We start from the raw sequence: 72,089 nt of genomic DNA, 5'->3' as shown, positions 1-72,089 counted from the left end.
GGCCAACTAATCTTTGACAAAGCAGGAAAGAATATCCAGTGGAATAAAGACAGTCTCTTCAGCAAGTGGTGCTGGGAAAACTGGACAGCGACATGCAGAAGAGTGAACCTGGAACACTTTCTTACACCATACACAAAAATAAACTCAAAATGGATGAAAGACCTCAATGTAAGACAGGAAGCCATCAAAATCCTCGAGGAGAAAGCAGGCATAAAACTCTTTGACCTTGGCTGCAGAAACTTTTTACTCAACACATCTCTGGAGGCAAGGGAAACCAAAGCAAAAATGAACTACTGGGACCTCATCAAATTAAAAACTTTTGCACAGTGAAGGAAACAATCAGCAAAACTACAAGGCAACCGACAGAATGGGAGAAGATGTTTGCAAACGACATATCAGATAAAGGGTTAGTATCCAAAATCTATAGAGAACTTATCAAACTCAACACCCAAAAAACAAATAATCCAGTGAAAAAAATGGACAAAAGACATGAATAGATATTTCTCCAAAGAAGACATCCAGATGGTGAACAGGCACATGAAAAAGTGCTCCACATCACTCATCATCAGGGAAATACAAATCAAAACCATAATGAGATACCACCTTACACCTGTCAGAATGGCTAACATGAACAACTCAGGCAACAATAGATGTTGGCAAGGATGCAGGGAAAGAAGGTCTCTTTTGCACTGCTGGTGAGAATGCAAACTGGTGCAGCCACTCTGAAAAACAGCATGGAGGTTCCTCAAAAAATTAAAAATAGAACTACCTTATGACCCAGAAATTGCACTACTAGTTATTTATCCAAGGGATACAGGTATGCTGTATCAAAGGGGCACAGGCACCCCAATGTTTATAGCAGCACTATCAACAATAGCCAAAGTATGGAAAGAGCCCAAATGTCCATCGACTGATGGATAAAGAAGATGTGGTGTATACACATACACACACACCACACACACACACACACACACACACACACACACACACACACACACAATGGAGTATTACTCCACAATCAAAAAGAATGAAGCCATTTGTAACTACATGGATAGAACTAGAGGGTATTATGCTAAGGGAAATCAGTCAGTCATAGAAAGACAAATATCATATGACTTCACTCATATGAGGACTTTAAGATACAAAACAGATGAACATATGGGAAGGGAAGCAAAAAATAAAAAATAAAAACAGGGAGGGGGACAAAACAGAAGAGACTCATAAATATGGAGAACAAACTGAGGGTTGCTGGAGGGGTTGTGGGAGCGGGGGATGGGCTAAATGGGTAAGGGGCTTAAGGAATCTATTCCTGAAATGATTGTTGCACCATGTGGTAACTAGCTTGGATGTAAATTATAAAAATTAAATAAATTATAGAAAGAAAATAAAAAAGAATGTCATGCTTGATTCTCTGCCCAGGCTGAAATCAGTATGTGGGCAGGACTGCATTTCCTCCTGGGGGCTCTGGGGAAGGCTGTTTCTAAGCTCACTCAGGTTGTTGGCAGAATTCAGCTTCTTGAGGTCTCCACATCCTTGCTGGCTGTCTGCTGGGGGTCACCCTCAGCTTCTAGAGGCTGCCTGTGTTCTTTGTCCTCTAGCCCCCTCTTTTTCAACCCAGCAATAAATAACACAGGAATCCTTCTTGTGCTTTGACTCTCTCTCTGATATATCCCTTTCTGCCACTAGCTTCATAAATACTCTCTGCCTTCAAAATGTTTGTGTGGTTAGATTAGGCCTACCCTGGTAATCTCTCTATTTTAAGGTCAGCTATACCATATACTATGGCACAGTCACTAGAGTGACATCTCATTATACTTACAAGTTCCACCCACACTCAAAGGAGAGAGGATTATACAAGGGAAAAAGTCATTAGGGAGACATGTTTTAGAATTCTGCTGACCACACCATCTTCTCTGGATATCCATTCCTACATTTTATATAGAATTACCTATAGAGAATGCAACATTCCCTTGCCTAAAACCCTTCCGCTTGTTTCCCAACACAAGTGCAAACCTCTCAGCCTGTCACAGAGAGCTCTCTTAGAGTCTGCTTCCTAGCTGTGTCCACAGCTTTACGTGCCATGTCTCCACTCCTTGGATTATACTCTCCAGTAATACTGAGGCGTCTCAAGTTCCTCTCACACATTCTGATGATTTCTTGGCTCCATGTTGTTTCTGCCTGACATGCCTTCTCCCTTCTTCTTCACTTGAATACCATTTACTTCTTCTCCAAGACTCAGGCCTGGCATCATTTCTGATAGAACCTTTCTGACCTCTTCCCCTGTCCCCACTCTCAGCACCTAAGGTGCTTTCTCTGTGTGCTGCTGAGGCGTCTTGCGCATGCCCTCACTTACACACAGCGAGCTCACCTGTGTACCTTCGTTACACTTGGACTGTACATTCCTGAGGGCAAGGATTCAATCTTACTCATTTTTATCCATGGTGCTATTAGCAGATCTCTTTCTTCCCCTTCCTTCCTTCCTCCCTCCCTTCCTCCCTTCCTCCCTTCCTCCCCTTTCCTTCCTTTTTCTTTTCTCTCCTTTTCTTTTCCTCTCATCTTTAACTCTGTATTTCTAAATAGCATGTAGTTGCTTCTTGATTGGTGAGAAGCATTCACTTGGGGATCAGACTATTTTTTTTTTAGACTTTCATGGAGCTCTCCTATTTTTACCTTTTCCTTCACCTCTACTATCGGAGGTGATTTGTGCCACCACATTCCTGAGCATATGGGAGATGACGTAGCATATCATATTTGTTTCTACCATGCAGCTTAGAATTGAGCTTCCTGGGGATTACTGAGTAAGTTACTGATCATTCTTCTGCTTTCCAGCTTTCCAAATGTCTTCCTACCCTTCTTCCCCCTACGGTTTTCCTTGTCCCAGTGGGTTTATGTAACATACTTGTGCTTCTCATTTCTAATGCCTTTATTATCATTCCAGTGGGTTTTCAGAAAGTAAGAGTGGTTAAATACATAGGCTCAATCTGCTACCTCTAATCAGGAGCCCTATTGGTATATGGTAAGTGCTATGTAAGTATTAGGTTGAATTCCTAAGGTGATGTCTGGGAGCATACAAAGTCTGCATAATTCTATGGGCAAAAAGCACGTGTGTCCCTGCTTAGAGAGGGTATTGGCCCTGAGGTTTAAACTCCTCCACACACAGGTCAACTGATTATTTTAGAACGTTACTGATTCATTTCATTCAAGAAACATCTCTTAGAGGATTTAAGTTGCAAGGTACTTGGAGCACAAAAAGCAGTAAGATACAGATCCTGCCCCTTGGTTCTCTCAGTTTGATTAGAGAAGCAACTGAGAATTGTATAATTTACGGATAACAGGTGTTAGTCACAATACTAAATTCTTTTATTAACTTGCCCTTTATAATGTTCACAACTACCTGAGACAGGCATGTCTGTTTCACATGTGAAGAAACCAAAGGTAGGGTTAAATTATTTTTGCCAAACTCACAACAACTAATGGCAGAGCCAGGACTCAAATACAGATCTTTCATAATGTAAGATTAATTTCTCTTACCATGCTATGCAGGAGAAAAGAGTAAGCACTGTCATAGAAGTCTACACAAGGTACAGTAGTGACACGTATTGATTAAAAACCTTTTCATTATGATAAATTACTTTTCATTTTAAGTAAAATCAACTTTACTCAAACAAAAAAAGTTCATTTAACTGGGAAGTCCAGGGATTCATTTTACTTCAGACTTGACTAGATGCAAGGGGTCACAGAGGTTGTATCTCTTTCAGTTTCTTGAATGTGCTTGGTTCTACGTGACTTTCTTCTCGGAAAGACTTTCTCCATGTATAGACAAGAAGGCTCCACTTGGCTCCTCCTGACTATATCTTTGTTTTTATTACTCTGACTCAAGTCATTAATAGATCGTTCCTTTACTTGATCTTATATTAGCTAAAATTTCAAAATAGACCTTACTAAGAGTTGGGGCACAACTCAAGGGAAAATGGCTTAGCAAGAGACTGTATTAGACTAGCCTGTTTTCTGGGGCTTTATGACCCTTGCCCATCTACTCAGATCCCACAAAAGAGAGTAGCTCTTATCTGGGTACCTACTTTTGTAACTTCCAGTTGTCAACATGTGGCAGGGCATCAACTTTAACACTCTTTATCCAAGACTATCCCTGAGGTATTTGGGGTTTGGGAGTCCAAAATGAGGACGGAAAATGAAAAGTGAGAAAAAGAAAAAAAACATCTATATCTGCTGCTCAATGCCTATACTTTTAATTTAAGTATTCTGTTGAAAAAGATGCATCTTTAAAGTGTGATTGACACCAAGAAAATGAACCCACCCTCCACTGCACAACTCTGGGAGGGATTTCAATAGAATATTGTTCTCAGGTAAAAAATGGAGAGAGCCAAATCCAGTGAGGAATCCTACTCTTTCCTTGATTTTACCTATTTTTCCTCCTTTCCCTTGTTCTAATTTTTAAGATTTTTATTTTTTGTAAACCATTAAAATACAAATTTTATTTTGTTATTTGACTTGTCTACTTACTAATGTCTATTATTTCTTTACTCCATACAGGGTACCTTAAGAATTTTATTTTATTTTTCTTCTCTTGAAGTACCAAGAGGTACCACATCAAATTGCATATCCTTTTCATTCCTTTCCTGTATATCTTGCTCTGATCTATTAAGGCACATTTTTTTCTTTCTCAGAATTAGTGTGCACTTACTCTTTCTGACTGTGGTTAAAGATCCAATTAGATCCATCACAACTGCCCTCTTCTCTCTTCCCCAGTTTTTTTTCCCTACCTGTCCTTGCTCATTGCAAAAGCTTGAAGGAGAGTAGGACTCAGAGAGACTGCTCCCTGGGAACTGTAGTTTCATCTTTTTCAAATTTACAGTTATTTTGAAGTTTGGGTATTTCTTATCTTTGGATAATGCTATGACTATATTGTTTTTATGGTGTTTTATTTGTTCTTCTTAATGTTGTGTGTTACCTTTATCAGACATATTGGCAGGTGCAGATCTAGGCAGCTGCCATTTTTTTTTGGATTCCTGGAAGTCCTTTCAGAAATATTATCTTTGAAATTCTGTATATGTCAAAGAGCTGTATTGTATTGATTTGAAGATGGTTCACTTCTCAGTGAACTCAGAAATATTATTTTGGTTTTAGTTTTGTTAAAAACACTATTGGTCATCATTTAAATTTGTGTTCTCTAAGAAAAAGTAAATATTCAAAAAATTATCAGAATACTGAAAATAGGATAATTATGACTATTGCTATTTTTCAAGATGGCCACCTTGTTGTAAATAACTACACTGTCATATAAAATATAGATGTTTTCTTTTGGGAATGAAGATCTGAAGAGTGTAAAGAATTACTAGGTCAAAATAGATTATATGAAGAGTCCTAAATCTGTTAGACAAATTGAATTAAGTAATCCTTTACACACACACACACACACACACACACACACACACACACTCACATCGTCAGACCCCAATGGCTTCATTGGTTAATTCTACCAAACATGTAAGGAAGAAATACTACCAATTTTATGCCAATTCTTTCAAAATATAAACAGAGAGAAAATACTTCTCAACACATTTTATGAGGCCATAAAAACCCTGAAACTCAAATGAGACAAAGAATCACATGAAAAAAAATACAGCAATATCCCTCAGAAACATAAGTACATTTTTGCTTTTATTTATAATGGAATACTACTTGGTAATGAAAAAGAATGAAATCTGGCCATTTGCAACAACGTGGATGGAGCTAGAGGGTATTATGGTAAGCAAAATAAGTCAGTCAGAGAAAGACAGATATATGATTTCACTCATACGTGGAATTTGAGAATCAAAACAGGTAACATAGGGGTAGGGAAGGAAAAATAAGATAAAAACAGAGAGGGAGACAAACCATAAGAGACTCTTAAATACACAGAACAAACTGAGGGTTGCTGTAGCAGAGGTGTGTGGGGGGATGGGTCAAATGGGTGATGGACATTAAGGAGCACACTTTTTGGGATGAGCACTGGGTGTCATATGTAAGAGATGAATCACTGGGTCCTACTCCTGAAGCCAAGACTATGCAGTATGATAACTAACTTGAAATAATAAAAAAAGAGAAACATAAGTACAAAAATAATTTAAAAATATAAGCTAATTTGGAGTGTCTGGGTGACTCGGTTGGTTGAGAGTCCAATTCTTGATTTCAACTTAGGTCATGATCTCGATCGAGGTCTGCATTGGGCTGTGTGCTGATAGCTTGGGATTCTTTCTCTCTCTCTCTCTGCCCCTCCCCTGCTTGTGCTCTCTCTCTCTCAAAATAAACAAACTTAAAAAAAATTAATCTAGTATAACATTCTATAAAAAGGATAATGCATTATGACCAAGTGGGGTTCATCACACAAAATTAAAGTTGGTTTCACTTCTTTTTTTTTTTACATTTATTTATTTCTTGAGAGATATAGAGAGACAGAGCACAAGTTGGGGAGGGGCAGAGAGAGAAGGAGACACAGAATCCAAAGCAGGCTCCAGGCTCCGAGCTGTCAGCACAGAGCCCGACGCGGGGCTCGAACTCACAAACGGAGAGATCGTGACCGGAGCTGAAGTCAGATGCTTAACCGACTGAGCCACCCAGGTGCCCCCCCCCCTTTTTTTTTAATTTTTAAAGTTGGTTTCACTTCTGAAGGTCATTCAAAAGAATTCATAACATTAACAGAATAGAAGAGAAAGTAATGTGATCAACTATGATAAAATACTCATTTATTATAAGAAATCAGAAAAATAGAAATAGAAAAGAAGCTTCTCAATTCAGCAAAAGGCATTTATAAAAGGTCTACATCTAACATCACAGTCAATGGTAAAGACTGAATGTTTCCCCATAAGATTGGGATTAGCTAAGATTGTCCTCTCTCTTTTGCATTTGGTGAAGAGGCTCACTCTTGAAATAGCATAAGAAAATGAAATAAAATTCCAGCAAGTAAAAAAAGAAAAAAGATAATAAACATTATTCACAGATAATATGACTATTAATACAAAAAATCCTAAAAAACCCACAAAACCAAAATACTAGAACCAATAAGTGGACTTAGCAAGGTCTCAGGATACAAAGCCATCAAACACAAATCAATTGCACATAAATTGACATAAAATAAAACTCCTGTCCCGGAGGCAAGACAGGAACAGCTTCATGGTGAATATGAACAAGAAGGAGGAGAGGAAAACATTGATCAGACTCTTCCTATGTTTCAGGCAGTGTTCCACTATTTTACATGCAGAAAGTTATTTAATCCACACAATTATTTTCATCTTATAGATGTAGATACCAAGGCTGAAAGAAGTTCTATAACTGATCTAAGATCTCACAGTTAAGAAGTACAGAAACCCTCCGGATTTAAATTCAGAGAGACTTGAAAGTCACTCCCTTACCCACTTTACTACAACCAACCACAACCTCAGGCTAGTAGAAGCACTGGGCCTCTCTGCTTTCCTCACACTAACATCATATCCACAACCATGCTCTGTGATGTGGGTACTGATGTTACTGGTCCTCAAGGCCTGCCCCACCCTTACCTCTTATCTTACCTCTGCATCTACCAAGTTGGGAGTAGGGGATGCTGATGGGAGAAGCTGAGAATAGGGGATGCTGATGGGAGAAGCTGGGAGAAGCAGATGCTGATGCAAAACATCATGAACTCCCATTGTCTTACATAAAGCTCAACACTTTTTGAAGCATCAACAGTTCTCAGATTTGGTTTGATTTCCAGAGTGCCAAAATTGTTTTTGCCAATTCTGTCCAAGTTTATAGATGCTATAGCAGAGGAGATTTGCTGAACTTCTCACTCAGCCATAGCTGGAAGATACACTGACATTCTTTTCTGTTTGACTTACCCATCTTTTTCAAAAAAAAAAAAAGTAAACTGTGTTTGTGACTTCTAATAATTTTTGCTGGAAAAATACAAAACTGCAGCAAATGAGTTGATATTATATGAAACCTGTTTCATAAGTCGTGACTTAATTATTGAGAAAGCCAATAGTGATATCGCTTGCCAAAGAGGAAGCTAGTTTCTTGTCTTTTGAGAAGTACAAGGATTACACAAATTTTAATAATTGTTAAACACCCTAAAATCTTGTATTCTTAAGTTTAGTTATGTTTATAATTTATACTTTAACCCATTGACAGATACATGTTTTGTCAGGTAGTTTAAGGGTTTATGTGGACAAACAATAGAAAGTGACCGTGATAAAAAGCTGTATGTCAATTATATCTCAATTAAACTGGAAAAAAGGTGACTCTAGCTTTTTTAAAAAGAAAAAGTTAATAGAAAGGACATTGGGAATTGAGAGATTTGATGTGAAGTTGGAAAACCAAAGTTGGAGAATAGGCAGGACCAAAGCAACTCCAGGGGTCAAGGGCAGGAAGTATTTCAGACTTCAGGCCACCCTGATGTTGCAGGATCCCCACCCTATTTCCTATCACTGACTCAGCCTTGGACACAGCTGCAGCTACATGAATGGTTCCAAGTTACCTCACTACATTTGCATTATTTGTTCCAGGTCAAAATCTTAGATAGGAGTTATGGGTTTGGTTGAGTCTGGGTCAACATGCCTGTCCTCTGTCTGCCAGGGAATGTTGGGGCAGAACTTCTCTCCCTCTTGGATTCTATAGTGGAACGTCGAAGGTTGAGTGCTATATCATACCAAGATGACACATAGTGAGGATCCTGTCTAAGCATGAAATGGGACTCTTGCCCATCTTCCCAAAAGATAAACATGTGTGCAAATGTGCTTTCCTATTTGTCGAAAGGAAAAAATTATATTTTCAAATCTACAGAGAGGTTTACATAAAATCAAATATTACGTATTGGGGGGAGATGAGAGATTTGTGCTTTTGTAAATAACTTTTTATTTAAAAATAATCGTGTGTTTATAGAAAAGTTGCAAACATAGCACAGAGGATTCCTGTATATACCCTTCATGCAGAGTCCCCTAGTGTAAATTTCATACATACCCATGGTACACTTCTTAAGAGTGAGAATAACTTCAGTACAACTCTGCTAATGAAAATACTGATTTTAACTTGGATTTGCCAGTTTCTGTGGTAATGCCATATTTTTGTTCCTGGATCCAATTTAGGAAACCACATTGCTTTTAGTTGATATATCTCCTTAGTTTTCTCTGATCTGTGGCAATTTCTTAGTCTTTGCCTTTTTAATGACAATAGTAATTTTGAAGAGTGTAGATCAGATATATTATAGAATGCCCTCATTTGGCTTTGTATACTACTTTCTTATGGTCATACTGGAAAATAATGTAGAGTGAAGAGTCTTTACCAACGCATTATAACCAAGCCTATATGATATCAACTTGACTTCTCACTAGCGATGCTAACTCTGATCAACTGGTTAAGGTGGTGTCAGTTTTCTTCCTTGTAAATTTACTATTTTTCCTTTTTCCTATTAAATTCTTTGGAAGCAAGTCACTATGTCCGGGAAAGAGGAATTAAATTCTACTTCCTGGGGAAGAGTTAATCTAGATATGTATTTTTGAAATTCATATGGATTCACGGATATTTACTTTATTCTTTGGATTATAATCCAATAATGTCATTATTTATTTTGTTTTCCAAATAGTTCTAGCTTTAAGAGCTGGTCCTTAAGAGCTCCCAGGTTAAATTCTATGAACTTTTGATGACTCCATCTTCTCTCTAAAAATCAACTTTTTTTTTTATAACTCTCTGACAGTATAAGATGTTTCAGAATCATTCTGTAAATTTCCTTGGTCCAGCTCTAAAATGTATCAGTTCTCCAAGGAGCCCTACTTCTTATTACCAGAGGATTTTATTCAGAAATAAGATCTGAGTGCTAGATATGTTCATTGCTGCTAGGGTATCACTGCTTCCAGGCCCTCTTGAAGCTGCCTTGACCCCTCTGGCCAACCTTTAAGCATTAGCAAGCACCTTACCAGTGCGATTGATTAACTAACCTTTCTCGGTATATCTATAGATCATGCATTCTTTCCTAGAAAGAACAAAACTCCCATGCAGCTCAGGAAACTAAAACCAGACCCCCTTGACAAACCCCTGTAATCAAGGGCAGGTAATCAAGTAATCAAGAAATGTTACTGACCATTGTACTCTCTTTATTAATTAACTGCCCTAAATTCTTTTAAAAACCCCTGGGCCAGGGAGAAACCTTGGAGTTGGCCTTTGGGCAGAGTTGGCCTTCTCTTCAAGAGGAATAAAGCTCACATTTCTTTCCAATCAAAACTCTATCGGCTTTTTGAAGGACAGGCAGCTAAACTTGGGTTTCAGTAACACTCTCAGTGGAAAGAGGTAGGAAATATGTGTATGTATTCAAACTCTTGTGTGTATTTCCATATTTAACTATCTCTTTATCCACCTATCTTAATATATATTTAATAGAAACACGAATTAATGCCGTTAGCTCCAGCTCTAATCTAGCCACACAGGACTCATTACAGCCTCCCTCTTTTGCCTATTTGTAACTTATTTCTGTGACAATGGGAAACCTGGCTCCATTATCTACCATTTATTTACTTATTTGACTAGATATTGTAAATTGAAGGTAAAAAGAAATGTATAAAGCATGGTACTTTAGTTGCTAAATTTGTCCTTCTCAGGAGTATGTTTGCAACTCTGAAACTGTTACATGCATACCGGGATTGACCGAATGACAATACATTGTAAATAACGGAAATTTTGTCATACACAAATGCCTTTCGCTGGCTGATCTGCATTTGATTAATAAACGGCGCTGCAGTGAGCGTGCTGCCCAAGGGGCCTGCACGACTCCGTCCCACTTTTGGGGAGGCGGAGCTACAGGTGCCGCCATCCTGGTCGCAGCCACACAGCTGCTCCCCCACCCTGCGTCACAGCGCCCCCTCTCCGCCCACCCTGTACTTCCTCTCCGCGCAGGGCCGCTCCACCTCCACTCCATTCCACTCGGAGCCAAAAGGGAGCCTCACCGCAGGCTATTGGGAGCACAGGGACGGGTACTCCTGGTGTCCCCTGTGCCGGAGCGCAGGGGCAGCCTCACTCTCACCTTCTCTGCGGAGTCTCCCAAGACCGGGTCGGCGGAAGAGGCGGCTGCGGGTGCCATGCAGGTCCCGTGCGAGGGCTCCAGAGCTTCGGCAGCTGCTAAGCCCCAAGGGTGACGGGTGCGCAGAGGAGGAGGTCTATTGCTGGAGAACCGGCAGCCTGAGAGCCCCAGAGGCCGTCTTGGGCCTGGGGGCAGCGTGGAGGCTGCAAGAGGAGAGGAGTGGGACTCGTGGGCGCGTGCGGCCTCCGCCACGGCCAATGCCTTATACAGCAGCAACCTGAGAGATGACTCGAAAGCCACGGCCAGAAACGCCATGGAGTCCCTGGTGTGGCCCAGGGCAGCCCTGAGCGAGGCCACCTGCCTGCTGCGTGCAGCCTGGCCCCTGACACATCCGACGGGGGACAAATGTTCAGCCATCTTCCGCTCTGACAGCCTGGGGACACGAGGCCTGCCGAACCGCACACTGCCCTCTGGGGGCGTGGAGGGGCGAGTCGCAGCGTGAAGCATGCGCAAGGAGAAGCGTCTGCAAGCTGCTGGGAGGTCTTCTGGAAAAAGGAGCAGTTTAGTGGCCCTTGGCAGGGGGAGGGCCCAGCAGAGGAAGACGCCAGGGACTGCAAGGCGGGAAAGTTCGTGCCCAAGATCGAGGGTACGTTCAAAAGCAAGAAGTAAGTCTTCCCGGACCCACGGGGAAGTTCAGTCGGAGGTGGCCGCATCTCTGCCACGTGTCAGCTAGAGTGCCTGGCCTTCCTGCCGCAGCAATTTGGAACCCATCTGAGCAGAGGCAGAACTCGGCTCCACTTGGGACTCACTCCGTGGATGCCCTGCCTCTAGCCCCTCTGCCTTTCTGTCCTTGTCCAGCTCCTCAATGCCCCATGCCTTACGCCCCCCTCCCCTCCCCCCATCATTTTTCAGTGTCTGTCTCAGGGCCCTCAGCCACCTCCTTCTTTATGCATCTGCCTCCACCGTGTTAAGCCTTCATTCACTTCAGGGAACCATCTCTTTGTACCTCAGCCCCCCATTCTCTCAGGGCCTCCCTCCTGTTTCAGGGCTTCTGCATTCTCAGGGTTCCTGTCTACTCACAGCCTCTTAGCTGCTTTGCTTGTTCATTCTGCTGACTCTTTACCATCTCCTGGCAGCCCTGTCCTCTCTTTCAGGGCATCCCACTTTCTCTCCCTTTCTCTCCCATCTCCATCTCAAATCGGTGAGGGCTCACTTCCTGCCCTGCTTGGATTCTCATTTTTTGGCTGCCCTCCCAGCACCTTTCTTGGTGGCCTGTCCTTTTGCCTTGGGGAAGCAGAGCTGGTTGCAGGCAGTTTTCGAGGGAGGGTGGAGCTAGGCCCAAATGACACTTTTCTCAGTAAGTACAACAGGGCCAGTGCTGGCAAGGGGGCAGAGCGCAGAGGATCCCGAGAGGCTGCCCTGCCAATGCCAACCGAAACCGATCTGGCTCGCTCCTCCAGCAAGGCTCCAGCTAGCACTTGGTGAGGAGTGAGAGCATTAGGCTTCACAGCACAATAAAACCCAGTCTGGATGGGTGACGATACCCCAGCTCATGAAGGGTCCCGGCATGCTCTGACACGCTCACAGGCCCATTCCCAGCCATGCCCAGAAAGAGGGTGGATGAGGACTGCTTGTTCTTGAACAGGTGAGCACAGGGGAGGGAGTATGGTGGTGCCTGAGCCCCGCCCCCCTGCTCTGCAGGGTCCTGGCACACTATGAGGTGGGAGTGGTCCTTGCCCTGGAGGTACCCAGCAGACCCCAACTTCACCCTGTCGTTGGGCCCTTTCTTCTTTGTCACAGACCTGCAAAATGTGTCCAAGTTTCTTCTCTTCTTTTTCTTGTATCTTTTTCACCTCCAGAGAGTGACTTTGATTTGGAATGACCCATTTTGGCATGAGATGCTTAGAAAGTTCCCCTGCTGTAGGTTCTAGCATTGTGAAGTTAGTGTTTCTGCTATTTCTTTTCAGATAGTTTTTGTTTTTGTTTTTTTAAAGTAAAAGAAATCATAAGAGCAAACATTTAAGAAACCATGCCACTGAGCAAAGACAGCAGTTCTGAGAAGCTGGAGAAGGGAAGAGGGTGGTATTTGGGGGACACTTTCACTCCCTGACAGCTCACTGTCTGGTTACCAAGGCCACCTCTCAGGTAGGGGTGACAGCATGGACTTTTTTGGGGTGGAAAAAGTCAGGTTTGTTTTTATGCAGACTGGTATGTTGCCGTTCTGAGCAGGCTGTTCTAGCCCTTTATTAAGAGAAAATCTTTGCAGGAAGTGAAGCCTCCTGTCCATGGAGAGGCCAGAGTTTGGGAGTCCAGCCAGAGCCCTTGGAGCCTCCTGTCTGTATCCTATATCTCCTAAAATGTGATTGTTTATGTTTTGTTGTTAACAACAAACACAGCACACACACACATTTTACACACACACACACACACACACACACACACAAATAATGATGTTGTGCACTCTCATGAAGAGTAATAGTAGGACATACCCTGTGTTCCCCTCGTCTTTGATTATAATACCAACCAAATTCTGGGTGTCTCAGTTTTTATTCTTGGAGGAGAAAGGATGAGAGTCTTGACTTAGGTTGGCTTAAAGAAAATTCCAAGATGAATAACATAATAAGATCATAAGACGAACAATATATTACATCATGGCACAATGACAACTTTTTACTGTTTTCCTCACAAAGAACAGCAGTTTCTACAATCACCCACAGATGAGAGAGCCCTTGTAGAAGTCCAGAAGTTTTGTGGAGAAGTCACAGCACACTGTTGGAGCAAATTAAGAATCCAAGATTGGATGTACTGAAGCAGGTAAGAGGAATAGTTTCACTTTACCTATGTCCTGCGTCCTCCAAGGCAGCACAGCCCAGTGCCAAAGAGGTGTTCTTATAACCTGTGACTTGTGATTTCTCTCACTGGGGAAAGTGAGAGTATGTGAGTGAATGCCTGGTTTCCTTAGCTGTATGAGACACTGCCAAAGAGATCCACTTCTCTTTTTTTAAATTTTTATTTATTTATTTATTTTTTAAAAATTTACATCCAGGGGCGCCTGGGTGGCTCAGTCGGTTAAGCGTCCGACTTCGGCTCAGGTCACGATCTCACAGTCTGTGAGTTCGAGCCCCGCGTCAGGCTCTGGGCTGATGGCTCAGAGCCTGGAGCCTGCTTCCGATTCTGTGTCTCCCTCTCTCTCTGCCCCTCCCCCATTCATGCTCTGTCTCTCTCTGTCTCAAAAATAAATAAAAACGTTAAAAAAAAATTACATCCAAGTTAGTTAGCATGTAGTGCAACAGTGATTTCAGGAGTAGATTCCTTAATGCCCCTTACCCCTTGAGCTCATCCCCCCTCCTACAACTCCTCTAGTAACCCTCTGTTTGTTCTCCATATTTAAGAGTCTCTTATGTTTTGTCCCCCTCCCTTGTTTATATTATTATTGCTTCCCTTCCCTTATGTTCATCTGTTTTGTGAGATTCACTTCTTTTCATCCCATCCAGATTGCTTAGGTATATCATGTGGTTGAGCATGGGAGTTGTCTGGGAAGGTATCAGGTAGGGCTGTTGGAGGGCATCAAAGGGATATGGGGTGGGTCAGTCGGTTGAGAGTCTGACTTCAGCTCAGGTCATGATCTCATTGTCTGTGAGTTCGGGCCCCACATCGGGCTCTGTGCTGACAGCTCAGAGCCTGGAGCCTGCTTTGGATTCTGTGTCTCCCTCTCTCTCTCTGCCCTTGCCCTGCTCATGCTCTGTTTCTCTCTCTCTTTGTCAAAAATAAATAAACAACAACAAAAAAAGGATATGGATCCTACTAATCATGTTGTGGACTCCATCAGGAAGCTTGCTTGCTAATGAGCCATTGGGGATAACTCCAAATAGTCATGGGCACCCCCTCACTCACACATAACCCTACCCTGTGGATGACTCCCTGCATGTGCTTCCAGTGAGAGAGTCTTTGCAGATGGCTAGTGAGCACATGCGGAAAGATGGCCAGACTGCAGGCTGGGGAGAAATCACAAACTGAGCATTCAGTCCCATCTTAAGGAAAGCAAAACGGAGGCTCTTGGCAACCAACTTGGTTTTGCAAGATTGAGTGAAGGCATGTAAGTTTAAGAATACTACCGAAAGGTGAAACAAAAAGTATGGAGCAGGAATAACCTTATAAAAGGTCAGAGAAAGGCTCAGAATCACTAGCAGGGGTGACAGAAGGTAATTCTCTCCTAAAGCAAGTCAGAAAGACTGGAGGAGGTGGCTGCTTCTTCAGATAGTAAGACAGTAGCAGTCTTCAAGGAGTATGAATTATCAGCATAAACTGACACCACCAAAGGAACACAATAATTTTCCAGAAACAGATCACAAGGAAATGAACATCTGTGATTTGTCTTATAAAGAATTCAGAATAGCTGTTTTAAGGAAGCATGGCGAGCTACAGGAAAACACATAAAGACAAGTCAATTAAATCATGAAAACTATGCAAAATGAGAAGTTTAACAGAGGGATAGAAATCATAAAAAAAAGAAGCCAACTTTCTGAAGCTGAAGAATATAATGAATGAAATGACAAATCCAATAGAGAGCATCAGTATCAGATTGGATTGGGCAGAAGAATAAGCCTGTGAAGTAGAAACAGGACATTTAAAATTATGCAGTCAGTGAGAATACAGGAAAAACATGAAATGAATAAAGAAAGCCCCCATGGCCTATGGAGTACCATTAAGCGAAACACTGTAGACATGATTGGAGTTCCCAAAGGAGAAGGATGCAGAAAGGGGCAGAAAACTTGGTTAAAGGAATAATGGCTGGGAACTTTCTAAATCTGGGGAGAGATTTAGACTTGTAACTCATAAAGTTAATAGGTCACCCCAATATTTCAACCCAAAGTGATCTTCTCCAAAACACATTATAATTCAGCTGTCTAAAACGAAAGATAATGGAGAGAATTTTAAAAGCAGTCAGAGGAGAGGCGCCTGAGTGGCTCAGTCGGCTGAGCATTCGAGTTCAGCTCAGGTCATGATCTCATGGTCTGTGGATTCGAGCCCCGCATCGGGCTCTGTGCTGACAGCTCAGAGCCTGGAGTTGCTTTGGATTCTGTGTCTCCGTCTCTCTCTGCTCCTCCCTGCTCACTCTCTCTCTCTCTCAAAAATAAACATTAAAAAAATTTTTTAAAGCAGTAAGAGGAAAAATAACCCTCATATGACCAGGAACCCTACATAAGGCTATCAGATTTTTTTTTTTTTGAGAAACCCTGCAACCCAGAGAGAGAGGGATGATATACTGAAAATGCTGGAAGAAAAAACTGCCAACCAAGAACACTTTACCTAGTAAAGTTGTCTTTCAAAAATAAAGGTGAAATGAAAACTCTCCCAATGAAAGCTGAGGGAATTCATTACCACTAGACTTGCTTTATAAGAGATGCTGTAAGGAGTTCTCTGAGCTGAAACAAAAAGACACTAACTAGTACCATGAAAACATTAGAAAATATACAACACACTGAAAATTTAAATATATTCAGTCAAGTTCAGAATACTCTAATACTGCAATATGGTGGTTAATCACTTAATACTAGTAAAGGTTAAAGGAAAAAAGTACTAAAAATAACTATAGCTACAATAACTTGTTAATGGATTTACAATATAAAAAGATTAATTGCGACATCAGAAACAAAATATGAGAAGGAAGTAAAGGGATAAAGGTTTGTATGTGATTGAAGTTAAGTTGTTATCACTTTAAAATAGACTGTAATGTCTGTAAGGCACTGAATATTTAAAGGAACTCAAATGTTTTAAAAGGGTAAAATAAACTTTACTGAAATGTCCATAAATCTGTATGAACTTAAATCCTTAAAACTAATATGTTACCTAGAATTATAATTAGAGAAATTTTCAATGACATGAATTATTTGAACCTTTAGAGAGGACAGCATAAGATCCTTTCTCATAAGGAATATATAATCTCTGATGGGAAATTAACATTTACTGTCACAATTAGGATGTAAGCACAGACACCAGTTCTTTCCCTACAGAGTTTATTGAGATGGGAAGGTCCTGGGGGAGACTCACACCTGAATTTCTAGCCAGATCCAAAAAATATATACGCCTTAAACAAATGCCTTGAGCTCTGACACAGTGGCTCAGGTCTCAAGTATGTAGTGGCCCTTCGTATTTTCTTAATAAATTTATAATGACCAGTTTGATCTACAGCCAAGAATGACTCCTGGAACATTCAGACTGTGAGATCTATGCTATGACCCTTTTGCCAGTAAAGGAAGAAGAAAATTCAGTGACTACCTCTGCTCAACCTTGACATCCTAAAGGCCAGTTCTTCTTCCAGTGGAGGTGAACCATACTTACAGGGTCAGCATGGTTATTTCCATGGAGGGAGAGTGAGTTAATCAAGTTTCTATTTACCTCTCATGCTCTCTGTTCCTGTAAAATGAGGAAAAATATTTATAATTTATAACAAGAAACTCAACGTATAAAGCTCTGGCTATATACTTTTCTGTATATTTTCTGTATACTTTTCTGCTTATTCTAAGCATGCCCTCTGTTGGCTTCATCTTCAGTGTGGTAGCAAGATAGCCATAGCAGGACCAAGTGACATCTAGCATGTAGCAACATCAGAGGAAAAGATTTATCTCTTTCTTAAGTTGTAAATTGAAATAGACATATAAAAGAGTTTATGTGTTATAAGCATGCAGCTCGATATGTGTTCACAAACTTAACAACTAAATAATCAGTATCCAAATTGGTTATGTTTCTGCTTCATGCCTTACTACAAAACCAAGGAAAGCACATCCACCTTTCTTTATTCATTATCTGTCCAGCTAGGCTGGAACAGGGAAGCAGAATATGTAGAAACACTGACTACATGTTGAATTATAAATCTTAGGCTACCAAAGTTCCCCTCGATACTTGTTACCCATTATTGATTTCATGGATTCTTGCAGTAAGCTATCTGCAAAGATTATAGACTGGTAGGGACACTCTTCTAGGAAGCAGAATTATGATATGCTCTCTGCCCTAGAGAAATCGGCTCTTTCATGATTGTCGTCACAGTGAAACTGAGGTATCTGGTAGGATAATGGAAACAGGAACTAGGAAGTGAACGATCAGATGAGTGGGAGGGAGAGAAGGGGGATACCTCCCTACTGAAGCTCACCAACAGGTGGGCTTAGTCCTCAGCTACTCCATCCTTGTATCTTCTAGTAAAGACAAGGGCAGTTGTTTGTCACATGAAGCTCATGCAACAAAAGACAGAGTGATTTTAATGTTAACGGCTGTGTATGGCAATCCATTCGGGCCCTGTGAAGCAAAGTCTTCTGAGTCTTCTGCTTATGAATGAGAGCATGTAAGGAGAGAGCTGGGGTCTCTAATGGGAGTTTCTAATGTTCTCGCAGATTTCTGAAGAGAAGAATACTGGTTAGCAATGACTCCTTAGTGACTGAATTTCTTCTTGCTGGCCTAACAGACCGTCCAGAGCTCCAGCAACCCCTCTTCTTCCTGTTTCTGGTGATCTACATTGTCACCATGGTGGGCAACGTTGGCTTGGTCACTCTTATTAGTCTAAATTCTCACCTCCATACCCCCATGTACTACTTCCTCTTCAACCTGTCCTTCATTGATGTCTGTTACTCTTCCGCTGTCACCCCCAAGATGCTGATGAACTTTGTGTCAAGGGAGAATATGATCTCCTATGTTGGCTGCATGACTCAGCTGTTTTTCTTTCTCTTTTTTGTCATCTCGGAATGCTATATGTTGACCTCAATGGCCTACGATCGCTACGTGGCCATCTGTAATCCGTTGCTGTATAAGGTAACCATGTCCCGTCAGGTCTGTGCCTTGCTGACTGTTGCTGCATATATGATGGGGTTTGCTGGAGCCTCTGCCCACACAGGGTGCATGCTCAGACTAACCTTCTGCAGTGTCAATGTCATCAACCATTACCTGTGTGATATTCTTCCTCTCCTCCAACTGTCTTGCAGCAGCACCTATGTCAACGAGGTAGTAGTTCTGATAGTCGTGGGAATTAATATCACAGTACCCAGTTTTACCATCCTAATTTCTTACGTCTTTATCCTCACTAGCATTCTTCATATCAGATCTGCTCAAGGACGATCGAAAGCCTTCAGTACCTGTAGTTCTCACATCATTGCTATTTCTCTTTTCTTTGGCTCGGCAGCATTCATGTATCTTAAATATTCTTCTCCGGGGTCTATGGAGCAGGGGAAAATTTCTTCAGTTTTCTATACTAATGTGGGGCCCATGCTCAATCCCCTGATCTACAGTTTGAGGAATAAGGATGTCAAAATTGCACTGAGGAAAGTCTTGATTAAAATCCAAAGGAGAAGCATATTCTAATTAGAAGTGGCAACAACATAAAGAAGTTCAACTTTTTATTTTATAATTATTGGTGTTTTTCAAGGTGAGAATGTGATCATAAACATGTTGTTTCTAGAGATTGTGCTTTGTGTGGTTTAATAGACGTGCTTGTGATTTTTCTGATAGCTGATCTCGTCTCATTTTTCCTTCTGTATCTCCATCATCTTGTGCAAGTTTACATAAATAAGTAATACGTTTTCTGGGGTGCCTGGGTGGCTCAGTTGGTTGAGTGTCCGGCTTCGGTTCAGGTCATGATCTCACAGTTCGTGGGTTCGAGCCCCACATCGGGCTCTGTGCTGACAGTTCGGAGCCTGGATCCTGCTTCGGATTCTGTGTCTCCCTCTCTCTCTGCCCTTCCCCCAGTCACACGCTGTCTCTGTGTCTCTCAAAAATGAATAAATGTTAAAAAAAATAAAAAAAAAGTAATATGTTTTCTAAATAGAAACTATGCACTGATATTTAAAATAACTTCTATACTGCTTTTGTCTCTGGGCTATTCCTAATATGGGCAAATATGATTAGTTTTATCAGTTATATAAAGTTGAAGTTAGACCTCTCTGATCTAGATATAGAAATGACAAACACTACAAGAGCTCATTCTTTTTATTTTATTTTATTTTTTTAAATTTACATCCAAGTTAGTTAGCATATAGTGCAACAGTGATTTCAGGAGTAGATTCCTTAATGCCCCTTACCCATTTAGCTCATCCCCCCTCCCACAACCCCTCCAGCAACCCTCTGTTTGTTCTACATATTTAAGAGTCTCATGTTTTGTCCCCTTCCCTGTTTTTATATTATTTTTGCTTCCTGTCCCTTATGTTGATCTGTTCTGTGTCTTTTTTTTTAATTTTTTTTTAATGTTTATTTATTTTTGAGACACAGAGAGACAGAGCATGAACGGGGGAGGGGCAGAGAGAGAGGGAGACACAGAATCAGAAGCAGGCTCCAGGCTCTGACCCATCAGCCCAGAGCCCGACGCGGGGCTCGAACTCACGGACCGCGAGATGGTGACCTGAGCTGAAGTCGGATGCTTAACTGACTGAGCCACCCAGGCGCCCCTGTTCTGTGTCTTAAAGTCCCCATATGAGTGAAGTCATATGGTATTTGTCTTTCTCTGACTGACTAATTTCACTTACGATAACATACCCTCTAGTTCCATCCACATAGTTGCAAATGGCAAGATTTCATTCTTTTTGATTGCTGAGTAATACTCCATTGTATATATATACCACATCTTCTTTATCCATTTATCCATCGCTGGACATTTGGGCTACAAGAGCTCTCATTCTTAACAATATTGTTACTGGTATAAGCAGCAGCACTCAAAGAAATGCATTTCAAATTGTGTGTAAAGATTATAGTAGGATCAGATCCCTCCAATAGTGGCCTTTTTTTCTATTTTTTCTTGTCACTTTTTCTGTTATTATTCTGACTTTCCTTCTGTTCTTTGGTAATGGCAAGATCTATATGACATACTACCTGCTTCTGAGAGTGTCTATCAGGGTGATGTATTCAATATCTAAGACAATACATAGACTCCATTGTTCATTGCCAATCATAGTAGTAAGAGGGGATGATTAGAGAAATAATACATATGTATCTCAGGATCCCAGTAAGGGGGTTTTGGGTTGGTGGTTTAGTGTATTATAAAAGTTGCATTCTTTACCATCTAAAATGATACCAAGTATTTGAAAAAGAGCATATAGTTCTTACTGTAAATTTTAAAATTTATCGCCTTAAGGAAAATACTACACAGAGTATTAAGAGGAAAATTTTAGCCATTGTTTTATTAATACAGTGAAGTTTATCATGAAAAAGGTGTATATTAATAGAAATAAACTATATTCCCAGCAACATTTTGTGAATTTACTGAAACCTTGTCTCACCAATAAGATACTAAATATATTTAACTAGATGCTTTTTCATATAATTTTCCTACTTGCCATAAATGCTTTTCCAAAAACCACAAATGTTTCCCAAAAAGTGCTTTTCCCATTTGTGTATTTAGAATATTAAATATAGTGGGAGGTAAGAAATACCTCTTACCTTTTATTCATGTGTTTGAATAACAACAATAATAAACTAAATGTTGTAATAAGTAATAGAGATTACATTACAAAACACACACACTAGTTTTCTGTAAGTCCCAGTATATCTGCTTAACAATATATTGTTTAAAATATTGAACTCTGCATATTTTTACACAAATAAATTTTACTTACAAAGATATGAAATATTTCAAATTTTGTTTAATAAGGTATAGTTTATATATAGTAAAATATACAAATATTAAATATACACCTTGATGACTTTTTGCCTAAGTATAAACTCCACCCCGAAAAAGATATGGAACATTTCAGTGAGCCCAGAAATTTTCCTCATTCCCCTTTCTAGTCAACAGAAACCCCCATTGCTCTGATTTCTCTCACTTTAGAGTAGTTTTGTCTCTTTTTAAAAATCTTAAAAACAAAACCAAACTGTTTATACGTTTGCGTCTACCTTCTTCATTTGACATAATCATTTTTGTATTTTAAACATATTGCTGCATATATCATTAAATTATTTTCTGAGAAGTATCTCATTGGATCTATTTTCCACAGTTTACTTATCTATTCTTGTAATGTTGGAAATTTGGCGATTATAAATAAAACTTGAATAAATATTTAAGTACAGTTTTTTGTATATACTAATTTCTCTGGATGTATAGTTAGCAGTGGAGTATCTGGATCAGTACATGTATGTGTATCTTTATTAGAAAACACCAATTTGTTTTCCAAAGTACTTATACTATTTTACTCTCTTGACAGTAGTGTATGAAAGTTACAGTTGTTCCACATCCACATGTATGCTTGGTATTTTAAGTCTTATTAATTTTAGACATTCTGGTGTGCATACAATGGTATCTCATTACAGTTTGGACAAGAATGCTGAAATAAAATTTTTCAGATTTATTAATATATTTGGCCCTGTATTGCTTCTTGGAATGATAACTTTTAAAAGTTTGCTACTTATACAGATTAGGAAACAAAGCTGTCTTTGTTCTCAGATGACATGACTATCTCTATAGAGAATCTCTCAAAATTGATAGCACAACAATTACAAAAACAAAGCAACAAACAAAACCTCGTGGAATTAGTAAGTGACTATATGAAAGTCACAGGATACAAAGTTAACCTACAAAAGTTAATTTATTTCCTATATATCAGTAATTGGATAATTGGAATTTGAAATGAAAACGCAATACTGTTTATATTAGCACCTCTGTGGCCATCCCCAGTAAAGAAGAAATACCTAGTTATAAACCTAACAAAATATTTGTAGTATCTAGATGTGAAAAACTACAAACTTTAGTAAACGTACTTAAAAAGATCAAAAGAAATGGAAAGATATTCTATGTTAATGGATTGGAATACTCAATAACATTAAGATGTCAATTCTTCTTAACTTCATCTATGGATTCAGTGTGATCCCCATCAAAATTCTAGCAAATTTTTGTGGATATCACCAAAGTTTATATGGAAAGGCAAAAGAGCCAGAATATCAAATACAATACTGAAGGGGAAAAAAGTTGTAGGACAGACACTATTCAACTATAAGACCGACTATAAAGTTATAATAATCAAGACTGTGTGATGAAAGAAAAGATACATAGACCAACAGATCAGAAGAGAGAGCTCAGGAATAAACATACAAAATATTGTCAACTGATTATTGACAAAGGAACAAAGGCAAATCAGTTGAGAAATAATAATCTTTTTAACAAGTGATGCTGGAAAAATCAGATACCCATATGCAAAAACATGAATTTAGACATAAACCTTATGCCTTTCAAAACAAAACAACCGCAAAATAGATCATCAACCAATTGTAAACTACAAAATTCAAAGCGTAAACTATGAAACTTTTAAAGGAACTCAGAGAACTTAGGTGAATTTAGGTGAATTTGGATTTGGTGATTGGTGAGGTTTTAGATATCATAGCAAAGCATGATTCATGAAAAAAAATTGGTAAGACAAACTTTAAATGTTTAAAAACACTTCTGGAAACAACATTGTTTTAAAAAGGAGAGTCAAGGGGCTCCTGGGTGGCTCAGTCGGTTAAGTGTCCAACTTTGGCTCGGATCATGATCTCACAGTTTGTGAGTTCAAGCCCCGCGTTGGGCTCTGTGCTATCAGTTCAGAGCCTGGAGCCTGCTTCGGATTCTGTTATCTCCCTCTCTCTCTGCCCCTCCTCCACTCATGCTCTGTCTTTCTCTGTCTCTCAAAAAATGAATAAATGTTAAAAAAAATTTAAAAAAAGGAAAATCAAGCCACAGAATGGGAGAAAATATTGGCAAAGCATAGATCTGAGAAAGAACTTGTAGCCACCATATACAAAGAATTCTAAAACTCAACTGTAGGAAAACAAACAACTGAAAGGATGAGACAAATATTTGGACAAACACCTCACCAAAGAAGATATGCAGATGGAAAATAAGTGTTTGAGAAGTTGCTTGGCTTTATTTGTTTTTAGGAAATTTTCAATGAAAATAACAATGAGATGCCACTGCAAACCTATTACAATGACTAAAATTGAGAAACTGACAGTACTAATTGCTGGCAAAGATGTAGAGCAATAGGAACTTTTGTTCATTGCTGGTGCTAATGCAAAGTGGTACAGCTACTTTGGAAAACAGTTGGGCAGTTTCTTATAAAAGCAAACAGAGTCTTCACTATGAGTCCAGCAATGATGCTTCTCAGTATTTCCCAACTGATTTGAAAATTTCACGTCCAGACAAAAACCTTCACATGAATGTTCATAGCAGCTTTATTTATGATTGCTCCAAACTGGAAGCAAACAAGGTGTTCTTAAAAAAGGGAATGGATAAACTTTGATATATCTGTAGGAGGAAATATTATTTAGAGATAAAAAGAAATGAACTGTCATACCATGAAAAAACATGTAGGAGTGTTGAAGACCTATTTCCAAGTGAAAAAGCCAGTTTGGAAAGGCTAGCTACTATATGTTTCCAACTGTATGACATTCTGGAAAAGGCAAAGCTATAGAGACAGTAAAAAGATCAGTTGTTGTCAGGTTTTCGGAGGGTACCAGGAGGGGTGAATAAAAGAAACACTGGGGATTTTTAGGACGGTGAAACTATTCCATATGACACTGTCATGATAGACAAGTGATGTTATGTACTTTTCAAAACCCAAAGAATATTACAGTACAAAGAATGAAGCTTAATGTATGGAAGTCTAAAAACTTGTTTTTGAAGTCATGGCAATCCCCGGAAGGAACACAAATAATGAACAGGGAATCTTAGTGCATTACAAAATTATGAAACAACTTCAGTGAAGGAGAAGGGGAATAAAAGCTAGAAATGAGTGAAGTTCGTAAGACTAAAAGCAAAAGAACTGTACATAAGCATGCGCTCTAGTTGATGAAGTTGGTTTCTATTGGGGATGTTAGTTAAGAATTCTGATACTGCTGCAACATGCATACTGGAATTGAACAATTAAGTAAATGGATGGTGGAGGAGGGGAGCCAGGTTTCTTGCTGTTGGAGTGGGAATTTACAAATAAGTGGAATTAAATGGAGGCTAGAATGATGGATGTGATAATAGATGAGAGTTGGAAACATTAGTACAAACTCACATTTAGCCTAATAGAGATAAAGATGGTTACACATGTATATACATTTGTCAGTATACAAACATATTTCTTTGTTTTGTCAACTGAAAGGGTTTTAAAAGAATGACACCCCCGTAGTAACAAGCACAACCAGCATTGGGACCTTGGTTTCTAATACCATTCCCTAATACAAAGAATTTAATACCATTTCTTGTAGAAATGGCTGATTCAACAACCAGGGCAGGAGATAACCGAGATGAGCCTGGAGCATCTTGTAATGCCACAGAGTAAGGAAGTGCTATAAACACACCAAATACACACACACACACACACACACACACACACACACACACGCTGGGAGTGTTCCAAAGGGGCATTGGAGGCAACTGAAAGAGCTCTACTGGAAAATTTGAGCTGGACAATTTGAGTAAATAAAGTATATATTGGGTTATAATCCAGTGTATAAGTAACTCTTCATATGGTCAAATTGATATAAATAAATAATTCAACAAATTAGTATTTCCTACTCCTTAGGTGTGGGCTGCTCATGGTAACTCCTTCCTAAAAAGTACAGAGTGGAAGTTGGAGTGCAGAGAGCATGACTTTACAGTGGAGAAACCTGACAAACTGCATCAGCCAAGTGATCAAAGTCACAATGAACATTCATAAACCATAAGGGTAGTATATATTCTTGACACAACGTGATGCAGATGGCATTACCTCTGTGATCTGCATCTCCCAAGCCCATAATCTCAGTGTAATCATTACAAAATCATCAAATTCCAGTAGAGGGACACCCTATAAAATACCTGACAAGTACTCTTCAAAACTGTGATGTCATTAAGAACAAAGAAAGTGTGAGAAACTGTCACAGCCAACAGGAGCCTAAAGAGACATGACACATAAGTGTAATATGGGACCCTACGAAGAAAAAAAGACATTAGGTAAAAGCCAAACTAAATAAATTACGGACTTTAATTAAAAATAATGCCTCCATATTGGTTCATCTTTTGTAATGAATGTAACCATATGATTGTAAAATGTTAGTATTAGGGCCAAATGTGTGCCAGAGGGATGTATGAGAACTCTGTATTATCTTGTCAGTTTTTCTGTAAATAGAGAACTCTTTTTAAAAGTAAGGTCTGTGGGTGCCTGGGTGGCTTAGTCGGTTAAGCTTCCAACTTCCACTCAGGTCATGATCTCACAGTCTGTGGGTTCAAGCCCCGCGTTGGGCTCTGTGCTGACAGCTTGGAGCCTGGAGCCTGCTTCGGCTTCTGTGTCTCCCTCTCTCTCTGCCCCTCCCCTGCTCGTGCTATGTCTGTCTCTCTCTCTCTCTCTCTCAAAACATAAATGAACATTAAAAACAAATTTTTTTAAGTAAGGTCTAAAGCATACTTTGGAGATATTGAGTGTTCAGTTCTAGACTACCACAATAAAAAGAATATTGCAATAAAAAAATCAGGTCTAAAAATATTAAAAACATGACACAAGAACTTAGGGCATACAGCAAAGCCAGTCTTCTGAAAAAGATTAAAGCTACAAATATTATCTGAAAGAGGTTCTCCCTACATTGGGAGGCAAAAATCATTATCACCAGTGAGGGAAGTCTGTACAAACAAACCTTGTTAAACCTTTCTAGTTGCTTCTCCACAATTAGCTACCCTTGCTAAAGCCCCTTTGCCATGTCACGTTTCCACAATTTGCTACCCTTTGTCCAGCTTGCAATTGTAAGCATTTGGCTCTAAGCTATTTCTTTTGGTTTTCACTTTTCTTGTGACAAATCCCATGCACAGTAAGTGATGAGTCACTAAATTCTACTCCTGAAACCAATATTGCAGTATATGTTAACTAACTAGAATTTAAATAAATTTTGAAAAAAAAAATTAAAAGGTGGATGTTTTTTCCCTACTAATCTGTCTCATGTCAATTTAATTCTTAGGCCCAGCTGGAGACCCTAGCAGAAGAATTTTTCCTCCTCTCCAGAATACAGTTTTTATAATTTTACCTACTTATATATGTACCAATAACTTACAATTAGCATAGTTTTGTATGTTTTAAAATTTGTGTTTTCATACGGTGCCTCGTCTTTTGAATTTTTTAACTCAAATTTCATATTTGGTATTTATTCTTGTTCATATATGGAATAGTTACTCATTTATTTTCAGTCTGCTTGCCAGGGTCTATGTAGATGCTCTCTGCTCAGATCACCTGGAGTTTAGCTTACTCTGACCCCGAATCTCTCACACCATCTCTGTGGCCCTTTCATTTTTTTTTTTTTTTAATTTTTAAATGCTTATTTATTTTTGAGAGAGAGAGAGAGAGAGAGAGAGAGAGAGAGTGCAGGGGAGAGGCAGAGAGACATGGAGACACAGAATCCGAAGCAAGCTCCAGGCTCCCAGCTGTAAGCACAGAGCCCGATGCGGGGCTCCTGAGATCATGATCCGAGCTGAAGTTGGGTGCTCAACCAACTGAGCCACCCAGGCGCCCTGCCCTTTCATTTGTTAAAGTTGGCCTGCCTTTTTGCTTTTTGACCTTTTCTGACACCCATGCACCTTTATTGAGACACTGAATGTGTAGCTCTGTCTATACTGAAGCAGGCATTTACCTGTGGAAAAACTGTGATAAACTGCAGACACCTGCCAAGGTCTAAACGCCAGATGTCCAATAGGTTTTCTCCTCAAAATATGCTCATCTGAACAGCAGCTTCTGTGTTAGCTGGGAAGTCATTAGAAGTACAAAATCTAGTGACCACTCCAGATTTACTGAATTAGATTCTGTTTTCCTTTTCCTTTCTGGCACTTGAAGACTTAATTTTCTTTTTGTTACCTCAGTTATATATTTACCCTTAAAAATACATTGGCCGGGGTGCCTGGGTGGCTCAGTCGGTTTAGTGCTGGACTCTTGGTTCTGGCTCAGGTCACAATCTCACAGTTCGGTTTGTAGGATCCAGCCCTGCAGAGGGCTCTGTGCTGTTAGAGCAGGATTCTCTCTCTTTCCCTCTCTCTGCCCCTGTTCCTCTCTTTCTGGCTCTCAAAATAAATTTTAAAAAACTTTAAAAAAATTAAAAAATATGTTATCTAACATTTCTGGGTGTTTATAGCAGGTTAGCTCAGTGAGACATTGTCCTGCAAATTAAAAATTGATTTAGTCAAAAATAAGTTTTTCTTTTCTGCATCTTTATGAGAATATACTATAAGGCTTAAATTACCACTCACTTTGACAAGTTAGACCATACTGGGCTTGAGTTACTAAAACGGAGTCAAGGGATGTTCTGGTAGGTCTCATGAAAAGGGTCACCATTTCACATACTTTGTTACAATTGAATTAGGCTAAGGTGACTGTTATGTAGGTGGAACAAAGGACATGAATGAGATAGTTTTGCAATGTATGGATAAGCTCAGAGTCCCTCTACACTCATTCTCTATTGCACATATTAACACTGGTTGTATTAAAGGTGAAAAAATGACCTTCAGCTCTGGCTTAGAACCTTGGCATAAAACTCTTCTTGCAATGTGATTTGATATAATATGAAGTTAAAGGGAGTGTTTCTGGTTCTTAGATCACCTAAATAAGAGTTCTTAACATTTCTATAGAAAACACATGTTTTAATGAATCTCCAAGGTCCTCATCACTACTGCCGCCCAAGGAATGACTATCTTTTGGGACATATTTCAAATTTACCCTGAGGAATGTTTAGTCTCCTTGTAATTTTGAGGAGTCCGAGAATAATAATTGAGACCCATTTTAGTAATGGTTGGTTTTAAATTATCCTAAGTATAGACCCATATGAGGGAGTTCCTAAATATTTTTCTTGACCTCTGTTCTTTTTCCCTTTACTCTTTCTCTCATTAAGTTCACATAATGTCATGGCTTTAACCTTTATAGAATTAATCTCCAATTTTTTTTCATATTCTGGTCTGTGTCTTGAACTTCATTTAGCCTTAAGTAGGCTGTATACTTCTACCTGGATGTCCAGTTGGCAACTGAAGTCCACCATGTTCAAAATTGAATGTGTATGTATATGAATATTTCTACTCGTTCTGAGTTCTCTTTGTTTATAGCAACACCATAATTTATCCAAATCCCTATGCTAGTACCTTTGGGAATTTCTTGCCTATATCTGTTCCCCTTTGTGTGAAGTCCTGATGAGTCCTTCCTTACAACATCTCTTGCATTATATTTATTATATATTATTTATGTGGTTATTATATATTTATTTATTTTAATATTATAATTGCCTCTCATAGCTCCTCCTTCCTTCAGTTTCTCTTGTACAAGTCCCCACTGCTGGCCTCCACCATATTAGTCCTTCCAAATCTATGCTTTGATCTTTTCTATCCTGTGCCAAAATAGGAATTAAAATCTTGAGTGGCTTAATGGCCTCTCATAATAAGCTGACCTTGATTTTGGCATTTGAAAGCCAAATGCCACTATACTGACCTAAATCTGACTTTTGATCTCACTCCATGCTGCAGTCCAGAGGGGGAGACATTGGAACTTCTCTGAGAGCCTGTGAAAGTAAGTCCTCTATGTGACATTCAGGGAGAAAGCTCAGTAACTCTGATCTGTATGGTATCTAAGAGTTCAGTAGTGGCCTTTACTAGTCTTACTGATGTCTTTTTCTTCCCACATTCAGGTCTACAGAGAAAACCATTGACACCACACAAGCCTTTGCCTGTGTGCCAAGAATTCTGTTGTAGTATTCACTATAAATTCCAGGAAATTCTGTTGTAGTATCCACTATAAATTCCAGGAAATATGGAATTCATCTATTCTTCTATTATACAAATATTTATTGAACACTTAGGTGCTACAGGGATAGCACTGGAGAAAATAGACACAATCCATTTGGAGCTTAAATTCAAATGTAAGTGGGTACATGAGTGTGTGGTGGGAACACACAACAAATGAATAAATGAATAAATGGGTAGTATTTCATAGAGTGATAGGTGCTAGGGAGAAACCATTGTGGATGCAGGAAAGATCATCATGTTCTTCTATCTGGGGATGTACCCCATTTGGGAGGAAATGAAATTGTATGCAAAATGGCATACTCCCAATGGTCAATGCTATTCTCATGAACTAAGTTGTAAATGTAGACTAGGTAAAAATTGTTTTCCACTGCAAAGTCTGATCTTTGGGGAAAACACAGGTCTTCCAATTTTTAATCAGTTCCCTAGGATTTCCCACCCATGAAAACTCCTTTGGGTCATGTTAGCAGGTGGATCTTCTGGCACTAGCAGATGATATTTACTTCCCCCTAGTGTGAGAGGACACTGGGCAAAACCACCATCAGAAATCATGATCTGTAACTCCTGGCTCCTCAGAGTCTGTGGTTCTGAGGTTTGTGCTCTGGCTCCATCAGTTCAAAACTCACTCAAAACAAAAATAACAAGAAGATCTCTGTTTTGGGTTGTTCATCCCTGAAATTCATCAGAGCCAAGGTCCAATATTAAAGTTCTAATGCAGAAGAGTGAGGATTGCATTTTATCGTTCCTACTATTCTTTTTCCAAATATTTTTTTATGAGAGCCACAGACCCCTTGAAATGATATATCTCTTGCTGAGATGGCAGATGTCCCTGAGGTGGGACTGGTGGACTGTCAAAGAAGGCGTATAGAAGAGATGATCACAGGGTTCCTGCATTTTATCCCTATGGATATTGCCCTTTATGACTTTTTGATAGACATCTTTCAACAATCTCAGCAAAGGCTGAGACAGCAGTGGCACACAGGAGGGTGGGTGTGAGTTCCTTCTCATTCTGGGACTCTGTCTCATTACGGAGGGATTGGGGGAAGAGAGCTGGGTGCTCATTTTAATGTCACCCTCTGTCCTGTTCTCACAGATACGCCCTAGGGAACAATGGCAGCAGGCAATGACTCTTCAGTGACCCAGTTTATCCTGCTGGGTTTAACACAACAGCCAGAACTCCAGCTGCCTCTCTTCTTCATTTTCTTAGGAATCTACGTGGTCACCGTGATGGGGAACATGGGCTTGATTATTCTGATTGGTCTGAAGCCTCACCTGCACACTCCCATGTACTACTTTCTCTTCAACCTTTCCTTCATTGATCTCTGCTACTCGTCTGTCATAATGCCTAGAATGCTGATAGGTTTTGTAAAGCAAAACACCATCTCTTACAAGGAGTGCATGGCTCAGCTTTGTTTCTTCTCCTTCTTTGTCATTGATGAGTGCTGTATTTTGACATCGATGGCCTATGACCGGTATGTGGCCATCTGTAAGCCCCTGCTTTACAAGGCCATCATGTCCCACCGGGTCTGCCTCATGCTGATGGCAGGAACATATGCAATGGGGTTTGTGGGTGCCATGGCCCACACCGGGTGCATGCTGAGGCTCACGTTCTGTGATGGCAACATCATTAATCATTACATGTGTGACATACCTCCTCTCCTTCAGCTCTCCTGCACAAGCACCTACGTCAACGAGCTGGTGGTTTTCATTGTGGTGGGAATCAATGTAATAATGCCCAGTCTCACCATCACCATTTCTTACATCTTGATCGTCTCCAACATCCTCCGTATCCATTCTACAGAGGGCAGGTCCAAAGCCTTCAGTACCTGCAGCTCCCACATAGTTACTGTTTCTCTCTTCTTTGGAGCATCAGCATTCATGTATCTAAAACCTTCTCCTGCTGGGTCCCTGGATCAAGATAAGGTATCCACAGTTTTTTATACCATTGTGGGGCCAATGATGAATCCTTTTATCTATAGTCTGAGGAACAAAGATGTCAAAATTGCACTGAGTAAGACTTTTAAGAAAAGGGTGTTCTCTTGAGTAGAAATGGTGTTAGTTACAGATGCCAACTCCTACTAAAGGCACACAGTGTATGAAGCTATGGAGAGAACAGTAAGAAATCAAAGTAGAAATGCAAATGATTCAAATATAGGGTAAATTAAGCTCATTATTTATAAGTCATTTCACAAAGACAATATAAGGAAGAGGAGGATCTGTCCTTTACCTTTTCATGGAAAGTAAAAGTAGTTCATTTGTTGTTCTCCAACTTATTTTCAGAAGTTATAGATTTAAGTTTAAATGGTTGAATTGAGGTAAATCCAGAAAAGATAACTTGTGAGATTTTTGACTGAGGTATGTCTGGAATTCCTACAAAACTTTGTCCTGGATTTATAGACTTTGTCAGACTTGAGTTTCAGCTATTTATTCATTCATTTAATAAACCTTAACTGAAAGGCTACTGCGTTTGAGGAACTGAGTGTGGTCTTTTTGAGTGCTGTAGGGGCTTTTGTTTTAGGAGATTCCTTCATTTCCTGAAGGAGCTGAGAAGATGGAGATGCTCTTCTCACTTAAGTCTCAAGGGAATGTGGTAGAGCAAGATTTCCTTCTGGTCTGTGCTCCTAAGGACAAGATAACCTTTTATTGTATTTTATTTTATTTTTATTTTTTTAATGTTTGTTTATTTTTGAGAGAGAGAGAGAGAGTGTGTGACCAGGGGAGGGGCAGAGAGAGAGGGAGACACAGAATCCGAAGCAGGTGCCAGGCTCTGAGCTGTCAGCACAGAGCCCAACATGGGCTCAAACCCACAGACTGTTTAAATCATGACCTGAGCCGAAGTTGGATGCTTAATGGACTGAGCCACCCAGGCACCCCCTGATATCACCTTTTAGAGCCATTAGGAATAAAAGCATCCTACACTGGGTTTTACCTCTTGGGACTTTAGGACAGGAAATAAGACATGCTATGTCTTCATTGGGAAAAATTTTACTAGAAATATTCACCAATTATTAGCAGAGGAATTTTTGTCCTTTCCTCAAATGGGCTTTCAAATCTGTAATTCATTAGCAGTCAGCATTTTGCCTTTATTATTTTCATTTTCCCTTTTGTCTCAGATTTTGATGCTACAAATGATATCATTTATTTAATTAACAAATAAAAGCACCTATCCTCTACCAGGCTCTGTTTTTAAAACATCAGAAGATACGGTGGTGAACAAAACAGACAATATGTACACTCTCATTGGGTTCATGGTCTACAGCGAGATGGAGGTGGGGTGCAAATGGGCAGGGAGAGGAGACAGGTGATGAACACATGTGAATAGAGCAGAAAAATGCAGAGTCTGAAGGTGAGTGGTACAGAGAGTAACTGTGTGGTTGCTTTAGGTTGGGCGGAGGGGCTTTTCTGAAGAGGTGGCATTTCAGATGAGATCTCACAAGAGGAGATCAGCTGCATATTTTTTCTGTTCATTACGTTGAAGATTTCCTGCCATTCCTTTCTGGCTTGCCAAGTTTCAGTAGATAGGTCTGCCACTAGTCTTATGGGTCTCCCTTTGTAAGTTAGAGCGTGTTTATCCCTAGCTGCTTTCAGAATTTTCTCTTTATCCTTGTATTTTGCCAGTTTCACTATGATATGTTGTGCAGATCAATTCAAGTTACGTCTTAAGGGAGTTCTCTGTGCCTCTTGGATTTCAATGCCTTTTTCCTTCTGCAGATCAAGGAAGTTCTCAGCTGTGATTTGTTCAAGTACACCTTCAGCCCCTTTCTCTCTGTCTTCCTCTTCTGGAATTCCTATGATATGGATATTGTTCCGTTTGATTGCATCACTTAGTTCTCTAGTTCTCCCCTTATACTCCTGGATTTTTTTTATCTCTCTTTTTCTCAGCTTCCCCTTTTTCCATTATTTTATTTTATTTTATTTTTATTTTTTTAAATGTTTGTTTATTTTTGGGAGAGAGAGAGATAAAGACAGAGAGACAGACAGCGTGCAAGCAGAAGAGGGGCTGAGGGAGGGGGAGACACAGAATCCGAAGTAGGCTCCAGGCTCTGAGCTGCCAGCACAGAGCCCAATGCAGGGCTTGAACTCACGGACTGTGAGATCATGACCTGAGCTGAAGTTGGATGCTCAACCAACCCAGCCACTCAGTCACCCCCATAATTCTATCTTCTAATTCACCTGTAGTCTCCTCTGCCTCTTCAATCTGAGTTGTGATCGCCTCCATTTTATTTGCACCTCATTTATAGCATTTTTAGCTCCTCATGACTATTTCTTAGTCCCTTGATCTCTGTAGCAATAGGTGCTCTGCTGTCCTCTATACTTTTTTTCAAGCCCAGCGATTAATTTTATGACTATTATCCTAAATTTTTGTTCTATTATATTGCTTAAATCGTTTTTGACCAATTCGTTAGCTGTCGCTACTTTCTGGAGTTTCTTTTGCGGAGAGTTCTTCCATTTTGTCATTTTGGATAGTCCCTGGGGTGGCGTGGAACTGCAGAGTACTTCCCCTGTTCTGTCTGGAGTAACTTGTGTTGGTGGGCGGGGCCGTAGTCAGACCTGATGTCTGTCTCCAGCCCACTGCTGGGGCCACGGTCAGTCTGGTGTGTACCTTACCTTCCCCTCTCCCGGGGGCAGGGCAGTGGAGTGGTGTGACCCCTGTTTGGGCTGCTTGCACAGTGCCAGGGTTGTGATGCTGCTTTGGTGGGATCTGGCCAAGGACCTATTAGCTGGGGTGGATCTGCAAGGTGCACAGGGGCAGGAGGGGCAGGCTTAGCTCGCTTCGCCGTCAGTGGTCCCCTGCAGGAGGGGCCCTGCAGCACTGGGAGGGAGGCAGTTCTGTCGACTTTAATTTTTAAAAATATCTGTGCTTATTGAAAATTTTTATTGCCAACTCCTTCAAATTTGGGACATAGGAGACAAAAGTAATCCAGGGAACTGACTGTGAATCTTCAGTCCCCTTACCAGCCTGTCTCCTCCCCTCTACCCTTAAGAATCTTCTTATGTTTGTTTTTTATATAATGTGTAGGGTTTTTAGTTGTAATTGTAGGAGGAATAAGGAAAAAATATACCATTTCCTTCTTCTCAGAAGCAAGAGTCCCATTTGGCTCTTTTTAGTATTTTCTATCTCTCTGCTAACATATTTTATAATGTGTTTTAAAAGATATAATCTGCCTATTTATAATTTGGGTGTCCAGTTGGCTCAGTCAGTTGACCGTCTGACTCTTGGTTTCAGCTCTGGTCATGATCCCAGGGTTGCCGGATCAAACCCAACATCAGGCTCTGTGCTGATCTGGAGCCTGCTTGGGATTCTCTCTCCCTCTGTCCCTCTTCCCTGCTTGCATGCTTCTCAAAAACAAAATAAAAACAATTAAAAAAAGTATTTGTGATTGCTTGTGGAAACAATTTTGTTTACTGTATTAAAATTCTTTTCAAATAGTTGTAACATCTGAGTCATCTCCATATTGGCATCTGTTGGTTCTCTTTTCATCTTCAAGTGGTGGTGGTGGTTCTTGTCATTGATATGATGAATGGTTTTCAGTTGTGCCCCGGACATTTTGTATATTAGTTTGTGAGACTATGGATCTCATGTGGTTTTCTGTTTTAGTGGTCACCTTGCTTAGGTATAGCGTGCAGATTCAGATACTTCTGGATATTCAGATCCCTGCCGAGCCCTGAATGTCCCTCCAGTGTCATTGGGTTGCTGACTTGCATCCCCCTCATTACTGACATGTGGGATAAAAATTCAGCTCCCACTGGGGCACCTGGGTGCCTCAGTGGGTTAAGTATCTGAATCTTTATTTTGTCTCGGGTCACGATTTCACGGTTTGTGAGTTCAAGCCCCATGTTGGGCTCTGCACTGACAGGGTGGAACCTGCTTGAGGTTCTCTCTCTCCATCTCTCTCTTCCCTTGCCCTGCTCATTTTCTCTCTCTCCCTCTCCAGAAAATAAATAAATAAACCTAAAAGAAATTCAACTCCCACTTCAGTTCTTTGGCAGCACCTTAGCTAGAATGGAACAGTTACTGACAGCGCTTCATTGCTGCTGGGTGAGGAGTAGAAGTTTAGTTCCCTGATGAACCCACTGACAGCAGGAGGAAGTGGGACTGAGTATGACGACTAGCACTATCTTGTATAGTCTTGTTTCACATCACTGCTGTTGGGTGGGATGGAAACTAGTTCCCCACTTGGCCCCACTGACTCTATACCAGCAGGGAATATAGAGTGCCAATTAGTATCATTTTGTTCAACTTAATTGCTGCTGAGTAGGAAGGGAGTTCAGATTATTGCCCAGTCTTTAACACTGTGCTGGTGGGGGCATCTGAATGCCGCTTCCTATTTCCAGCCAGAGGATAGCAGTTCAGTCTCCACATGGCCCTGCTGACATCACCCCTGTGAAGGAATCAGAGTACTTCCTGTTACCCTCAAGCAGAGTGTAGAGATGTAGCTCTCTGTTTGGCCCTTCTGACATGGGTTGCTAGGCAGGTTGTCATTTAATTTTTGCCTGTTGTTGGGTGGATATTATAAAAAATGTTTTCTGTTCTACTAGACTACCTTTTTTTCCCTATTTCTTTGGTTAGAGGAAAGCTTTTTGGGTCTGTCTTTGGTATTTTGGGGTTGCAGGCTTGTTCAGTGTAACATTAGGGCAAAAAACAACCCAGGGAACTTACCAGCCATATTCCTCAATTCCCCATACTCCATGGAAGTCTGTCTTGTTTTTACCTTTCAATGTCTTCCTATGTTTGTTTGTTGTGTTATGCCCAGAGTTTTTTAGTTTAAGAGGGTAGAGTAGGGAGCAATGGTGTATTCTATCTTGGCTGGAATCAGATGTCAGTCAACTGAGATTTAAAAAAAAAATTATTCAGTTTCTTAAGTCTGAAATCTGAGAGATCATTCCAGCATCAACATATTCAAGTACTCAGAGAATCAATGGGCAGAAATTGAGCTCACACATATCAAGTCAGTGATGCTTCCGATTGCTGCTGAGGTATCTGTGATAAGTAGAGAAGTGAGTTCAAAGCTCAAGGTTTTTATTAAGATAAAACGAGTTCAATAAAGACACCATAATGAATCTTTCTGACAGCTCAATTTCTCTTTAAGCGTTGTCTTTTAAGATTCTTTTTCATGTTTACTTTTATTTTTGAGAGAGAGAGAGAGAGAGAGAGAGACAGAGCGTGAGCGGGGGTGGGGCGGAGAGAGGGGGAGACACAGAATCCGAAGCAGGCTCCAGGCTCTGAGATGTCAGCACAGAGCCCCACGCAGGGCTCAAACTCATGGACCGTGAAATCATGACCCAAGGTGAAGTCGGATGCTTAACCGACGGAGCCACCCAGGCGCCCCTGCAATCCTTCTTGGTAACATAAACAGTTGATAAATACATATTTTGTAAGTTATATGTATTATATGTTGTATTCTTATAATAAAATAAGCGAGAGAAAATAAATGTTTTCTCAAATTGTCAAAGACTCTAAAAATTTTTTCTAATATATTTAAGCCCATGTGATTCAAGGGTCAACTGTACTTATTTTATTGTTGAAATAGGTCCAGCTTTGCTCCTTCAGAGCTCCCAGGTTGGATAGTGTAAGCTTTTGCCATGACTCTGTCTTCTTTTTTATTTTTTTATTTATTTATTTTTCAATATATGAAGTTTGTTGTCAAATTGGTTTCCATACAACACCCAGTGCTCATCCCAAAAGGTGCCCTCCTCAATACCCATCACCCACCCTCCCCTCCCTCCCACCCCCCATCAACCCTCAGTTTGTTCTCAGTTTTTAACAGTCTCTTATGCTTTGGCTCTCTCCCACTCTAACCTCTTTTTTTTTTTTTCCTTCTCCTCCCCCATGGGTTTCTGTTACGTTTCTCAGGATCCACATAAGAGTGAAACCATATGGTATCTGTCTTTCTCTGTATGGCTTATTTCACTTAGCATAACATTCTCCAGTTCCATCCACGTTGCTACAAAAGGCCATATTTCATTCTTTCTCATTGCCATGTAGTATTCCATTGTGTATATAAACCACAATTTCTTTATCCATTCATCAGTTGATGGACATTTAGGCTCTTTCCATAATTTGGCTATTGTTGAGAGTGCTGCTATAAACATTGAGGTACAAGTGCCCCTATGCATCAGTACTCCTGTATCCCTTGGGTAAATTCCTAGCAGTGCTATTGCTGGGTCATAGGGTAGGTCTATTTTTAATTTTCTGAGGAACCTCCACACTGCTTTCCAGAGCGGCTGCACCAATTTGCATTCTCACCAACAGTGCAAGAGGGTTCCCGTTTCTCCACATCCTCTCCAGCATCTATAGTCTCCTGATTTGTTCATTTTGGCCACTCTGACTGGCTTGAGGTGATATCTGAGTGTGGTTTTGATTTGTATTTCCCTGATAAGGAGCGACGTTGAACATCTTTCCATGTGCCTGTTAGCCATCCGGATGTCTTTAGAGAAGTGTCTATTCATGTTTTCTGCCCATTTCTTCACTGGGTTATTTGTTTTTCGGGTGTGGAGTTTGGTGAGCTCTTTATAGATTTTGGATACTAGCCCTTTGTCCGATATGTCATTTGCAAATATCTTTTCCCATTCCGTTGGTTGCCTTTTAGTTTTGTTGGTTGTTTCCTTTGCTGTGCAGAAGCTTTTTATCTTCATAAGGTCCCAGTAATTCGTTTTTGCTTTTAATTCCCTTGCCTTTGGGGATGTGTCGAGTAAGAGATTGCTACGGCTGAGGTCAGAGAGGTCTTTTCCTGCTTTCTCCTCTAGGGTTTTGATGGTTTCCTGTCTCACATTCAGGTCCTTTATCCATTTTGAATTTATTTTTGTGAATGATGTGAGAAAGTGGTCTAGTTTCATCCTTCTGCATGTTGCTGTCCAGTTCTCCCAGCACCATTTGTTAAAGAGACTGTCTTTTTTCCATTGGATGTTCTTTCCTGCTTTGTCAAAGATTAGTTGGCCATACGTTTGTGGGTCTAGTTCTGGGGTTTCTATTCTATTCCATTGGTCTGTGTGTCTGTTTTTGTGCCAATACCATGCTGTCTCGATGATGACAGCTTTGTAGTAGAGGCTAAAGTCTGGGATTGTGATGCCTCCTGCTTTGGTCTTCTTCTTCAAAATTACTTTGGCTATTTCGGGCCTTTTGTGGTTCCATATGAATTTTAGGATTGCTTGTTCTAGTTTCGAGAAGAATGCTGGTGCAATTTTAATTGGGATTGCATTGAATGTGTAGATAGCTGTGGGTAGTATTGACATTTTGACAATATTTATTCTTCCGATCCATGAGCACGGAATGTCTTTCCATTTCTTTATATCTTCTTCAATTACCTTCATACGCTTTCTATAGTTTTCAGCATACAGATCTTTTACATCTTTGGTTAGATTTATTCCTAGGTATTTTATGCTTCTTGGTACAATTGTGAATGGGATGAGTTTCTTTATTTGTCTTTCTGTTGCTTCATTGTTAGTGTATAAGAATGCAACTGATTTCTGTACATTGATTTTGTATACTGCAACTTTGCTGAATTCATGTATCAGTTCTAGCAGACCTTTGGTGGAGTCTATCGGATTTTCCATGTATAATATCATGTCATCTGCAAAAAGCGAAAGCTTGACTTCATCTTTGCCAATTTTGATGCCTCTGATTTCCTTTTGTTGTCTGATTGCTGATGCTAGAACTTCCAACACTATGTTAAACAACAGCGGTGAGAGTGGGCATCCCTGTCGTGTTCCTGATCTCAGGGAAAAAGCTCTCAGTTTTTCCCCATTGAGGATGATGTTAGCTGTGGGCTTTTCATAAACGGCTCTTATGATCTTTAAGTATGTTCCTTCTATCCCGACTTTCTCAAGGGTTTTTATTAAAAAAGGGTGCTGGATTTTGTCAAAGGCCTTTTCTGCATCGATTGACAGGATCATATGGTTCTTATCTTTTCTTTTATTAATGTGATGTATCACGTTGATTGATTTGCGAATGTCGAACCAGCCCTGCATCCCAGGAATGAATCCCACTTGATCATGGTGAATAATTCTTTTTATATGCTGTTGAATTCTATTTGCTAGTATCTTATTGAGAATTTTTGCATCCATATTCATCAGGGATATTGGCCTGTAGTTCTCTTTTTTTATTGGGTCTCTGTCTGGTTTAGGAATCAAAGTAATATTGGCTTCATAGAACGAGTCTGGAAGTTTTCCTTCCCTATCCTTGAGAAGGATAGGTATTATCTCTGCTTTAAATGTCTGGTAGAACTCCCCTGGGAAGCCATCTGGTCCTGGACTCTTATTTGTTGGGAGATTTTTGATAACCGATTCAATTTCTTCGCTGGTTATGGGTCTGTTCAAGCTTTCTATTTCCTCCTGATTGAGTTTTGGAAGAGTGTGGGTGTTTAGGAATTTGTCCATTTCTTCCCGGTTGTCCAGTTTCTTGGCATATAATTTTTCATAGTATTCCCTGATAATTGTTTGTATCTCTGAGGGATTGGTTGTAATAATTCCATTTTCATTCATGATTTTATCTATTTGGGTCATCTGCCTTTTCTTTTTGAGAAGCCTGGCTAGAGGTTTGTCAATTTTGTTTATTTTTTCAAAAAACCAACTCTTGGTTTCGTTGATCTGCTCTACCGTTTTTTTAGATTCTATATTGTTTATTTCTGCTCTGATCTTTATTATTTCTCTTCTTCTGCTGGGTTTGGGGTGTCTTTGCTGTTCTGCTTCTATTTCCTTTAGGTGTGCTGTTAGATTTTGTATTTGGGATTTTTCTTATTTCTTGAGATAGGCCTGGATTGCAATGTATTTTCCTCTCAGGACTGCCTTTGCTGCATCCCAAAGCGTCTGGATTGTTGTATTTTCATTTTCGTTTGTTTCCATATATTTTTAAATTTCTTCTCTAATTGCCTGGTTGACCCCCTCATTCTTCAGTAGGGTGTTCTTTAACCTCCATGCTTTTGGAGGCTTTCCAGACTTCTTCCTGTGGTTGATTTCAAGCTTCATAGCATTGTGGTCTGAAAGTATGCATGGTATAATTTCAATTCTTGTAAACTTATGAAGGGCTGTTTTGTGACCCAGTATATGATCTATCTTGGAGAATGTTCCATGTGCACTCGAGAAGAAAGTACATTCTGTTGCTTTGGGATGCAGAGTTCTAAATATATCTGTCAAGTCCATCTGATCCAATGTATCATTCAGGGCCCTTGTTTCTTTATTGACCGTGTGTCTAGATGATCTATCCATTTCTGTAAGTGGGGTGTTAAAGTCCCCTGCAATTACCACATTCTTATCAATAAGGTTGCTTATGTTTATGAGTAATTGTTTTATATATCTGGGGGCTCCAGTATTCGGCGCATAGACATTTATAATTGTTAGCTCTTCCTGATGGATAGACCCTGTAATTATTATATAATGCCCTTCTTCATCTCTTGTTACAGCCTTTAATTTAAAGTCTAGTTTGTCTGATATAAGTATGGCTACTCCAGGTTTCTTTTGGCTTCCAGTAGCATGATAAATAGTTCTCTATCCCCTCACTCTCAATCTAAAGGTGTCCTCAGATCTAAAATGAGTCTCTTGTAGATAGCAAATAGATGGGTCTTGGTTTTTTATCCATTGATACCCTATGTCTTTTGGTTGGCGCATTTAATCCATTTACATTCAGTGTTATTATAGAAAGATACGGGTTTAGAGTCATTGTGATGTCTGTATGTTTTATGCTTGTAATGATGTCTCTGGTACTTTGTCCCACAGGATCCCCCTTAGGATCTCTTGTAGGGCTGGTTTAGTGGTGTCTGTCTTCTTTTTTTAAAAGTCAATTCTGTACTTTCTATATTATAAGATGCTTCAGAATCATTTTGTGATTTCCCTGGTTCATCCCTAAAATGAATCATTTCTCCAAGGTGCCCAGTTATTATCAGAGAATGTTATTAAGAAACGAAGGTCTGGGTGTTGGATGTGTTCATTTCTTTAACATAAATTTTCTTTTAATGTTTATGTATTTTTGAGAGAGGGAGACAGCACAAGCAGTGAAAGGGCAGAGAGAGAGAGGGAAATGCAGAATCTGAAGCCAGCTCCAGGCTCTAAGCTGTCAGCACAGAGCCCAACGCGGGGCTCAAACTCACAAACTGTGAGATCATGACCTGAGCCAAAGTCTGACACTTAACTGACTGAGCTACCCAGACGCCCTGGATGTGTTCATTTTTACTAGGGTATCACTGCTTCTAGGCCCTCTTAGTGGAGAGAGATAGGAAATACGTGTATGTATTCAAATGCTTGTGTATTTATCTGTCTATTATCTATCTATCTATCTATCTATCTATCTATCTACCTATCTTTTTGAATCTATGTATCTTAATATGTGTATTAAGATGTATATTATGTGGTGCTAATCTAGCACCACATAGTTCATTCTAGACTCCCCCTTTTGTATACTTACAACTTCTTTCTGTGACAGAAACACTTGACTATACATTGCAAGGGTAAAAACAAAAAAAAACCTGTACATAAACACTGTACCCTGGTTGATAAATTGGTTTCCCAAAGGCGTATGGGTTTGCAACTCTGAAACTCAAATACACATGTACTGAGATTGAATGAATAAGAAATTGTAGTGAATAGAATTTGCATTATGTTCAAATGCCTTTTCCTGACTATTTGATTGTGACTACTAAGGTACACTTTCAGAAAGAGTCATGTTGGTACATACACTGTGTTCCCCCTTGTCTTTGACTGATTATAAGACCTATTTAAATTCTGGGTGTTTCAGCCACTATTCTTAGAGAGGGAGAATGAAAGCCTTGACTCAGGTTAGCTTAAAGAGAATTCCTAGTTGAACCAGTCTCAGCTGTCATCTGGCTCCTGTCCCTGAAACATTTTCCATGAATAAAACAGATTTAGTTCTGTATCAATACCCAGATTTTTTTTTTTTTTGAGAGAGAGAGTGTGAGTGGGGAAGGGGCAGAGGGAGAGAGAAAGAGGGAGAGAGAGAGAATCTTAAGCAGGCTCCACACCTAACACAGAACCTGATGCAGGGCTCAATCCTACGATTATGAGATCATGACCTGAGCTGAAGTCAAGAGTCGAAAGCTCAACTGACGAAGCCACCCAGGTGCCTCCCAATACCCAAATCTTAAGTTACTACAGAAGGTTGAATAAACTTGAATTGTAAAATACAGAATACTACTCAGCAATGAAAGGGACAGACCGCTGATACATACAACAGCTGGGATGGACTTCAGGACATGGTACTTAGTGAAAAACACTAATCTCAGAGGTTATATGTTATATGATTTCACTTATTGTTCTCTAAAGGAATCAACTGAAGAGGTGGAGAACAGGTCAGTGGTTGCCGGAAGACAGATGCAGGTGGAAGGGGTTGGGTTTGACTGTAAAGGGGTAGAATAGCTGGTGGAACAGTCCTGTGTCCTAATTGTGGTGGCGAATCTGTACAAGGGATCAGACTGCATTGATCTCCACACACACACACACACACACACACACACACACACACACACACAGGCACACACAACACAAACTCTCAGTGCATGTAAAACTGCCAAAAGCTGAATAACATCTATAGTCCTAAATTCTACTTAAACATTATTGTTCCAAAGTCAGTTTACTGGTTTTGCTATTATACTACAGTTGTTGGAGATGTAGGTAGGAATCTGGAGTTCCAGGAAATCTCTACGTTATTTTTATAATTCCCTGTGAATCTATATTTATTTGAAAGTAAACTTTAGATATCTTCTCACAAGCATAAGGAGAAATTAATATATACTCTGGAATTCTAAAATTGTGTTTTCTTAAGATGGAAACCTATTACCAGTGATTTTTCTTATAGATTTAATTTTAATATGTGGAAAGCAAAACCATATTGAGTCAGAACAACGCAAAGTAACATTTCATAGAATAATGGGTTGTTATTCTATCAAATAACTTTCTATTTAAACAATAATCTCTGAAAACAAAAGTATCCTTTTGCTGTGTCTATAAAATATACTTAATGATTATTTTAAAATTCTCAAAATATTAAAAAAGCATAATAAATAAACTTTAGGAGATGTGTATAAATTCTGACTAGAACTGGATTACACAGAATAATTAGTGACATTTTCAGTGATGCTATTTATATGCATCCTTCTAAGGGACAGCAGAGGACCCTTTCTCCTAAAACCTAGGGAATATGTAATCCCTGTTGGGAAATTAACATTTACGGTTACAATTAGTATGTAAACTCAGACATCAGATTCTTCCCTGCAGAGTTTATCACGATGGGGAGATCTTAGGGAAGACCTACACCGTATTTCTAATGAGGTCTAAAAGAATTATAAGCCTTAAGCAAAAGCCTTGTGCTCTGTGTCATGATGGGTCAGGTGTCACCTGTGTGGTTTCCCTTCAAACTATCTTAGTAAATTTATAACTAGAAGTTTGATCTACTTCTCAGGCTGACTCCTGGAACATTCAGTCTGGGAGATCTATGCTATTGCTCTTTTGCCAGTAAAGGAAGAAGATCCTGTGACTATCTATATCTGCTCGGTGGTGACATCATAAAAGCCAGTTCTTACAGGGAAGTGGAGGTGAAACTCACGAAGAATCAACACTGAGTTATCTCAATGGAAGGAGAGTGAGTTATGCAAGTTTCCATTTTTCTCTCACTCTGTGGCTGAAAAATGGGGGAAAGTACTTATTTTGAATAGCAAGGAATTCAGAAGTATGCAGCCCTTAATCCACTGCCTGCATTATTCTTAGCACACCCTTCCTGTGTTGGCTTCATCCTCAGTCTAGTAGCAGGAGAGCTACAGCAGTTCCAAGTGGCATGTCCAGAAAATAGAAACATCAGAGGAAAAGATTTGTTTTTTTCCTAAAAATATTTTTTAGCTGAAATATGCTATTTCAGCTGAAATACACATACAATAAAGTTTAAATGTCCTAAGTATATAGCTTGCTACATTTTCACAAACTTAAATAATTTAATCAACATCCAAATTATGTTTCTCTTTTGTGCCCTTCTACAAAGAGAAGGAAGCACATCCACCTTCCTTTTACATTCTCTGTCCAGCTAGGATGGAACAAAGGAGGAGAATGTGTAGAAACACCTGATGTATGGTTAAATATAAGTCTTAGGCTACCAAGGGTCTCCTCAATAAGTGTTATCAGTTGACTTTGTAGATTCTTTTGGGAAAGATCTGGAAACCCTGTAGACTCTGAGAAACTTCCTTCTAGGAAGCAAAATATCTGAATGAGCTCTACTCTAGCAGAAGTTTCTCTTTTTTGTTAGTCATCCCTGGGGAACTGAAGTATCTGGTAAGGTAATGGAAATGTGAGTAGGAACTAGGAAGTGAAGGATCAGATGAGTGGGAGGGAGAGAAGGGGGACACCTCCCTTCTGAGGTTTAGGTGGGTTTAGTCCTCAGCTACTCCATTCTTGTATCTTCTAGTAAAGACAGGAATAGCTGTTTGTCACATACAACTCATGGAACAAAAGACGGAGTGATTTTAATGCCAATGGCTATGTGTGCAGTCCATTTGGACCCTGTGAAGCAAAGGGACTTATTCGATTTCTGCTGGTCTGAGTCTTCTCATAAATAAGAGCATGTAAGGAAGGAGAGAGCTGGGGTCTCTATTAATGGAAGTTTCTTCTGTTCTCACAGATTTCTGAAGAGAAGAATACTGGTTAGCAATGAGTCCTTAGTGACTGAATTTCTTCTTGCTGGCCTAACAGACCGTCCAGAGCTCCAGCAACCCCTCTTCTTCCTGTTTCTGGTGATCTACATTGTCACCATGGTGGGCAACGTTGGCTTGGTCACTCTTATTAGTCTAAATTCTCACCTCCATACCCCCATGTACTACTTCCTCTTCAACCTGTCCTTCATTGATGTCTGTTACTCTTCCGCTGTCACCCCCAAGATGCTGATGAACTTTGTGTCAAGGGAGAATATGATCTCCTATGTTGGCTGCATGACTCAGCTGTTTTTCTTTCTCTTTTTTGTCATCTCGGAATGCTATACGTTGACCTCAATGGCCTACGATCGCTACGTGGCCATCTGTAATCCGTTGCTGTATAAGGTATTCTTAATCTGAACAAATATGATAAGCTTCATAAGTCACAGAAAGTTGAATTTACAGTTATCTCTCTTAAACACAGAAGTGCCAAAAACTAAAGAAACATTCTTATTCTTCTCCATATTATTGCTGGTATAGGCAGGAGGATTCAATGAAATGTGTTCATTACAAACTGTGTATATGGCCTAAAGTATAATCAAGTCCTCTGATATTTTCATTTTGTTCTATTTTCTTACCAACTTTTCCTTGTACCATTCTGTTCTTTCTTGTTCCCATTGAAAATGGCAAAATGCATTCTGTACACCACAGCTTTTGAGAGCTTCAAACAGTCTAGTTCATTTAAATTGAAGTGAATACATATATTGCCAAATATAGCATTAATATATATGATTAAAGGAATAATACTATGTATCTCAGGATCCAAATATGGGGGATGATTGGTGTATGACTAGTCTGTTACTTATCACTTAAAGGAAAATATTGCATATTGGGAGAAACATGTTAAACACTTTTACTTATTTAATGAAATTTATCATGAAGAAAGGGTATATATTAATGATAATAAACTTTATTTCTAGCAACATTTTGTGACCTTTCTTAAACCTGTCTCATAGTCCATTTGGGCTATTATAATAAAATTCCACAGACTTAGTGGCTTACAAACAACAGAAATTTATTTCTAACAGCTCTGGAGGCTGTAAGTTCAAGATCAGGGTGCCAGCACAAATGGGTGAGAGCAGTTTTTTAGGTCACACACCTCTCATTACATCCTTACATGGTGGCAGGAACTAGTGATTTCTATGGAGATTGATTGATTGATTGATTTAAAGTTTATTTATTTATTTTGAGAGAGAGAGAAAAGAGTGGGAGAGGGACAGAGAGAGGGAGAGAGAGAATCCCAGGGAAGCTCTGCACTGTCAGCACAGAGCCCAGTTTGGGGCTCGACTCATGAACCATGAGATCATGACCTGAGCTGAAATTAGGAGTTGGATGCTTAACCAGCTAAGCCACCCAGGCACCCCTCTATGGAGCTTCTTTAAAAGGTATAAATCATACTTATGAGAATTCCATTGTCATGAACTAAGCACCTCCCAAAGGCCCCACGTTCTAATATCATGTTTGGGGGTTAGGATTTCAACATTTGACCACAGCACTTTGTCTCACCAATAAGAAAATAAATATTTACAGTAGATGCTGTTTCCTTCAATTTTTCTATCTCTCCATGTTTTCTCATTAGTATATTAGAATTTCAGATACATAGGGAGGGCAAGAAATGCTTGTTGAATTGGATTGTCTTGTTTGAATAACAACAATAATAAATTTATTGCTAAGACAATAATTAATAAAATATAATAAAATAACAATAATAGATAAATAAGAAAGAACACTGGGATATATTTTGTTTTGGGGAGTGGACTGTGGCAGTCATAGAGAGCTCCTCTTCAAGAGAACCAGCTGTGTGGAGAATTGTTGACTAATAGTCTATAGCTGATACTCCTTTGGATTCACCATCATGTTCAGGCAGAGTCCACGCTCACTCTGAGATGTCCCCAGCCGATGGCTGAGCATGATGGGTCAGACAGGAGCTGGCCAATATCTGCGTAACATGGCATCTTCTGATAGGCAGTCTTTGCTTAGGGACTTCCTGTCATCCTAACAGAGAATTTTTAGAACTGCACTGTAGGCTGACATTTTCCTACCCTGTCCTTCCTTCTCTTCCTTCTTTCTTAGGTGTCGAGGTTTCAACCCAGTCTGAAAGCCTTTATCATTGATTCCTTCTCCTTCCCACTTTATCCTTCTCAGGCATTTACCACAATAAATGTCTTGTAGGTCTAACTATTCCTTGGCATCTGCTTCTTGGGGAACTTTAGATGACACAGAAGATTTACACTAACTGATTTTACCACTTAGATTTAGGCTCTGGTAATGAGGACAGATTGGTTTTGTTATAAAGATGGATAAATAAGTCATGGTACAGCATAGAAGATTCAGAGAGAAATCCTTACTTATACAGTCAGTTGATTTTTGACCAAGCAGCAAAGTAAATCCATAGGGATAGGAAAATCTTTTAAGCAAATTGATGCTGGAAATACTATTCATGAGAAAACAATTAAATGACCTCTACCTCACACCATATACAACAATTAATTTTAAATATATCAAACCACACATATAAAGCTTAAAAATAAATCTTCTGGAGGAAAATATAGAAAAGTATGCTGGTGTAGGCACAGATTTCTTAGACATACTCTAGAAAGTACTACATTCAAAAGAAAAAAAAAAAACAAAGACAAAATAAACTTCATTAAAATTAGAACATCTGGGGGCGCCTGGGTGGCTCAGTCGGTTGAGTGTCCGACTTCGGCTCAGGTCGTGATCTCCTGGTCTGTGAGTTCGAGCCCCGCATCAGGCTTTGTGCTGACAGCTCGGAGCCTGGAGCCTGCTTCGGATTCTGTGTCCCCCTCCCTCTCTCTGCCCCTCCACCACTCATGCTCTGTCTCTCTCTGTCTCAGAAATAAACATTAAAAAAATTAAAAAAAAATTAGAACATCTGTTTATCAGAAAACTATTCTTAGGCAAGCCACAGACTTGGCAAATGTTTGCAATACATATACCTGACAAAGGTATTGTAACCATAATATGTAACAAGTTAAAAATTAAGAGATACCTCAATAATAAAAAGGCCATTTCATAAATGGGCAAATGATTTGAAAGATACATCCCAAAGAAAGGCATGCAAATGGCCAATAAGCACATGGAAATGTGCTTAACTTTCCATACCTCCTTAGATGCACAGTCAGTAGCTGGACAACACTCCCTTGGCAACTGTATTGCCCAAGCTTCAGTGCATGGGCTGTGTGTATCCTGAGCAGCTTAAGCACTTGTCGGGTTTCCATTCATCCAGGCACCGATCCCATAGAGCTGCTCCTCTGAGATTCCAGAATCTGGTTATTCTTCCTTTTCTATGTGTTCCACCAGTTGTGAAAATGGTTATTTTCTATAGTTTAATTGTCTTTATACTTTTTTGTAGTTTAATATTTTCTGTAGTTTAACAGTCTTTATATTTTTCAATTTTTTTCTCTTTCCCCCTGGCAATATCTGTATAAACCAATTCTTTGTTTTAAATATACTCTATAGGAAGTACATATCATGCCATTTGTTTTTTCCTGACTGGACCTTGTCTGATATGGGTAACTCATTTTATGTGATTTTGATGGATTGATTTGCTCACGTTAGAAGACATTGTCTTGTCCAATCAGCACATGCTGAATCTCAATGGCAGTGATTAGTCAGAAATAGGCATTTGACTTGTCTTTTCTGCCATAACTATTAAAAAAACATTTTTCTTTTCTCCCTAGAGTTACTGAGCTGGTAAGATTAAATCTAGGGATTTTGATGGTTCTCTTTTCACTACATGGGGAGAACCCATCTGGGATTAAAACTGAGTAGAATTAAACAGAACAAAAAGTGGGAAGAGAGACATACCCATGAAGGACTTGGTCCTGTACAGCCACACAAGAAGCCATGTGCGTTCTCAATTCACCAATTTCACACACTTCTGTGTTACAGGCTGGCTTATCGAGATAAATTTGACTTGAATTTCTGTCACTTAATTTGAAGGAGTCTTTATGTACGCTTTAGAAAATTGTGTATATCACCTATACCACACAATTATGTAGTGGTAAAATAAATCAATTTTGGATTCATAGCCATTTAAATATGAATCTTTCTCTGGCAGTTGCTGTTTTGACCTTGCAACAGCAATTAATCCCTCCTGCCTGATTTAGGGGGTGGGTGTAAGGTGACATGAGGGAAGGTGGATAAAGAATCTAGCACTGTGACTGGCTAACAATAACTAATAGCGCTACAAATCTCAGTTTCCTTGGTTATCTCTTTAATATACTGAGAAATCATAGGGTCAAGGCCTATACCTCATTCTGTTCATGTTCACTCTGTCTTGTAGTCTAAATGCTCAAAAAATTGTTCATTAAATGAAATGAGCCAGTAAAATCTCTAAAATAAAGAGAAAGTCTATTTATGGAGTTTTAGCCCTCATGTACCATCTACTTTGGGTGGAATATAACTGATCAAGACCTGGAACATTAAACTCCAGGCTCCAGGTTCCTGTGGACTTAGTGTGATCCTAGAAGTGCAGTGGAGGACTCGGGTTAAAGACGGAAGACAACGTAAGCAACTTGTCTCTGTTTCTTCCTGAAATTCACTGATGTGACAGAATGGATTAAAATGGCAGTAACTCCGATAATTTATGATTATAGCCATATGTCGGTAGGAATTAGGAATAGAGAGCAAGAAGAGAATGTGCACGAATGTGCAGTGATGAAAGGGGGTAGAAAAGTTCCAAATTCTTATCTTCTGTAGGAGTCCAGGTTAGAAAACTGTTAGAGTAATCTGAATTTGAGATAATGAGAGCATGCAGAAACTGTGTAAGAGGGAAGACCAAACCTTTCAAGGAGTTGGATTCTCTGGGACTTGGAGACTGGATGAAGATGGCAAGTGAGAGGAAATTGCTTCAGTTTAGTTTGTAGACTAGTTGCCTTGGATGATGGTGAAAATGATGATCTGGAGGAGGAGCAATGGAAATCGTAAGAAAATGCTAACTTCAGTTTTGGGAACTTTGTGCTTGTGGCACATAAGTGGACATAAGATAGAGCTTTCTGAGAGGTACTTAAAGAAGAAGTGCATATATATGTAGATATAGATCTACATGTGGATCCACATTTCTCAAAATGAGTGATTTTGCCCCCCGCCCCAGGGACCTGTGCCAATGTCTGGAGAACACTTTGCTGGTCACAACTGGTGCTGGGGATACTACTGGCATCTAATGGGTAGAGGCCAGGGATGCTTTCAACTTACGATATGCAGGATGGTCTCATGATAAAGAATTATCTTGTTCAAAATGTTAATGGTGCCAAGGTTGAAAAACCTTGATATAATTAATGTGGATTGGGAACAGGGGAGGGGTACCAACACTTATCAGGCCCCTTTTATGTGTCAGGCGTGTTTCTGATACTTTATATGATTTAACCCATTTAATCCTCACAGAAATCCTTATGAGATTGCTCTACTAAACTCATTTATAGATATACATAGGTATAAGTAAATATAAAAGTATACATACACGGGACGGAGAAGTTATCACTGCCTTCAGTCTCATAATTAAGGACTTTAAAGCCCAGACTTAAACTCAGTCTCACTTGAGGGCCCACTCCCACTCTCTCAACCACTTTGCTAGAATATCCCTTTACAGGAGTGAGATCCACAAACATGGACAGGGCTAAAGCTATGATTTAATGTTTTGCTTATGCGATCCCAGAGGCTTTAGGAAAATGCTAGAAATGGCAAGTGACCATGCCCAGATTTTCCTCTTAGAACTGTGCAAAGACTCCAGGGGATGATGAAGGAGATGAGGAACTTCCTTCCTCTGAATTGAGGGTTAAGAATGTCTATTGTGAAATTATAAACTGAGCAGAACATGGAGTCTTAAGGGATCCAACATTAGGTCTATGACACAGGATATAAACATAGGCTCAATAATGTCTATCCTCAGTGGACTCATTTAACTTGGAAGGAAATAATGAGGGAGAGAATAAATCTTCTGTGATTCTAATCAATTTCCCCAGAACTACAGGTCATGCAATAGATTTCCATTTGAGTCAATTGTTTTGGAGCTCAAATAAGGTTGTTTTCCTTCTTGCAAGTGAAGAGGACTTCTGGACAAATTCTCAAATAGAGAGCATGGCCTGTTCTCCAGAATGCCTCTTTTAGCCTGTCAAAGACCTAGGGTGTACTGATGGGTATTGCCTTTTTCCTTGTCAGAAACGTTGACCCCTCAGGACTGTAGAGTAGAAGTGGCCGTAAGGTCCAGCAGCAGTGAAGCCTCTAGGAAAGCGAAGGTGAGGGTTGAATTACATTTGTCTGGATAATTTTCTTTCAGACTCCAGACTGCACAAGTCAAGGGTTGTGGGGAACAACACCAATTTATTAATTTATTGCTCTTGTCAGCCTTAATCCTGAATGGAAACTGGGGAGAAGGGAGGAAATGATGTGCAGAGACATTGGGGGTCTACCAGCATTCTTTCTGCACAAATAGCATGTGTAGAATTAGAGGAGAAAATGAGGAGTCATTCAGAATAATCATAGGAAGTCTTTCTCCTTGGATTCCTTGCATGTGTCTTTAGATAACCTTGAGCCTGTAACCCAGCAGATGCATCTCTACCTCTGGAGACAAGAGTGAGGGTCTATTGTTAATGTCGGCTTCTACCTCTGTTCCTGCAGATCATACCTGTGAAGCGAATGGCTGTGGAAAATGTCTCCTCTGTGACTGAATTTATCCTTATGGGATTAACAGACCAACCTGAACTCCAACTACCTCTGTTTTTTCTGTTTTTGGTGAACTATGTGGTCACTGTGGTGGGCAATTTGAGCTTAATTAATTTAATTTGCCTGAATTCACACCTTCACACCCCCATGTACTTTTTCCTCTTCAATCTGTCCCTGATTGATCTCTGTTATTCATTTGTCTCTACCCCAAAAATGCTGATGAGCTTTATTTCAGACAAGAACATCATCTCCTTAATGGGATGCATGACTCAGTTATTTTTCTTCTGCTTTTTTGTCAACTCTGAGTGCTATGTGTTGACAGCCATGGCCTATGATCGCTACGTGGCCATCTGTAAACCTCTGTTATACACCATTACCATGTCCCCTCAAGTCTGTTCTCTGCTGATGTCTGGTTCATATGTGATGGGTTTTGCTGGTGCCATGGTCCACACAGGGTGCATGATCAGGTTGATCTTTTGTGACTCCAGTGCCATTGACCATTACATGTGTGATATTTTTCCCCTCCTCCAGCTCTCCTGCAGCAGTACCTATGCCAGTGAGCTGGTTATCTCTGTTATTGTGGGCTCAGTTGTCATTGCATCTAGCCTCATTATCTTTATTTCTTATTTTTTGATTCTTTTCAATATCCTTCACATCTCATCAGCTCAGGGTTGGCCCAAAGCCTTCAGCACCTGTGGCTCCCACATAGTAACTGTTGGCCTGTTCTATGGATTTGGGTTGCTCACTCATGTCAAGCCATCATCTTCTGGGTCTGTGAGCCAAGGGAAATTTTTCTCCGTGTTTTACACCAATGTGGTACCCATGCTCAACCCTTTCATTTATAGCCTCAGGAATAAAGATATCAAACTTGCTCTGAAGAAAACCCTGAAGAGAATTACAAACTGAGTAGAAACATCTATATCTCCTTTCCTATGTCTTTTTGTCTGCTCTCTGGTCTTCTTCATCCTCTTCTTATTTTTTTCCTTCCTGTTACCTTTATAAAGTCTTCTGGGCAGGATTTCTACCTTAGTTTCCTTTTTTTCCCCTCTTGTCACTTAATGTAACCATTTGGGCCTATTCCTGGACTTGAGGGTCATCCTCAGTTCTAAGGTGACCCCAAACTGATCTTTATTCACCATATCAGTTGGAGACACAAGGCTAACCTTTCCTATTTAAGGATAACTCTACCTATTAGTTTTTCTCTTGTCTTTCCCATCCAGGGTAAGCCATCAGGTAGTATGCTATCTTATGAGTTAATTTCTTTTTTTTTTTTTTTTTTGCTTTCTCTGAAACAGTTACACAGAGAACTTCCCTGTTTCAAGGGTTTTATTACCTATAATTGCATTAAAACAGAGAAGGCATGAGAAAAATTGTGGACACAATACATTTGTAAAAATTTCCAGAAATTTTTAGGATTCTTTTAGTAATGGTTCTTGTTCTGGATTTTTATTATCATGTATGTAATGGAATTGAATACCTTGTTGAATCTAGCTTCTTTCTTTTATTCTTGAAGATGCTTGGAAATGAATGAGCTACACTACTCTGCTCACATTTTCCAATCCCCACTAATAATGAATGCCTCTGTTTGTGCAGTGGTCAACTGATATTTTGTCATAAATAGAATTGAAATTACCATCAACTTGTCTGCGTATGCATGGATTGTGATTGTGATTAAAAATCACAGAATAATATTCTTGGCTATAGAATAGGGTGTCATGTGCAATGTCAAGATTCTTTGCCTCGCTCTGTAACAGGGATTCCCTTTTGCAAAGGAAGATTTGTTTCCTGCTTTCCAAAGACAAAAATATATGGCGGAGACCTTGCCCTATTGGGATTTATTTTATTCAATATGTAAATTTGACTCCTCCCTTTGGTCTCTTACAAGAGAAATTAAATCTATGGTCCATATGTGTGCCACATTCTTTACAAGTTATATTAAAAGATAAGCCTATCTATCCTGTTCTTGGATGAGGAAACAGTTATGTGACGTGCAGGTGCACTTAATGGTGCAGAGCCCAGTGTTTTAGTCCACTGTGCATCTCACAAAGAAATGGAAGGGAAGAAAGGAGAATTGTGAAGGAATAAGAGAACTTCTGCAATGTTGTTCCACAATGAGTTTGAAAGTGGGAATTTTCATGGAAATAATGTCCTCAGCCATGATGCCTGTCCAAAAGCAGTTGTCTACAGAGCTTTGGTGCCCAGCTAGAAAAATGCATCTGTCTCTGGAGAAGTCTGATTTTAAAGTGAGGTTACAGGGTGAGTTACAAAGATATATTCTGTCACAATCTTTTTATGTCTGTGATCATTTCTTGGGATACTGAGGCTGAGGAGTTTGGGGGTAAGCCTCCCTGGTGAGGCATGCCACAATTTTCAGAGTATTATGTATAGTTTAACAAGCCTGTTAGATATTATGCTATCTGCTGGAAACAAGCAACAAGAAAGAGTTCTTTATAATAAATACAATGGAACATAGGACTCTACAAAATTTTCCTATTTTGTGTGTAACTTTGTGTGTGTCTACCATCCATAACTACTTTCAATGATTTTAGGGTCAGATATCTCTCAAGGGATATATCCTAGGCAGGGGATATATTAGATTATCTCTGTCATTTTTATGTTTATACAAAGATATCATGAGTTTTGAGAAGTTCTAAAACATTAGTTTGTAAGAATAGCCTTATGAAATAATTAATGCTTTTAAGAACTTTGCTTAAACCAGATTAAAATTATTGTTACAAGATTTGGCTCAGTCAGTTAAGGGCCCAACTCTTGATTTTGGCTCGGGTCATGATCTTGCAGTTTGTGAGATCAAGCCCTGCCTCTGGCTCTGTGCTGACAGCATGAAGCCTGCTTGGGATTCTCTCTCTCCCTCTCTCTCTCTGACCCTCCCCTGCTTGCACTCTAACTTTCTCTCTCTCCCAAAATAAATAAACATTAAAAAACTACAAGAACAGATAATCAGGTAATTATATTTAGTATACTACCTAGCACACTGTCATAATTTTTATGGTTTGTTTTTTGAGAGAGAGAGCATGAATGGGGGAAGGCAGAGAGAGGGGGACAGAGGATCTGAAGCAGGGTCCACGGCATCAGCACAGAGCCTGATGTGGGGCTGGAACTCACACACCTTGAGATCATTACCTACGCCGAAGATCAACGATCAAACAACTGAGCCACCGGGTGCCCCACTGTCATAATTAAAAAACAAAAAACAAAACAAAACTTTTATTCCTCAAGTAAATATGAATGCCTCATACCCACATCTGTCCTTCTTTGTCTACATCCACTTAAATGCCTGGTTAAATAGCTTAAAACTGTTTGGTTTGAATTTGACCCTAAAGCACATGTTTTTAGAAGTTCACATGCTTTAATAAAGACCTAGAATAAGACATACAACATCCGTGTCTCTAAATCCTTGGTACTTAACAAAAAATAAAATGTTTATCACAGGCATAGCACATAACTTGTGGTCTGAATACTGTATGTAGGCATCAGCACTCCATAGCCTGGCTCAGTTCTGTGAAGTCAACAGTCTTAACTTCACAGGTCGAAATTCTTGTGTTGACCTAGCAAATCTAATTGATTTAACTTTTTAATTTAAGCCACATTTTGATATTTATAAATAAAATTGTTAAAATTTAAGCCTAGTGTTTTAAATATTTATGTAATAAGAAAATTCAATGTGAAATAATTTCAGAATATATAAGCTTATCTTACAACTATTGAATGTTTGGAAATTTTGTATATGTATTTTGGTGACTTTTTAAAAGATGTGGATATTGTTATATACTTATTTATTTTTCTCCTGTCATATCATAGTTGTTTCCTAAACAATTTAAATTGGAAAATCCTTTGTTTCACTTACATTCAACCCATATTAACATAAGTTAAAGACATATCAAATCTTTTTTATATATAGAAAATTACATTAATTATAATCTGCTTAAGTATATTATGTTAACTTAAAAGGGTCCTTTAGTTAAACTTTCCAAGAAAACATGAAATAAGAAATCTTAGAAACTTATTATTTTAGCAGTTATGAATGGTGAATGGTACCTGTTCATCAACCAAGTTCATTCCATTATTTCAAGGAATTGAAATGTTTTCAGGTCCTTGATTTGCTTCAGCACTAAGGCTGACTTACTAATGAAAAACTTTTTTAGATTTTTTTAAGTCCAAAGTTCTCATTCTTTCTCCTTCATGAATAAAAATTGGGACAGAGTTTTCTCTGCATAGCAGACAGTATGGCAAATGGGTTAAGGTTAAAGTGTTGGATTTAGGGCAATCAGATTTGACTGTGAACAGCTGGAGTTTAAATCTGATTGCCAAGCATGTGGTAGGTAGCCTAGAAACAGAGATAAAGAGGAAAGGAAGTCTCTACTACAAAGCTGTAATCATCAAGACAGCATGCTTTTAATTCCCTTGCCTTTGGAGATGTGTCAAGTATGAAATTGCTGCAGCTGAGGTCAGAGAGGTTTTTTTCCTGCTTTCTCCTCTAGCATTTTGATGGTTTCCTGTCTCACATTCACGTCCTTTATCTATTTTGAGTTTATTTTTGTGACTGGTGTAAGAAAGTGGTCTAGTTTCATCCTTCTGCATGTTGCTGTCCAGTTCTCCCAGCACCATTTGTTAAAGAGAGTTTTTTCCCATTGGAAAGAGCCTAAATGTCCATCAACAGATGAATGGATAAAGAAATTGTGGTTTACATACACAATGGAATACTACCTGGCAATGAGAAAGAATGATATATGGCCTTTTATAGCAATGTGGATGGAATTGGAGAGTGTTATACTAAGTGATATAAGTCATACAGAGAGACAGATACCATATGTTTTCACTCTTATGTGGATCCTGAGAAACTTAACAGAAGACCATGGGGGAGGGGAAGGAAAAAAAGAGTTAGAGAGGGAGAGAGCCAAACGTAAGAGACTCTTAAAAACTGAGAATAAACTTAGGGTTGATGGGGGGTGGGAGGGGGGGCAGGGTGAGTGATGGGCATTAAGAAGGGCACCTGTTGGGATGACCACTGGGTGTTGTATGGAAACAAATTTGAGAAAAAAACAAGAGGTAGGAAGATGGCAGCATAGGAGGACGCTGGGCTCACCTCATCCTGCTGATCACTTAGATTCCACCCACCCTACCTAACTAACCTAGAAAACCTCCAGAAGACTAACAAAATGGACTGTCTGGAGCCACGTGTAGACAAGAGGCCCACAGAAGAGGATCCACCCGGCTAATATGCCCTTGGCCAGATCCCATTGAAGCAGCACCACAAGCCTAGAAGTGTGCAAGTAGCCCAGACAGGGGCCACACCACTCCACAGTGAGTTCTGCCCTGGGAGAGGGAAAGATAAGGTACACATCAGTCTGACTGTGGCCCCAGCAGTGGGCTGGAGACAGACATCAGGTCTGACTACGGCCCCGCCCACCAACACAAGTTACTCCAGCACAGGGGAAGTACTCTGCAGTTCCACGCCACCCCAGGGACTACCCAAAATGACAAACTGGAAGAACTCTCTGCAAAAGAAACTCCAGGAAGTACAACAGCTAACGAATTGGTAAAAAACGATTTAAGCAATATAATGGAACAAGAATTTACAATAATATTCATAAAATTAATCGCTGGGCTGGAAAAAAGTATAGAGGACAGCAGAGACTCTATTGCTACAAAGATCAAGGGACTAAGAAATAGTCTTGAGGAGCTAAAAAACATTATAAATGAGGTGCAAAATAAAATGGAGGTGATCACAGCTCGGATTGAAGAGGCAGAGGAGAGAATAGGAAAATTAGAAGATAAAATTATGGAAAAAGAGGAAGCTGAGAAAAAGAGAGATAAAAAACATCCAGGAGTATGAGGGGAGAATTAGAGAACTACGTGATGCATTCAAACGGAACAATATCTGTATTGTCGGAATTCCAGAAGAGGAAGAGAGAGAGAAAAGGGCTGAAGGTGTAGTTGAACAAATCATATCTGAGAAATTCCCTGATCTGGGGAAGGAAAAAGGCATTGAAATCCAAGAGGCACAGAGAACTCCCTTAAGATGTAACTTGAATCGATCTTCTGCATGACATATCATAGTGAAACTGGCAAAATACAAGGATAAAGAGAAAATTCTGAAAGCAGCTGGGCATAAACAGGCTCTAACCTATAAAGGGAGACCCATAAGACTAGTGGCAGACCTATCTATTGAAACTTGGCAAGCCAGAAAGGAATGGCAGGAAATCTTCAACGTAATGAACAGAAAAAATATGCAGCCGAGAATCCTTTATCCAGCAAGTCTGTCATTCAGAATAGAAGGGGGCATAAAGGTCTTCACAAACAAACACAAACTGAAGGAATTCATCACCACTAAACCAGCCCTACAAGAGCTCCTAAGGGGGGTTCTGTGAGTGAAATGTTGCAAGGACCACAAAGTACCAGAGACATCACTACAAGCATGAAACCTACAGACATCACAATGACTCTAAACCCATAGCTTTTAATAACACTGAATGTAAATGGACTAAATGCTCCAACCAAAAGACATAGGGTATCAGAATGGGTAAAAAAAACAAGACCCATCTTTTTTCTGTCTACAAGAGACTCCTTTTAGACCTAGGACACCTTCAGATTGAAAGTGAGGGGATGGAGAACTAGCTGTCATGCTAATGGAAGTCAAAAGAAAGCTGGAGTAGCCATACTTATATCAGACAAACTAGACTTTAAATCAAAGGCTGTAACAAGAGATGAAGAATCGCATTATATAAGAATTATAGGGTCTATCCATCAGGAAGAGCTAACAATTATAAATGTCTATGCACCGAATACAGGAGCCCCCAAAAACATAAAACAATTAATCACAAACATAAGCAACCTTATTGATAAAAATGTGGTAATTGCCGGGGACTTACACTTATAGCAATGGATAGATCATCTAGACAAGGATCAATAAAGAAACAAGGGCCCTGAATGATACATTGGATCAGATGGACTTGACAGATATATTTAGAACTCTGCATCCCAAAGCAACAGAATACACTTTCTTCTCAAGTGCACATGGAACATTCTCCCAGATAGATGACATACTGGGTCACAAAACAGCCCTTCACAAGTATACAAGAATTGAGATCATACCATGCACACTTTCAGACCACAATGCTATGAAACTTGAAATCAACCACAGAAAGAAGTCTAGAAAGCCTCCAAAAGCATGGAGGTTAAAGAACACCCTACTAAAGAATGAATGGGTCAGCCAGCCAATTAGAGAAGAAATTAAAAAATATATGGAAACAAATGAAAATGAAAATACAACACTCCAAACGCTTTGGGATGCAGCAAAGGCAGTCCTGAGAGGAAAATACATTGCAATCCAGGCCTATCTCAAAAAACAAGAAAAACCTCAAATACGAAATCTAACAGCACACCTAAAGGAAATAGAAGCAGAACAACAAAGACACCCCAAACCCAACAGAAGAAGAGAAATAATAAAGATCAGAGCAGAAATAAACAATATAGAATCTAAAAAAAACTGTAGAGCTGATCAGTGAAACCAAGAGTTGTTTTTTTGAAAAAATAAACAAAATTGATAAACCTCTAGCCAGGCTTCTCAAAAAGAAAAGGGAGATGACCCAAATAGATAAAATCATGAAGGAAAATGGAATTATTACAACCAATCCCTCAGAAATACAAACAACTATCAGGGAAAACTACATAAAATTATTTGCCAACAAACTGGACAACCGGGAAGAAATGGACAAATTCCTAAGCACCCACACACTTCCAAAACTCAAACAGGAAGAAATAGAAAACTTGAACAGACCCATAACCAGCAAAGAAATTGAATCAGTTGTGAAATATCTTCCAACAAGTAAGAGTCCAGGACCAGATGGCTTCCCTGGGGAAATCTACCAGACATTTAAAGCAGAGCTAATACCTATCCTTCTCAAGCTATTCCAAAAAATAGAAAGGGAAGGAAAACTTCCAGACTCATTCTATGAAGCTGGCATTACTTTGATTCCTAAATCAGACAGAGATTCAGCAAAACAAGAGAACTACAAGCCAATATCCCTGATGAATATGGATGCAAAAATTCCCAACAAGATACTCTCAAATCGAATTCAACAGCATATAAAAAAAATTATTCATCATGATCAAGTGGAATTCATTCCTGGGATGCAGGGCTGGTTCAACATTCTCAAATCAATCAACGTGATACATCACATTAATAAAAGAAAAGATAAGAACCATATGATCCTGTCAATCGATGCAGAAAAAGCATTTGACAAAATTCAGCACCCTTTCTTAATAAAAACCCTCAAGAAAGTCAGGATAGAAAGAACATACTTAAAGATCATAAGAGCCGTTTATGAAAAGCCCACAGCTAACATCATCCTCAATGGGGAAAAACTGAGAGCTTTTTCCCTGAGATCAGGAACACGACAGGGATGTCCACTCTCACCGCTGTTGTTTAACATAGTGTTGGAAGTTCTAGCATCAGCAACCAGACAACAAAAGGAAATCAAAGGCATCAAAATTGGCAAAGATGAAGTTAAGCTTTCATTTTTTGCAGATGACATGATACTATACATGGAAAATCCTATAGACTCCACCAAAAGTCTGCTAGAACTGATACATGAATTCAGCAAAGTTGCAGGATACAAAATCAATGTACAGAAATCAGTTGTATTCTTATACACTAACAATGAAGCAACAGAAAGACAAATATAGAAACTCATCCCATTCACAATTGCACCAAGAAGCATAAAATACCTAGGAATAAATCTAACCAAAGATGTAAAGATCTGTATGCTGAAAACTATAGAAAGCTTATGCAGGTAATTGAAGAAGATATAAAGAAATGGAAAGACATTCCCTGCTCATGGATTGGAAGAATAAATATTGTCAAAATGTCAATACTACCCAAAGCTATCTACACATTCAATGCAATCCCAATCAAAATTGCACCAGCATTCTTCTCAAAGCTAGAACAAGCAATCCTAAAATTCATATGGAACCACAAAAGGCCCCGAATAGCCAAAGTAATTTTGAAGAAGAAGACCAAAGCAGGAGGCATCACAATCCCAGACTTTAGCCTCTACTACAAAGCTGTCATCATCAAGACAGCACGGTATTGGCACAAAACAGACACATAGACCAATGGAATAGAATAGAAACCCCAGAACTAGACCCACAAACGTATGGCCAACTCATCTTTGACAAAGCGGGAAAGAATATCCAATGGAAAAAAGACAGTCTCTTTAACAAATGGTGCTGGGAGAACTGGACAGCAACATGCAGAAGATTGAAACTAGACCACTTTCTCACACCATTCACAAAAATAAACTCAAAATGGATAAAGGACCTGAATGTGAGACAGGAAACCGTCAAAACCCTATTGGAGAAAGCAGGAAAAGATCTCTGTGACCTCAGCCGTAGCAATTTCTTACTTGACACATCCCCAAAGGCAAGGGAATTAAAAGCAAAAGTGAATTACTGGGACCTTATGAAGATAAAAAGCTTCTGCACAGCAAAGGAAACAACCAACAAAACTAAAAGGCAACCAACGGAATGGGAAAAGATATTTGCAAATGACACATCGGACAAAGGGCTAGTATCCAAAATCTGTAAAGAGCTCACCAAACTCCACACCCGAAAAACAACCCAGTGAATAATGGGCAGAAAACATGAATAGACACTTCTCTAAAGAAGACATCCGGATGGCAAACAGGCACATGGAAAGATGTTCAACGTCGCTCCTTATCAGGGAAATAGAAATCAAAACCACACTCAGATATCACCTCACGCCAGTCAGAATGGCCAAAATGAACAAATCAGGAGACAATAGATGCTGGAGAGGATGTGGAGAAACGGGAACCCTCTTGCACTGTTGGTGAGAATGCAAATTGGTGCAGCCACTCTAGAAAACAGTGTGGAGGTTCCTCAAAAAATTAAAAATAGACCTACACTATGACCCAACAATAGCACTGCTAGGAATTTACCCAAGGGATACAGGAGTACTGATGCACAGGGTCTCTTGTACCCCAATGTTTATAGCAGCACTCTCAACAATAGCCAAATTATGGAAAGAGCCAAAATGTCCATCAACTGATGAATGGATAAAGAAATTGTGGTTTATATACACAATGGAGTACTACTTGGCAATGAGAAAGAATGAAATATGGCCCTTTGTAGCAACATGGATGGAACTGGAGAGTGTGATGCTAAGTGAAATAAGCCATACAGAGAAAGACAGATACCATATGGTTTCACTCTTATGTGGATCCTGAGAAACGTAACAGAAACCCATGGGGGAGGGGAAGGAAAAAAAAAAAAAAAAGAGGTTAGAGTGGGAGACAGCCAAAGCATAAGAGACTGTTAAAAACTGAGAAGAAACTGAGGGTTGATGGGGGGTGGGAGGGAGGGGAGGGTGGGTGATGGGTATTGAGGAGGGCACCTTTTGGGATCAGCACTGGGTGTTGTATGGAAACCAATTTGACAATAAACTTCATATATTGAAAAAAATAAAAATAAATAAAAAATTCTCATCAAACAAACAGACAAAAACTCAAGACAAATATGTGAGAAGTAATAGATGTGTTAACTCAAAGGGGGGAATTCTTTCACAATGTATATGTGCATCAAATCCTGATGTTGTACACCTTAAATATCTTTTTAAAATTATATTTAATTTTATTTAAACCCAAGTTAGTTAACATATAGTGTAATAAAACTATCTATTTTTACCTTCAAAAAAAAAAAAACCTGAGAACAAACTGAGGGTTGATGGGGGGTGGGAAGGGGGGAGGATGGGTGATGGGCATTGAGGAAGGCACCTCATTGGAAAGAGCACTGGGTGTTGTATGGAAACCAATTTGACAATAAATTTCATATTAAAAATAAGTAAATAAATAAGTAAAATAACATTAACAAAAATTTTTTTAATAAAAGTCGACCCAATGTCTAATAAGCCATTTTAGAGAAGGGTTTTCTAAAATCAGTACTGTTCACATTTTGGGCCAGATAATTCTTTGTTGTGGAAGGTTGTCCTCTGTATTGTAGAATGGTTGGGGACATCCATCCCTGGCTTTTACCCACCGCGTGCCAGTAGCATTCTCCCCATCCTTCCCCTCCCAACCCCCAGATGGTGACAACCAAAACTGTTTCCAGACATTGCCAAATGTACCCTGGGGATTAAAATTACACCAGTTTGATTGTGCGTGGGTGGCTCAGTCGGTTAAGCGTCTGACTTTGGCTCAGGTCATGATCTCACAGTTGGTGGGTTCGAGCCCCACATTGGGCTGTGTGCTGACTGCTCAGAGCCTGGAGCTTGCTGCGGATCTGTGTCTCCCTCTCTCTCTGCCCCTCCCCCACTCATGTTTTGTCTGTCTCTCAAAGATAAATAAAAATGTTTTAAAAAATTAAAAAAAAAAAGAATAAAGGAAGTCTGATGTGATTACACTCCTATGGTTTTGGCAAGCAGCAAGAACAACGAAACAAAAATGGTACCCATTGCTCCATTTTTAAAGCCCAGACAGGGGCATCTGGGTGGCTCAGTTGGTTAAGCATCCCACTCATGATTTCGGCTCAGGTCATAATCTCATGTTTGGTGATTCTGAGCCCTGTGTTGGACTCTGTGTTGACAGCAGGGAGCCTGCTTGTGATTCTTTCCTCTCTCTGCCCCTGCCCCTCTCCCCCCCGACCCCCGCTTGCATGGGCGCACACACTCTTGCTCTCAAAATAAATCAATATTTTAAAAAATGAACTGAGGATTGATGGGGGGTGGGAAGGAGGGGAAAGTGGGTGATGTACATTGAGTAGGGCACCTGTTGGGATGAGCACTGGGTGTTGTATGGAAACCAATTTGACAATTTCATATTAAAAAAATTAAAATTAAAATTAAAAAATAACACAAAAAGAAGCCCAGACATATTGTTACTCCACTGTCTGGTGGCCAGCTATAGAAGCTACATGCAGAGGAGGACAGTGCCCATTGTGAACAAGAGTCCCATGGCTCGTGTCTAGGCTGCTGAAGAGTTGTGTTTTAAGTGTGCCAGGAGCATTCGTAGGTGCTGTAGTCTGTGGTTGTGGGAGGCCAGGTAAGGAATCCTGAATTTGCTCCAGATAGATGCCCCCACATCTGTTTCCCCATTTCAGATACTCCAGTCCATCTCCAGAGGGATGTATCTTCTTAGTACTATTGAAGCTAGTGTGATTGTTCTAAGAATGTACAAGCGTTCTGCAAATTAGGGCTTTGTTATTCTGAAGTGTTTGAAATGAAATATGAAATTGGCTCTAAATTGGTTTAACATGAAAGAGAAAAGCTCTTTCCTTATTTGAATGATTTCAGTTGTAAACTTTTGAATGGTTTTAAAAGTGATTTAAAACTCTATGTTACTTTTATATTCAATATTTTTCGTTATGGGGATTGTAAAAAAATGTATGATTATACGCATTAAGAATTCATGATCAGTAATTGCTGTTTAATTCACAAAATCTGATAGAAAAAATAGGTTCCAGAAACAAGCACACATTTTAATTAAGGACTATGAAGATATTTTATTTGGAAATATTATCTAATAAATAAAATAATGACATTTCTCCTTCCCCTCCCCCATGGTCTTCTGTTAAGTTTCTCAGGATCCACATAAGAGTGAAAACATATGGTATCTTTCTTTCTCTGTATGACTTATTTCACTTAGCATAACACTCTCTGGTTCCATTCACGTTGCTACAAAAGGCCATATTTCATTCTTTCTCATTGCCAAATTGTATTCCATTGTGTATATAAACCACAATTTCTTTATCCATTCATCCATAAGAGACTCTTAAAAACTGAGAATAAACTGAGGGTTGATGGGGAGTGGGAGGGAGGGGAGGGTGGGTGATGGGCATTGAGGAGGGCACCTGTTGGAAGGAGCACTGGGTGTTGTATGGAAACAAATTTGACAATAAATTTCATATAAAAGTAATAAAAATAAAGTTAATTAACCTAAAAAAATAATGACATTTTTCAAGTGTATTTTGAGTTTCAAATAATTTACATTAATATGGTATATATTGAAAATACTAAACTTTTATTTTACCATGAAATGTAACACACATATTGAAAAGTTCACAGAACATTTATTTATAATTTAATAAATAATAAATCAATGTAATCTCCACCCAGGTCATAAAATATTGCCAAAATAGTTTATTAGGTATTTATAGCTGTATTTTTCCCCATATGGGTATTTAGTTTCCCCAAGCTTAGCCCAACAATATGAGATAGGTAAATAGTTAAATTAGGGCAAGTGGAATGGGGTATTCATGACATAGTTCAACTTCTGGTGAATGTCTTCATAGTTGGAGGAATGTTTGTATAAACAGTCATATTTAGTGTTAAGAGTTAGGTAATATATATTATAATTTTGTGAGTTTTTTCAAGTTTCTGCACACTAACTATCTATTAGACTTATTACAAAGAATCCTGTAAATAATGTACACAAGATATTTTGGAAAGAAAATATCTAGATAAGGAAAGAAAGCTCTTGGGTCTTTCTCAATTCTCTCATGCTCCTTAGATTTACCACTCTTACATCTGGCCATTCAGAGCATACTATTAACTTTTTTTGTCTGACCAGGACTCTACTTTTATTATTGTTTTTCACTACTAAATAGCTTTTTCATGCTGAAACTTTCAAAAGGAAACCATTGGAGAAATCATGAAAAATAAGGATAAACATACAAACCTAAAATAATCCAGTTATTTGAAGAGTTTTCTGCAAATTTTGGTGGACTCATACAGCAAATTCTTGGGAATAGTATTCTTTCTTTCCAGCTTTTCTCTATTCCTTATCATGTGGTATAGTCTTTTCTGACTGAAGTCTTCCCTTTAGGGAAGTCGTCCATTGGCTTCTGGAAATTTACTTCATGATATAAAGAGAGATATTTGAAAGGAGTTCTATCCTCTTGTTCTCTTGATTTCTTCTTTGGATGTAATTGTTTTTAGATTGGAGCTATGGCAGTCATTTTGTGACTAGGAGGTAAACAGTTTGAGGATGAGGCCAATAGTTTGAGGACAGTGGAATAGAAGAACCTGGGTCCTTGAGAGTATTTAGTTGGCGAACCAACCCTAGGATGCTGTACCTCCAAATTTATTATTATTTGAGAAAAATAAGTGCCTATTTTAAATGAGTATTTGAGCATTCTGTAATAAAGGTACAAACTTCCTAATTGATAACATGGGTTAATGATTACATTCCTGAGATACTAAGTAGTATATTATTCTAACAAATGAATATCTTGGGGGATAGTCTTGTAACTTTCAGTAAACACTGAAGAGAAAAATTGTATTATGATAGAAAGGAGAGTATGTAAATATTTACACTTAAATTTTAAGTACATTCTTCAGTTCACTTGGCTAGTGCTTTTCATTCATTGTACTCCTGTAGTCTCTGAAATGTAAACATTCTCTTTTTTATATTTGTGGAGAAGGGTAAGAGTTCGCACAATACTTAATGTACTCAAAACACTACAATCAATCAAAATAGTACTTTCATGATTTTTTTTTCAGATTTAACTCTCAATTGATTTCTTCTTTAATTTTATCTAAAACTTAATCATAGCTTTTGAGACTCATGTTTTTATTAGTGTTTCAGTTGCCCATTGGGTAATTGAGGGACAGACCTGTGCTTTCAGAACTTTTTCTAGCAGCAGTGAATATGGCTAAATGCGAGGAGGTATGTGGGAAAATGCTAGAATAACAGGAGCCACTACAGTTCAGCAGCATAGTTGAATTAAGAGCTAAAAACTTATTGAACTTGTGTAGTGCCTGAGGGAAGTGGACGGAAATCATCGTAGACTCTGATGTTTATAGCCTGTGAGAAATGTGGAAGCCTTTCTGAAGGTTTTCACCAAAGAACACCATAATTTACAGAATTATTTATGGAGTGCCTAGTATGCATTCTGTACTCTACATAACACTGTGAGAAAAGTATTAAACAAGACAGAACTGATGTCTGTCCTTATAAAACTTACAGTTTATGGGAGAACATGAGAATTAAAGGGAAGAATGTCTTATGAGTGTTATGATACAAGATCTGGAAATTTTCAGAATGTAAATAACAACAGCTGACATTGATTGACTATGTACAACATGCCAGGTACTGTTCTAAATATTTTATGTACATTTTTTCATTTAATCATCAAAACAAACCAATGAAAGAGATGCTGTTATTGTCATCACTATTTTAAAAATTGTGAACTCAAGGCATGGAGATTTTAAGTAATTTGTCAAGTTTGTAAGCATGGTGTATGGTTCGAACACATGCCCGCTAACTCCTTAGCCCCCACTCTTTTCTATGAGGAAAAGAATATGGCATCATTTCTTCATTAAATCATTAAATGTATGGCCTCTTACATTTAAGGACCCAGTAGGACTTTCAGGGACAAATTACGGAAGGTATTTAGAAATAAAAACTTTAAAATTGGGACTTCTGAGGAAGATGCTCGGTTAGGAGGATCCTAAGCTTCCCTCATCCCACAGATACACCTGGATAACACCCATATTGGTGTAAACAACCCAGAAAATGATGTGAAGCCTGGCAGAACAGATTTTCCACAGCTAAATGTAGAGAAGAAGCTACATCAAAAACAGTAGGAAGGGGAGAGATATGGGCTGCAACCTGACTGACTGTCCCCAGGCTGGAGGGACACCACAGGTACAGAGAAGGGAGAAAGGCAGGTGCCACACTAGGCATCCCAGGCATGGGGGACCCACACTGGGAAGATGAATGCCCACCACATTTGGCTTTGAAAGCCAGAGAGACCTAACTTCATGAGTTCTTATAATTAGTGTGGCTTGACCCCTGGAACTTTAAAAATCAGCAGGCTTCCCAGAGCCAGAGGGTGATAAGATACTGAGTCTCTGCCCTTAAAGAGATAGCATAACAAATAGCCCCTCTGAGATACAGCATAGAAGCAGAAGTTTGAAAAATGTCCAGGATATATGGGAGGTAGATTTATTTACTAATCTCAGAACATGTGCTGGAGGGGCAGATATCTTTGGGAGACTTCTCCAAGAACAAAGGAGCTGGTGGGCAACATTTCTCCCCTGTGTCCCAGCCTAGATACCCAGACACCTTTGAGAATCAGCACAGTGCAAACACTGTCACCCAGCTACGCTATCAGCCTGTGCCATCCTTGTGTGCCCCTGCTGACACCCCCCGGCTTGACCATTCTCCAAAGCTGATCAGGTCTCCTTCCACAGCAGACCTGTGCACACCTTGCTAATACAATGTGCCCTGCCTCTGCATTCTCTTATGGGCCCTCCCTATCCACCATGCCCTTGGTAGGAGTCCATCCACAGCAATGCCACAAGCATGGAAGTGTGCAAATATCCCTGAAAGAGGGCAGTACCACTCTAAAGTGACTCCTGCCTTGGGTAGAAGGGAAGATAACTATACATACCAGTTTAGTGGTGGACCCATAAGTGAGTTGGGGGCAGATATCTGGTCTGACTGTGGCCCTGCCCACCAATGAAAGCTTCTTAGAGCACAACACTGGGAGAGTGCCCTGCAGTTCCATGTAACCAGAGCTCAAGGTCTGACCCTATTCATGCCAAAGATGGCCCCAGAATGGTCCATGAACAACAGAGGGACCAAATCCTTTCCACAGCTGGAAAAGAAAGCCATTGCAGATGACTGAACTAAAGGCAAATGTGACTCAGCCACAACAGTAGGGTGCATGTAACATGGAGAAGACACTCCTAAAGTGCCAAGTTCTGGTGAACAGGGGACATTGCACTGCAGGCCACTACTTTCCAGCAGGAGCCATAGCTGACTTTCCTAACACATAGAAACAGATACAGAAAGCTAGACAAATGAGTGGACAAGGAATATGTCCCAAATATAAGAACAGGACAAAATCACAGTAGAAGAGCTAAACAAAATGGAGATAAGTAATAAGCCTGATAGAGAATTTAAAGTAATGATCATAAAGATACTCACTAGACTTGAGAAGAGTGGAGAATCTCAGTGAGTCCAACAGCAAAGCAATAGAAAACCTAAAAAAGAACCAATCAGAGATGAATAACCCAATAACTGAAATTAAAAACAGAGAAAGCAGAAGAATGGGTCAGTGACCTGAATGACAGAATAATGGAAAGCAATCAAGCTGAACAGGAGAAAGAAAAAAGGATAATAAAGAACGAGAATAGATTAAGGGAATTCAGCGACACCATCAAGCATATAACATTTGCATTATAGGGATCCCAGAAGGAGAAGAAAGATAAGGAGCAGAAAATTTATTTGAATAAATAATAGCTGAAAAATTCCTAAATATGGGGAATGAAACAGATATACAGATCCAAGGGGGCACAGAGACCCTCCCCCTCACCCAAATCCACCCAAGGAGGTCCACACCAAAATACATTGTAAATAAAATGGCAAAAAAGTTGTGATAAAGAGAATTTTAAAAGAAGAAAGAGAAAATAAAAGTAGTTATATACTACTTTTCCCCATAAGGAAATTAGCTAATTTTCCAGCAGAAACATTCTAAAGGCTAGATGGGCGTGGCATGATATATTCAAAGTGCTGAAAGAAAACAACCTGCAGCCAAGAATACTGTATCCAGCAAGGCTATCATTCAGAATAGAAGGAGAGATAGTTTCCCAAACAAGCAAAAGTTAAAGGAATTCATGACCACTAAACCAGCCCTCCAAGAAATATTAAATACTAAAGGGGACTTGTTGAGTGTAAAGACCATAAGCAGGAGTAAGAAAAGTGGGAAGCACAAAAGCAATAAAAGTAAATGTATATATAAAAATCAGTCAAGGTATTCACATGATAAAAGGATGTGAAGTATGACACCATATACTTAAAAAATGATGGCAGAAGGAAGTAAAAACTTAGTGCTTTTAGAATGGGTTCAAAATTACGCATCCATTGACTCAATACAGACTGCTATATGCATAAGATGTTATATTCAAACCTGATTGGAACCACAAATCAAAAACTAGTAATAGATATGTAAAAAATAAAAGAAAGGAATCCAACTGTATCACTACAGAAAGCCAGCAAGCCATGAGAAAACAGAGTAAGAGAAGAAAGGGACAGAGAAGACCTACAAAAACAACCATAAAACAAGTAATAAAATGACGATAAGTACATACATGTCGATAATTACTCTGAATGTAAATGGACTAAATTCTTCAATCAAAAGGCAGAGGTGATGAAATGGATAAAAAAAAAGATCCATCTGTATACTGCCTACAAAAGACTCATTTCAGACCTAAAGATGCATACAGATTGAAAGTGAAGGGATGGAGAGGCATTTATTGTGCAAACGGAAGTGAAACAAAAGCCTGGGCAGCAATACCTATATTGGACAAGACAGACATTAATACAAAGACTGTAACAAGAGACAAAGAGGGACACTACATAATCATAAAGGGAACAATCCAGCAAGAAGGTACAACAATTGTAAATATTTATGAAACCAATGTGGGAGCACCCAAATACATAAAGCAGCTATTAACAAACATAAAGGAAGTAGTTGATAGTGATACAATAATAGTAAAGGATTTTAACACCCCACTACATCAATGGATAGATCATCCAAACAAAATCAATAAGGAAACAGTGGCTTTGAATGACGTATTGGACCAGATGGATATAACAGATATATTCAGAACATTCTGTCCTAAAAGAGTGGAATACACATTCTTTTCAAGTGTACATGGGACACTCCAGAATAGATCATATGTTAATCCACAAAACAAGTCCCAACAGATTCAAAAAGATTGAAGTCATACCAGGTATCTTTTCTGATCACATCACTATGAAACTAGAAATCAATCACAAGAAAAAATCTGGAAATACCACAAATACATGGAGATTAAATAACATACTATAAAAGAGTGAATAAGTTGGGGCATCTGGGTGGCTCAGTTGGTTAAGCATCCAACTCTTCATTTCGGCTCAGGACATGATCTCACAGTTCGTGAAATTGAGCCCTGTGTGGGGCTCCACGCTGACAGCATGATGCCTGCTTGGGATTCTCCCTCTCTCTCTCTCTTTGCCTCTTTCCCACTCGTTTTTTTCTCTCTCTCAATAAATAAATAAACATTTAAAAAGAAAGAATGAATGAGTCAAGAGGAAATAAAATAATACATGAAGACAAATGAAAATGAAAACACAATGGTCAAAAATCTTTGTTCTAAGAGTGAATTTTTTCAATTTTTAAGTGTTTTTGTTTATTTTTGAGAGAGAGACAGACAGAGCATGAGCAGGGGAGGGGCAGAGAGAGAGACACACACACAGAAGCTGAAGCAGACTCCAGGCTCTGAGCTGTCAGCACAGAGCCCGACGCAGGGCTTGAACTCGTGAACTGCGAGATCATGACCTGAGCCAAAGTTGGACACTTAACCAACTGAGCCACCCAAGCACCCCTAAAGGTGAAGTTTATAGTAATACAGGTCTACCTCAAGAAGCAAGAAAAATCTCAAATAAACAACCCAACCTTACAACTAAAGGAGCTAGAAAAAGAAGAACAAACACAACCCCAAACCAGTAACAGGAGGAAATAAAGATTATAACAGAGATAAATGAAATAGAAATTAAAAAAAAAAAATAGAACAGATCAATGAAACCATGAGCTGATTCTTTGTTTTTTTTTTTCTTTTTTTTCTTTTTTTTTAATGTTTATTTATTTATTTATTTATTTATTTATTTATTTATTTAATATATGAAATTTACTGTCAAATTGGTTTCCATACAACACCCAGTGCTCATCCCAAAAGGTGCCCTCCTCAATACCCATCACCCACCCTATCTGCCCTCCCACCCCCCATCAACCCTCAGTTTATTCTCAGTTTTCAACAGTCTCTTATGCCTTGGCTCTCTCCCACTCTAACCTCTTTTTTTTTTTTTTTCCTTCCCCTCCCCCATGGGTTTCTGTTACGTTTCTCAGGATCCACATAAGAGTGAAA

The 72,089-nt window shown here is 39.3% G+C and overlaps 3 protein-coding genes across 3 annotated transcripts; all 3 read left to right on the top strand.

The window, feature by feature from the left end:
• Positions 1 to 13,070: 13,070 nt before the first annotated feature.
• On the top strand, positions 13,071 to 21,212 carry LOC122201158 (olfactory receptor 8B3). Its single transcript, XM_042907104.1, has 3 exons — positions 13,071 to 13,120; positions 18,430 to 19,354; positions 21,168 to 21,212. The coding sequence occupies exons 1-3, from the start codon at positions 13,071 to 13,073 to the stop codon at positions 21,210 to 21,212; spliced, it is 1,020 nt and encodes a 339-aa protein (XP_042763038.1).
• Positions 21,213 to 30,821: 9,609 nt separating this feature from the next.
• Positions 30,822 to 31,817, top strand: LOC122199730 (olfactory receptor 147-like). Its single transcript, XM_042905031.1, has one exon. It carries the CDS (start codon positions 30,885 to 30,887, stop codon positions 31,815 to 31,817), a length of 933 nt encoding a protein of 310 aa, XP_042760965.1. The 5' UTR covers positions 30,822 to 30,884.
• Positions 31,818 to 52,090: 20,273 nt separating this feature from the next.
• On the top strand, positions 52,091 to 53,047 carry LOC122199764 (olfactory receptor 143-like). The gene has a single exon (XM_042905095.1). The coding sequence runs from the start codon at positions 52,115 to 52,117 to the stop codon at positions 53,045 to 53,047; it is 933 nt and encodes a 310-aa protein (XP_042761029.1). The 5' UTR covers positions 52,091 to 52,114.
• Positions 53,048 to 72,089: the final 19,042 nt, after the last annotated feature.

Source organism: Panthera leo, chromosome D1 (assembly GCF_018350215.1).
Source record: "Panthera leo isolate Ple1 chromosome D1, P.leo_Ple1_pat1.1, whole genome shotgun sequence".
Classification (NCBI taxonomy): Eukaryota; Metazoa; Chordata; class Mammalia; order Carnivora; family Felidae; genus Panthera; species Panthera leo.
The sequence above is the reverse complement of the archived record's forward strand: the minus strand, read 5'-3'. Positions and strand labels throughout refer to the sequence as shown.

Coding starts and splice junctions, on each gene's coding strand:
- LOC122201158 (XM_042907104.1), top strand. CDS start 13,071: ATGCCACTGAGCAAAGACAGCAGTTCTGAGAAGCTGGAGAAGGGAAGA. Junction 13,121..18,429: donor AAGCTGGAGAAGGGAAGAGG/GTGGTATTTGGG, acceptor ATGTTCTCGCAG/ATTTCTGAAGAGAAGAATAC. Junction 19,355..21,167: donor TCAAAATTGCACTGAGGAAA/GTCTTGATTAAA, acceptor AATACTACACAG/AGTATTAAGAGGAAAATTTT.
- LOC122199730 (XM_042905031.1), top strand. CDS start 30,885: ATGGCAGCAGGCAATGACTCTTCAGTGACCCAGTTTATCCTGCTGGGT.
- LOC122199764 (XM_042905095.1), top strand. CDS start 52,115: ATGGCTGTGGAAAATGTCTCCTCTGTGACTGAATTTATCCTTATGGGA.